General features: G+C 47.8%; 2 non-coding genes across 2 annotated transcripts; one reads left to right on the top strand and one right to left on the bottom strand.

The window, feature by feature from the left end:
• The first annotated feature begins 19 nt into the window (after positions 1 to 19).
• Trnam-cau lies at positions 20 to 92 on the top strand. The gene has a single exon. It is a non-coding gene; the product is annotated as a tRNA-Met (tRNA).
• A 59,914-nt stretch (positions 93 to 60,006) lies between these two features.
• Trnam-cau lies at positions 60,007 to 60,079 on the bottom strand. The gene has a single exon. It is a non-coding gene; the product is annotated as a tRNA-Met (tRNA).
• Between the last annotated feature and the right edge of the window lie 12,010 nt (positions 60,080 to 72,089).

Raw genomic sequence — 72,089 nt, 5'->3', positions numbered from 1 at the left:
TTTGCCAAGAGGACGTACCGCCTCGGTAGCGCAGTAGGCAGCGCGTCAGTCTCATAATCTGAAGGTCGTGAGTTCGATCCTCACCCGGGGCACGCGGTCAATTTTTGGAGGTCCGATGGCCGAGCTGTCAGGAACACATGATGGAGTGGAGCACGCTGCAGAACCCATTTTCTTTTATAGCATCTAGTGTTTTCAGTTGTTTCTCTCAAGCAACTTTGCCTCAGTCTTTTTTTAAGCATAAGTGCGTACTTTTTTAGTTTAATAATATCTTTCTAAGTCCCCCATCGGAGGTCAGCACCGTACAAATGTTGAACGCGAGTGCGGCGCCAACGCTATATGGCCCCTCAGAAAAGGGTAAAATCACGACACACAAAAAGTTCCTTTCGCAATTTTGTGTTGTGCCAAGTATTGTGCAAATTATCTTCTAAAATGCACTGGCTACAATATTTCGCTATGTGTGTGGGTGTGTGTATGTATCTGTTTGTGCGTGTGTGTGCCTCCAACTTGCCTCCTCCAAGATGTAATATTATACAGCTGAAAGCCCTCGTTAAATCTCCAATTTCGTTGTCGAAGTAGCATTTCTACTTTCTAGCACTGGTGACATAAGCAGGCTCAACAGGCTTGCAAAGACGGTGCTACCGGAAGTCGCTTGGGACGCAAGCGGTAGTTCCGTTTTGTACACAGCAAAATGTTCTATACCAAATGATTGACGAAAGTAAAGTAAATGCATTGCACCAAAACCTTTTATATATGAAAGGCTAGAGACGTCACTCCCAACTTCCGTCGCAAGCTGCCGTCGCCGCGACAGCTTGCGCAACAGTACTCTTTACCGCGAAACATATGCAGTGAGCGCTAAATTCTTTGCATTGTTATCAGGAGCGCCTTGTCATCAATTATCTGGTTCTGATGCTTGTTTTGTGCTGGTTCTTTAGTGAAACGAATGCTGTGCTGTATGCTGTATGCGTGATGTACACTTTTCGCTTCGCTTCAATCGCTGAATGTTTTTTTTTTTTTTTTCGTGAGGACGTCTTTATAAAAAAAATTCCACATGCCAGTCATATATAGCTTTGCTGTAAAATGTAGATATTATCAAATTAAATCGACCGCTTATTTTTTGTTTCCCCATTTCATTTCATTTTATTTCCTTAAAAATTCGCAAACCGTTAGTGTATAGAGCCTGGTGCTGTTGCTTTCTCGCATTTATAGTCTTACTGAGGCGAAGCCAACTTTACGCAACAAGCTGCGGTGTACGTTTTAAATTTACATATCCGAAGGAAACCACTGTTGGGTGCTTCTGTTATTAAACGCGATAGCATTTCTTTCGGCAACCCGCAGTCCGCCCTTCCCCTATCCTCCCCCTCTCCCACCCCCCCCCCAAAAAAAATGCTCTGTTACACGAAACGAATGCGCATGCCCGTGAGACTGGCAACTTCAAGTGATAAAATTGAGAAGACAGAACAAAACTCCGAAGATCCCACAAGAATTCAAAAACCCCAAGAGTATGAACCCGATGCTCAACCACTTCGCCAACTGGAAGGCGTTTGAAGCTGTACTTATTAGATGCGATAGCGTTTCGCACAGCAGATGACACCGCGGAACGTTCATGTGGCGCCAGAGGGTATCTCCTACGTTTGCTCCTGCTGTACGAGGGCTCGTGAAGCCCTCGTGCAGTGGCACAAACATTTGAAATGCATTTCAGGAACTAACCAAGATACGTTGAGAGGAATGGGACATCTTGGGCCTGAATATTAGTAGCGGCGAGGCTGGAGTAATGGAATTTAATGACGATAAGGGGGAACACCCGGAAATATGTCATTGTAATAGACAATGTACACATTTGGAAAGATCTTGAGCTATGGCTCCATGAGTGAAGAAAAGTGTAGGGGAACGCAAAGGGAATGTCATTAGAAAAAATAAAATAAATTTAGCTATTATGAAACCGAAGAAACTGCGGAATTATAATGGATATGAAGTGGTCAGGGGTTCTGTTATAAGGTCGCAGGTTCAATCAGGATTGGAAATTTTACAAAGGGACGTGGGCAGATTGGCACTGGGAACTCGTATGGGTACACACCAAATGAGGGGATACAGGGGGCATATGCTGGTCATCTTTTGAAGGCAAAGTGACCATTAGACCATTAAAATCTGAACAAGGGTTAACTGAAACGTAGGACACGCGGGAGGCATGAAAAGTATACGGGTAAGTAAGAGTAAAAGTATACACGCAAAAAAAAAAATATAAACACAAAATAGACGAACCGAACCCGAAAGCTAATATTGAAATACCTGCCCACGAGTGATGGGACTGAGCAAACTAGTTGCCTGGAAAAAAGAAAGTATACTAAGCATAACGGGAAAACAAAAGTGGGAGAGAATAATGCAAAAGAAGTCAGCTTCAGCAACAACGTCAAAATACGATAGCATTTCGACGTAGTTGCAGCGAAATCCCACAGGAAGAGCCCGTTTGTTTTATAGTTATATTTTATTAGTATATACTTGTTTTCGCCTCAAGAACCGTAGTAAATAAAACGTCCGTCTACTCGCGGATCATTACTAATGTCCCCCTTTATGTGGAGAATGAAGATATGTGTAAGTACATTTTAGATTAAAAGTGTGTCATCTTGTCAAGAGTACACGTCTTCAACGACAAAAACATCGAATCTTTCTCCGACATCCAAATCTTGTGAAAACTTCTTCGCGCGACGTATGAACGATGCGAAAACTTTATATTTTCTTGAGGTGAAAGTGAGTATAGTTGTTTAATGACTTTTATCTTTTTATTGATTCAATTTTATCTATGGTACAAATGAACACATTTGTGTTCTTAAATTATTTAATTTACAATATTCAAAACTTGTTTCATTCACAAGGCTCTGTTCTGGTTTGTTGTGTGTTGTGTTATGAGTCAACCCTTCTAGTTTGCTTTAAGTGGAGTAAATAATGAGGCAATTAGGTCGCATCAGAACTTAGTTATGAGGTTATTAGCATATACGTCTTCCCATCGGAGGGCTGGGCGAACAAACCAAGAAGAGCAGCGAAAGGACAATACTCATCTTCTGCTCCGTTTCGATCATACTGAAAGCTTTTTTTCAGCAATGAGAGACCGAAAGACACCGCGGCATTTGAAATGTATTATCAGGTTTGGCCAAGTGCTCTGTGGTTTATATTTCAGGCGTGGGGTGTGCGAGTTTGGAGAGGGGTAAAATAAAGGGTGGAATTCAGCAGTTTATAACACGGCGCTAACTTTAATGTCTCTCTCAATATTACGAAAGGCAGTTAATGTGCCCATGTAGTGCGCCCGTACAAATAAAAGTCCCCGGAGCACCTTCAGTTACACGTGGCTTGGATGCTTCCCCCTATTCAAAACTTATGTCTTCCTCGCTCTTTGGTACTGCCATACGTTCTGAAGTAACCGCTACGAAAAGTGAATTTTTTTTCGCTCTATTCTCGCGTATTCAGCGGTGGTAATTACTCATGCTTAAAAGCGCAGAGAGGCGTAGCGAAAGCTCACGCGTGACATTACGCTCGCAGTTTCCAGACCCCTTGTTCGGCCGACTCGGCGGCAGCCCCGCACAACGCGACTCATCCTTCCTTCAAAGTCGCAACTTGCAGGCCTCCGAGAAACGCGCCTGAGCCCGGCTTGTCGGGCCCCGGATTCTGCGCCCAGTTGGGCGAACACGCGCGGTTCCCCGGAGACGGCGCTCGCCGCGAGCGCGGGGAGGCGTCCGGGCGTCCGACGCGCGCGCGCTGTCGACAATAGGCGAAGTCGGCGCAGCGCTGTCTCCAGTGCGCGGCAGACCCCGAGAGGACCGGGGGCGGCGGCGCAGAGCCGGGAGAGGCGCAAATATCCCACGGGAGCGAAAGCCGGTTCTTCGTTGGCATGCAGATTCCTTGTGGGACCCGGCTCCGGCCCGTGAGGGCTGGCCAGGGCGGGGGAGATCGATGCATCGATCCTCCACCGGCGCTGACTTGGGAGCGGTTCCTGGCGGCGCCCCGGAGTCCCCATGGGCCCCGACTCCTCTCCCTCGGAGTGCTGCGGGGGAAGGGCGGGGGGGTCCCCCGTGGGGTCCCGTCTTTTTCCAGGACGAGACGTCCACGGCGACGCAGTGGCCCCGGGATGTGGCCCAGGCGTTCGATTTTGGACCCGCCGGTTGCAACACGCCGACGACACCGACGACGAGTAGCGCCGACGGGCTTCCCTGGCCGGCCGTCGCTACCTGACGCTGATGGGCACGTGCGCGGCGGCAGCGACGCCTGGCCTCAGCGACGTCGCACGGCGTCGCACAGGGGTGTTTGCGGGCAAAGAAGTGGCGGCGAGCACATTTGGCTCCGAAACGATCTCGACAGAAAGTTGCGGGTGTGTTTCCAACGACCTACTACTTTTACTCCGAGTTTGCCCTGGGTCTTCTCGTTAGCGATCCAGTGAGCCTAAAGTAGCGCTACTGCTGTACTTCAAACAAAAATCTGCGTATGTGTGTCCCTGTGTGTACGTCTATATAGGTTTGCCTGGTAAACTTCCTTTATCGACGGTAGTCTTAAGTAAAATATCTTTCTTTTTAAAGCGTGATATGCTTTTTAACGCTACCCCTTAATCCCAGAATGTTGCCCGTTCTTGTGTCCATCCGTCCGTGCATTTTGCGCTGAATTTAGCGGGGAAGGTGGCGTCACGTGACGTCACGTGACCTATACGTCAACTTAGTTTCCGATCTAAATTTAGCGTCAAAAAATTCACGTCTTGTGTCCAAGACATCAATTTAGTTTCCCCACTAAATTTAGCGGGAAAATTCACGTCTCGTGGCGCGGACAACAATCCAGTTTTCCCGCTAAATTTAGTGGGAGAAATCGACGTCACGTGACCTGATGTGACGTGACCTATACAGCCATTCTGTTTCCCTGCTAAATTTAGCGGGAAAATTTACGTCACGTGACACACCGATTTCCTCACCAATTTCCTATAATGAATTTCATGGATTACAGGACTTTAGAGGTAAAGGTCGTGGCCATTTCTTTTTTCTGCAAACGTCTCAACTCTTTTGAAAATTTGCATGTTCCCCCTTTTGGATCGAACGCGTTCTCGAAAACAGGCACGTGCAACTTATAATAATAGTTTTCTTTATTTTGTTTAGGAGAGTGGCATCATCGCAGAATAGCAACAGCTTGCAGCGTGGATGCAAGCCGCTCTACGTCGAAGTAAAAGGTTATAGGATGAACACAACATGGTGGACGTCCTGCAACATCTCCGGATGATTTTGCAGGGCCAGTGGACCGGACGAGAGAACTTGGAGGGCTCTGCACTGACCACGGGAAGTTAAACTTTTGCACTACCCACTTTAGTGAAATATGCAGTGTCAAAGAACGTAGACCGTAGCCATGACTGGGTGGACAGGTGCCGGAGGCGGTTTGCTGATCAATGCGGCTATCTTTCCCAGCGCCTAAAATAGTCGCAAAAGTGCTTCTCTGGTCATGTGCCCGATTTAAAGGGCAGAAAGTACTTAGCGTTTCAGCCGATTTCGCACATATAGACCAACACGCGGCCCTGACGTCACGCAGCTGCGGTGGCGCTGTCGACGGCACTGCGCGTGCGCAGACGCTTCACTCCTCCCGAGTTCGGTTTGTGCGCACGCGCAGTGCCCACACCTGGTGTGGGCAAACGCGGGCTTGTTTGTAAACAGAGTGTCGGTCTATAAGACGTTAGCCCGTCGTGTTTTTTAGTTCTCGCTTAAACACGACCCTCCCCAGAAATAGCTTAACATGCCGCTCCTAAAGCACACACGTCGGGCTCATTTCACTTACATTTCAAGCCTCTCTTTTTTCTGCGTGCGGAATCGGATTTTATTAATCGAAGTAAGAACGAAACTACGGTTGCGATCTGCCTGTCACGGCGTCGACTATTTTGCACTGCCTTGTCAAGCTGGCGCAGCTTCTACGTGCCCTAACGCTGTCAAACATAGCCTTTTACATACTGACAAAGCCTGGCAGATTGCCACGAGAAGCGGCCGCTGAAATGAAAAAGGTGGAGCGGCAGACAACAGATAAGAGGAGAGCCACGTGACTGGCGCCCCGCTGCGGCGCAACGCCGAAACACACTTCTCCCGAGCGAACAAGTGTATTTCGGGTCCTTGCCGCTGCAAAAGCTGTGCGCTGACGGCCAGGTTCCCCAAGATATGGCTCTTTGATACTCTGTGCTACCAGATCCTCGCGCTCCATATCTGCGACCGGGCACTCTATGGCTCCGTCGTCAAACTGCCAGGCTTTGCGAGTATAGAGGAGGCTATGTGTCAAAGCTGCGTACTGGCGCGAGCGCGTCGCTTTGTTTCGCGTCTCCTTCTTTACGAGACCGCTTGTGAATGAGACGCAAGACGAAGTCACGTGCTCTCGCAGCAGTGCTGAGCTGCAGCACTGTCGAAGATACGCTAACTTTGAAATTATAGAAACAAAACTTTGACGCTGCTTTTTTCATATCTTTTGTTTTTATGAAGTCGGTCATGCGACCGGAAAATGTCTCTTGCGGATATTTTAGCCACCTTGAGAAATACCTACATTCCCCAGCAGACACCCAGGACCAGAGTGTCAAACCGAAAGTTTTAACGGTTCGGTTCTGGTTCGGGTCCGTGGCTGTCGGTTCAGTTCCGGGGAGAAAAAATAACGGTTCAAACCGGTTCAAACTGGTTCAAACCGGTTCGAACAGGTTCAAACCGGTTTCAACCACTAAATTGTTAAGGCATTTTCCGCGTTGTTCTGGCAGTAGGCACTATTTACACCGTGAAACGATTAACTATAAAGCTTTTTTTTATCTTTGGTAGGATCCACTTTCATTTTCTGGTACCAAAAGTATGGCATTTCGTTATATAATTTTGACACAACAGGAACATACAAAACGTCGTGTTTATACGACTCAACGTCCCTTTCTTTACCAGAGTCCCATATATTTTATCTTAATCGAAATTTCGCCAAGTGTGGTAAGTCGCCTAAAATACCCGTGATTGGTAGACCTCAATTGTGTCGCAGTATGAAGAGGTAAATTGTGGTTGTGCCTTTAAACTAAGGAATTCATTACAGTGCATATAATCATGAAATTGGCACCTCGTCGCCATATATGTATCTGGAGAACTCTGGTTCACAAAATACGTTCCACAAAAAAAGGTGTGTGTGTGTATGTGTGTGTGTGTGTGTGTGCGTGTGCGTGTGCGTATGCGTGCGCGTGCGCGTGCGCGTGCGCGTGCGCGTGCGCGTGCGTGTGCGTGTGCGCGTGTGTGCGTGTGTGCGTGTGTGTGTGTGTGTGTGTGTTTGTGTGTGTGTGTGTGTAAAAGGGAGCTGAAAGCAATAAACCTTTTTAGAATGCCTCGAACGTTTTAGGACAAGCCTTTTCAGTCTATCCTTTATAGAAACACTATGCGGCAATCACAATGCAACAATCACAAGTGTAAACAATGCAATCACAATGCTGCAATCACAAGTGGAAACAATCTTGTTTTTCAAACCAAGAATTTTTACACTCAACACACTGATTCAGGCGACAAATCATGCAGAAAGGAGTTATGGAAATTGTCCAATTTAATCTATAAGCACCTTTGTACTCGGATAGAATTTGGCCTAAAATAGCGCTTACCCAAGTGAACATTTTCTTAGACAGGATGAACTGGCATAGCCTGGCTGTTGAGGTTTGTTCTTGGCAAGATGCAGGTCAATTAAATTCGAATTCCTAATTGATATTGTTTTTGTGAAAAAAAAAAGTAATATTTCATGCTCTACTCGACATGGCAGCAACTTAACTGGACACTTTCTGACGGTTTGTGTGTGTAATTGTCATAGTTCCACCACGCGCCGCTGTGTACTTTCTTTTTGTGCAGTCCACAGACACATAAAAAAGTTCTGTTGGACACATAAAAGAGGAAATAACAGATTTCTATAGGTCCGAGAAGTAAAATATGTGTCAAGAACTCATAGATATTTAAATTAGCTTCAAAATAAAACAACTGTTGAAGATTCTCGCTTATAACGTGTCTATCAAGGATAAAAACTCAGAAAAAGATTTGCAGGGCATCTTTTGAATAATTTGGATGTGTGTTTACTTATCATGTATATAGATTTAAGGTAATCGGCCCTTTTTTTTTATGTTGTCAAATCTTCAGTCAGTAATTTCATGCATTTTCATTATCATCAATAAATTGGACTTCATGAAGTTCCCATAACCGTTGGAGAACGACGCGGGAGGGCGATACTCGAAAATACGCCGGCTGCCAAGTCTTTTGAAACGTGAGTTTTTTGTTTTCTGTTTGGCAGTGTGAAACACCGCGTTGTAGGGCATGCCAAAGAGAACTTTGTGCTCACATGGTAAATCGGAAGGCAAATACACGAAATGTGCAGAAAGAGGGAGATAATAAATGGTATTTTTTTTAAATAATATTTTACACAACGCCTTACTGAAACAAACGATGCGCTGAGATGCATGCAATGATATTCCTAATTATACATAAATAGCGCGAAGGAGGGACGAAGATTCTTAGAATACTTATATAAATCACATTTGGGCATCAGCAACCTCGCGAAACACTGCCTTGGGAGGCTGATGTTACGTTCGGTTTCACGCGCACTTTTTGGGGGCCCGCACAGCTTTGTGCTTTATCAGTCATCCACTCTAAAGGCCCGTTCACACTGTTGCAACTGAATGCGACCGAGAGAGACCAGACCGGTTTTTAAGCCTTTTGCGACTTCTTAGGACTCGATGCGCGGCAGCGGAGCTGGTCCTAAGAGATCGCAAGAGGCTTAAAAACCGGTCTGGTCTCTCTCGGTCGTACTCGATCGCAAGAGTGTGAACGGAGCTTAACATTTCATTAGGCCAAGGTGTTCTAGAAGCTGTGTAAAGCGAAGGCCGAGGCTTGGTCCCGGTGCGCGCGGATGCCACATGGTGGCGCCTTTGAGAGTGGCGCTGTAAGCGCCTCGGGAAACGCAGCGAGCGAAAGCGCGGCGGCTGCTGTTGCTGGTGTGTTTTGTAGCTCTTGGTTACATCGGCCTGCCTGACATCTGGGGCATTAGTTTTCGTGAGTGCTATCAACGTCGCACTTTTGCCTTTTTGAGCAATTGCAGCGGTTTCCACTCTACCCACTTGTCGTCAAAATTCCTTTCGCATGCGGCGGACTTTTCTTCGAGACGCTCGTCCACCCTGGGGATCGCACGGGCCCACTTCTGAAACGCGTTGTGGTTTTTCGGTATTCGAAAAAGCGATAGCTTATCCCCCCACGAGTCGTATCCTCCATCGCACCTCGGCACAAAACACCAGCGTTGCGTTTTCATTTTTTTTTTTTTTTTGTGGAGGGAACGGCATAACAACACGACAAAGCCGAGTTATCACCGATGCGACCGTAAGCCTGACAGCTTCAGGACCAATGGATAAGGTGCTCTAGAAGGGTTATAAAATGGATAAGGTGTTCTAGTACACGCCACCACGGAGAAACTTGACCGCGTACGGCGCACCTAGGTACAACGCTAAATTTACCCCTAGTGGCATCAACGCGCTGAGAGGCCACACGGGAAAGGGACGCGCTTTTCACACCTCCCCTTCTAGTACACCCTAATGAGGCTGTCGTATATCATCAAGAGACTGCTCTAAATACTGCACAACTTTACAATTTGGAAATCTATCGCTAGTGTTGCGAACATTGAATGTCGTCAAAAAGCTGAACTGTTTACCATCGTTTGTACGTGACGTCATCCCACAATATGCTGGTGGTCATCGCGATGTGTTCTTGCTAAGGAAATGAAATCCGGTCGTGCAAAATGACGTTGCAGAAGATTGGCGCTCAGTGCAAGCCATGTATTTGAGAGGCACAAGTTATTATTCTTTGTGCATCGTCGTGAGGAACGGGACGCGAGCGCCTGGCGCGACGAAAACGCGCTTTCTGGGGAAAGTTTTCGCAAACAAAAGTAGTTTCCAGGGCCACGCTTTCTGGTTTGTACCGAGGATGCGGGGCAGAGGAACCTTTACAACACAGTATGTTATTAAAACTTCCGCCTCCCTTCCCTTCTCCATTTGGGGCTGTTAATTCAACAATAATATTTGTATCACTGGTTAATTGTAATCCTCCATTGCTTTTATTTTGCCCCCAACTGTGTAGTTTAAACAAAACACAGATGCGGTAGAAAATTGATTAAGAACTTGAAAAAGGCTTTGTTATACTCCGACGTCGAGCGTAGCAAACGCGGTGGCAGCGCACGTCGATACTAATTGTTCGCACATATCGAGTTCTTTTTCGCTGGCCAATGAAAGGCCCGCGTTCTGCGCTACGCTCTAAAAAAAAGCCCGTGAGTCTGCTTTCCCGCACAACACTCGGAGAGCCAATCACCGCAACTTACGGAGGCAGCTCAGCGAATGACGATGCCGAAACATATGTTAAGACCAAAAAACGCAGTCCGAGTTGTGCAATTAAGCAATGCAAGCGTGACGTTTTGCATTGCTTAATATCACAACTCAGACTGCGTTTTTTGGTCTAAACTTATGTTTCGGCATTGTCATTCGCTGAGCTGCCTCCGTAAGTTGCGGTGATTGGTTCTCCGAGTGTTGTGCGTGAAAGTAGACGCACAAACATTTTTTAGAGTGTAGGCTACGATCGCTGCGCTCAACATTGGAGTATAACAAAGCCTTTAGAGTGGCTGCCAACGTTCGGCTGCCCCTCTGAGGCCAGTAGTACACACTTGTACTTCTATGTAACGTCGATTAATAAGTCACATTAGGTCCTCTCAATATTTCTCTTGTCGGGGACAATGTTCCGGGGCAGTTCAGCAACAACAAAAACATGTTTGAGTGCCTCAATGATTTCGTACCTGTAAAATGGGACGTGCAATAATTTTGTACATTAGGTAAATACAGCTAAAAACAAATCCCTGACGTTGATAACTTGCAAAAACATTCATTCATTTTCCTCTCCGCGCAATGGCAGACGCTGAAAAAATGAAGACACAGTTTTCCCCTCCTCAACTCTCAATTAGAACAAGCGGCCAAATGATCTGACGTTAATTATAAACTGTCCGTGTTTATCACAGTCATGCGCCGGGGGTGTGCAAAGCATAGAGCATGGGCTGAACTATAGATATTGTTAGAGCTGGGCTACTGTCATCTTTAATTGAACACGAGCCCTTACCCGATTGTTTGGCGATGCTGTTTGTCATGAACCCGAGCACTCGACTCGGGGTCATAAAAATAGAGTACGACACAGTGTGACGTGACTCTCGGTGCGAAGTCGTGATGTCATGTTACGTCACCGTGTCAACAACGTTAATAAATCTAAACCTCGTCTCATCCTACGATGAACTAAAGGCCAAAGCTGCAGGCTGCCAGGTCCAATCACGAGTCAGTTAGGAAACATGTGTTTTTCCGGCGTGCGTATCTCCGAGACTCGCGCACTGGTACGCACGTCGAGGCAACACACCGTCTGGTTTCTAACTGACTCGTGATTGGACCTGGCAGTTTGCAACTTTGGCATTTAGTTCATCGTAGGGTGAGATGAGATATCGTGACGTTCTCAATTTAAATCGACTTGACGCAGTGAGTCACGTGACGTCAAGGGATCACGTGACACATGGTTAATCATAGTGCCAATACAAAAGCGCCAAGAAAAGCCACACTTTCTCATACACTGCAATACCATATATGACAATTTGATCAATATGAAGAAATACAGCTTCCGATGTTTTATTCCCAAATATTCATTTTGTGATACTAACAAAAAGAAAAAAAAAAGAGAGATACCGTGAACATTTTTGAACCGGTTAGCGTTATATTTTTTCCGGTTCGGTTTCAAGATGGCGGCGAAAATTTCGGTTCGCTTCAGTTCCGCTTCGACACCCTGCCCGGGACACTCAGATGCAGCCCGGAGGAACCTGCAGTCGAGAGCGTACGTCAGTCAGTTAGGCGGTTTTCTTCAAATTTATGAACGTAAGGAAGTGTTTCTTGGGGGAAACTTCCCACATTAAAATGTCTTTGTAAAAAAAAAAAAAAAATAGTCAGCTTCCACTAGAAGTAAAGTTCTACGAATTCCAAGAGATTTGTTTTTCTCTACAAACATGTATTGAAAAAGTTATGATATAAAACAAACGAACTTCTTACCTTTTATCTTTAAAGGGATACTTCAACCGGATTTGAAATATACCCGTCGTGTTCAGAAATAGGCTGAATATGACGCACAATATCCGTAAATGACAATCGCACGTTTGTATTTTGTGCCTGATGGCTGTATATTTCGTTATAAACGGGCCACTCTGGCAAGCGCTCGGAGAGCAGCCAGCGGAAAGGCACGTGACATCCGGCGCAATCGTGACGTAGCCTGTCTCGGGACGGCCAAAGATATATTGGTGACTCCAGCGAAATCGACGCCGCGTAGAGGCAACACCGAGAAGCTCAAGAGAGGGGGTCGTTTCGAGTCTGTCGTCTGCTATCGTTGCTTGGTTCTCGTAGTTTCCAGTAATTTTTGTATGCTTCCGCCGTGTCACTCCTTGGCACTGACTAGAAGAAGGTTTTTACCGTCGAAAAATTGCTTTGCTTTCACATATAACACCGACTTTACGCTGCAGTGCAAGAAATGTATGGTATTCCGCGTGCTGAACGACGAAAACGACCTCCTTTGGTCCGCCATTTTGCCTGACCAGCGCGCCCCCTATGTTCGCTGGAGTCGCGAATATACGGCGAGGCTGACGTGCTTATCAGCTTCGTCACTTGGTGGCGTCGACGTGTTAATCATGTTACAGCCTAGACGTTCGAGGTGCCCGTGAACTGAACGTCCTGCACCAGCACTCCCACCCCGGGACTATACTGATCCCGTGCCTCGCCGAGTAGTTGGTTTTGCGTGCTCTCTTGTGTCACGATGGCGTGTCAGCGAGGACATCGCTTGTTCTGCGATGGTAACAGACCGGCGGCCTACAGCCGTATATCTACGAACCTTCCGCGTCGTCTTCGTCTGAGGGAGGCGGGCCGGACACGCCACCAGAAGCCCGGCGTGTGGGCACCGGGGAATGGGTAACTTTTCTATTTCATTCGTCATCAAGAAATATTTAAATTTTATTTCGTACATATGTTCGCGATCGGCATGACGGCGGGACGTTGTTATGATATCAGGCTATGCTTCCGTCTTCTTGGCGCCGATGACAGCTAGGCACGCGCACTCTCTACTTTCGAAATACCTGCTACAAACAACACAGGTACGCTGCGTAGCGATTGCCGGCGTGCAGTCCCCTCAGCCTGGCGTGCTCTGTACGCGCGCGGAAGCTGAAAATGACAGTCTTCGTCACCGGTTCAGATAATCGATATACCGCGCACACACTAACGTTGCGATCCCAATTTGCGTGGTCCGCAAAATCGGTTTCTCAACGTATCGCGCTCGGATTTACTACAGATTTACTACAGAGGCTCCCGAAGGTGGTGCATTTATTAATTGAGAGTATGAATACATAAAACCTCCGGAGTCAAAAAAAATTAAAATAAAAAGTATTTTTCTTTTTCTTTTTTTATGGAAAAATTATCGCTAAGCATTTTTTTCTCAAAATCATAAAAAAAAATCGGTTTGGGCTATTCGGGCGTTTGTTACGACTTCAAAATCGGTGAAAGGGAAATAAAATACAATTGGCTTACCGATTCTTCACTTCATTTGGCCAAAATAAGCGCCACAGTGACCCAAAATATTGTTTAGGTGTGCATTCAAAGTACAATAAAAACACTATCTTGCTATTTGATTTTGTTACAGGAAGTACCGCTGCGCGGGGTACCACCAGTTCACCTGGTGGGTGCACCTGAGGCTGGGGCGTGGAAAAAAAGCCGGTGCTGCCCACCTGTGCCGTGCGCCGGATTCGTGAAGAATTCCCATCCGCAGATGGGGCATACCTGGGGTTTAGTAAATAAAAGAAGTATTGGCCACCTGAAGAACTGTTTCAAGGCATGTTTTGTCCAGCCCTTCAAAGGCACCTTCATCTATAAAAGACAGCAAATGTCACCAACCTCTAGCCTCAAACGGGCACAAAATAGGTTGCAGCCTATCAAATTGTAGATGCTAAGAATTACGTGCGAGGCCGTTAATGATTAAGATAACGTGAACAGTCTACTTTTTCCTGGTTGTAATGATTTTTTCATACAACACAGCGGAACACCGTTAGCGCGAACATGTATTCCATGCTTTTCACACTTTCTTCAGACAGTGAATAGAAAAAAGTTAAGTTTAACCATTTAAGCTGGTGCTCTGAATGACCTCTGTTTTTCCCTAAATTACCTCTTTTCGTGGCCACGTGCCGTTTTTTATGGTTTAGACACAACCACCAAATATAATCAAAGTTGTAGGTCATCGAAGGCACGCACACAATATTAAAAAAAAAAATATGATACTCACTTTTTTTTTAGAAAAGCTACAAATGCGTTGTTTTGGGGAAAAAAAGCATCACAACCACATGGCTTCCGCCACCCCCTCTCCGTCTCTATATTTCTTCTTCCTCCCCAGTCCAGTTTCGGTTTCAGCTTCGAGCAGTTGCGTTTTTTTACTTTATAAAAACTATACGTGACGCTGTGGCAACATATTAATTGGGTAGTCGTCTGACACCCAATAAATAGCCTGGAAAAAAAAATGAGAAAAAATGGGGGAAGGGGGGGGGGGGGTGTCGTGTCCCTTTAAACACGCGCCAGGTTGAGCTGCCATTTCCGACCTTCTCTTGTTTTACCGAGACACTGAAGCTGGCGTCGACGAACCTCCACAGAGGCCTATGCTAAAGAGAAGGACACAGTAGCACCTAAAGTGACAATAACCTGTCCTGCGGTGGTAATGATGAAGTGAAGCGAACGGAATAAGAGAAAACAAAAACTGAAGGTCGGTAATGGCGGCGCCCATGCACAGCTGCCTGAAAACGTCTATAGCCACCATAGCTTGGTAATCGCGTTCTTGTCAAGAGTACAGGCATGGTGTGCCGCACTTCCGCAGAGCGGCGCTGTTCCGTTGTTAACCTCTAGTTCTAGGCGAGACAGGCATCGTCACTACATGTCAGTCTTCCTAGGCGGACATTATAAACGAGGTTTTAGCGACATCCATCACATGTGATTTGGTAATCATTTCATTTGTTTTAAAATTCGTTTTTCTTGTCTTTATTGACAAGAGATTGGTGTGACCTATATATGTGGTATTGCTCACTGGCACACATATAAACTAGGAAATAGGCGCTGAAATTTTCTTTGTAGTATCCCTCTAAAACCCGACTCACGCTTTTAAATATTGTGAGGATGATGCTGTTGGCAGCAGAAAGGACAGGGCAGGGCCAAGACAGGTCACGATAATAGAACAGACAAACGATGTTTAAAGGCCGGGCCAGCAGGTGGAGCCTGGCGCGAGATGGTCGTGCGCACTAAAGCCCCTCTATCCTGGGAAAACTGGCGCCAATCATTGTTGTAGAAAAGCTCGAGGCACGTGCCGTGCCCGTGCGCCACTTCTAAGAAATTCATGGCGTCTGAAATCTAGCTCAGTGCTGCGCTGTGTCGCCATGATCCTCCCAAGGGATGCACGTTGCACGTGTCTCGTGCATCGACGCACTTTGCGCTACTTTTGAAACAGCGGCCGTGTATCCCTACTGCGTGATGCACGTTAAAGACCCCAGGCTAGCGGTTGTACCGCGCTGGCTAAATTTCTCATCTACAGCTCGGAGACTCGTCGCCCCTGTGAGGCAGACCAAGTTCTAGGCTGTATAAACATACACACAACTCAATTTTTTTTAAACATGAAGGGGCTTTAGTGCGCACCACTGCCCTGTCGTCGTCTATCTTTCTAAAAAATACAACTGACTGCAATCTTTGCCTCTCAATGAAATGAATATTAGAGGAATCGCGTCACTTGTTCTCGTGTCACGTGGCTTAAAATGTTCCCACGTGCAGGAGACATAAGAAGCTGCCGGCTCATATACTCTTATAAAAAGCAAGGAGGGGGATAGGGAGAAAAAAAAAACGAAATAATAAAACACTCAAGGGGACAGAAGGACGTGTGTGTGTGTGTGTTTTTATATATATCTTTCCTTTATCCCCTTGAGTGTTTTATTCTTTCGGTTTCGGCTGCTCGTGAAGATGTCAGTTTTTTTACCACCTAAACCCGCATCTTTATTCCATGGGATGCGCAAATAACCCAGCCACATTACAGAGTGATATCTCCCAAGTAGAAGAGAAGCGAGTGGGCAACTCTCTACCTCAGTGGCTTTTTATTTTTTGCCTAACAACGATGAATCTCACGCGAGATAGGGAACGAGCGATATTTCAGAGCGTCCAGGGAAATATCGAATGCATAGCTGAGCATCATCGGCTCAGTCCCGCATCTTGTGTTTCCCTAGACACTATGGAAATCCTCAAATGCAGAGTTGAGCCGATGATGCTTCCTCTGCGTCAGTTGATAGCCCGGTGCTTCTTGGCTCCCGAGCGTGCCCGGTTCAGGAGGCGCGGGGCAAGTGGACTCGCCGCGGGCGCCAAGACGGCGTGCAGAGAGCTTCGTCGCGGCGGCGGCAACAGGAACCGCTCCGCAGCTGGGAGCTGACTGCTGTTGCATTGTTCTGCCGCGTAACAAGAGGTCGGCGTTATTTACACGGCGTCACCAGGTTGAACGACACACGCGGTGGATCAATGGCTGATCGCTCACCGCGCCACGGGGACGAGTTCGCGGAGGCGTTATTTACAGCGGAAACCGCGCCGGAGGCTACCCGTATTTCATCGCAGGGGAGCGCCGTCCACAACACCTGCGCGCGGGGCGACCGCATGCAGATGGGACACACCCCCGCCCGGCGCCCTGCGAGCCTTTGTCACCCTCGCGCGGTCGACCACCTCTCGGGCACTGCTGAGCGTCGCTCGCCGGTTCTGCGCCACCCTCGTCCTTCTTTCCAGTGAGAACAGGAGGTGAAGAGCCGCTCTCGGAGGGTGCAGTGATCTAACACCCTTCGAGGGGGTGGGAAGCGTTAGTCAGGACTCAGAAGCGGAATTGTGATGCAAGTACGGTCTAATCTTAGTGCTATCACATCGAGGTCCCTCTTATGTTTATGACTGTAGTCCACCGAATTGAGGACCGTTTAACCTCGAGGGAGATGCTAAGCCTGAGACTAGCGTATCGCACCAATATACAGTCTTAAATTTTAAAGTGATTTCTTGAGCGGCCGTAAGAGACTTTGTATAGCACCAGTTGTTTCTGGCACCACCCGTTCCCACCCAAAAAAGATCGCAGCAAAAAATAGAAAAGGAACTTGATCCTGCACAAGAAACTATCTGTTACTTGGTGGCGACAATTTTACTATTTCGATACCTCCGACAAACCCATCTAAAACTAACTAAAAGACGCTGAAAGTAGTGGGAAAGAAATGGGATCATCATGTTGATGGACGTTCGTCGTCAGCCGGCTCTATAGGATAGGCGAAAGCTCTTCTTGTGACAATACTATAGACTGTTCGCCATGACATATAGTTAATTCAACAGAAATATTAGTTCTTTTATGTTGTAACGTCGTAAAATTATAGTATTTTGTGGCATGATTCCATAAAGATGTCGAAAGCGCATCCCACAAATGCGCCGTGAGAAAGCTTTGAAAAATAAATTTCCATGCTTACGGCGGCTTCAGGTCGTAAAACATTGAGCTCCTATGCTCACAACTTATATCGGTCCAGCCGTATCCCAGCCTTGAGAGACATGCTGCCGGCCCAAGGAACCATTTAGCAAAAGAGGGCTGCTCTCGTGAAAACGACGAGGCAAACTTCTCGCTGAACTTCCTTCCGTCCTTGTCGCAACCCACCTTCCCATTTCTTCCCGTTTCCACTTGGATCCCATGATGGGGCTCTCATTTCCTTTCTCCCTCCCCGATTCCCTTTTTTTAGAGCAGCGCTGCCAAATCGGAAAGTGATAGAGGAACAAAACTCTCATCCAAGTTTTACCAGATTTCACCAGACAGTAAAATAAACATTAAAAAACGCATCAAAAATAGAAAGCATCCATATTCGTGATTTAGATATTATAAAAATACGATATTACACCAAACAGCTTCAACATATGCACAGTGCTCAACGTGCTCAACGACACGAAGCTACAGTGAAATGAAACGGGCCAGCGTAGCGCAAATATCACCATGCTCTTTGCTATACCATCTCAGGAAAAGAAAAAAAGCTTTGCGCATACTTTATACACTGCTCTAAATGTTTATCACACAATTTTAATCAGAAAAAAAGAAAGAAAAACCTTCTGTTTTCAATTGAAACATCTACGTTTCAATAAAATAACAAAGAACCTATCTTAAAAGCACACACAAACATTTGCCACCATCGGTCCGGCCGGAAAGCCACCCCCCTGCTGGCGTGCTAGCATTACAAAGTTGTAGATCGTTCCGATACCCCCGATAATGATACCCGATAACTGCGCAAAAGCGGCGGCGGAGTTTCGGACATCGTTATCGGAGTCATCGGAACGATCTACTAAAACTCTCTATTGTGTGTACTCCCTGGCGGGTTCCTTTTATGGGAACTATTTTTCTTGGCCTCGCCCCGTCGATCTGGGCCTTAAAGTAGCCAGAGCGGAGGCTTTCTCCACTAGCGCCGGCTACTTCGATGCGGCACCGTGAGCGCTTTCTGTAGCTCGGGGTCACGAGACATTTTGCCAAGATTTCTCCGGATTTTTTTCCGGGACACCCAAGGATCAATAATTACGCCAGATTTTCAAAACGCGGAGGAAATTTTATCAACTGGGAATGCCATCTTGGACTGCGCAGCCTCAACGCACCCTACCTTTTTCTTCCGTCGCTAAGCCCTCCCTACCGCGGCGCACCTTCTCCCTGTCGCTTCTAGGCAACCAACCAAAGCCACCAACCAACCGATCGACCTCTCGCCTCTCCTTCACGATCATGCCAGTTCACCCGACCGTCGTTCAGCTTGCAACCCTTTCTTTGTTGTTTGGTGGGCCACCTGTGGCTTCCTCGAAGATATTCCGGCATACGAGCTGTATCAAACAGGTGGCCACAAAAATCATTAATGCCATTATCTACCTCCTTTTTGTAATTTCCTTTGCAATTTTGATTTGTATTTATTTTTTGTTGTTAATCCTTGATTTTTGGAAGTGGAGGTTTGAATCGGTTTGTCCAAACGTTGCAAAATTTTAAGGATCTGAGGGGAGTGTTTCCAATGCTGCACATCTTTAAAATTTAGAGTCAGTGGTATTAAAACCAGTCATGTCACGTCACCAAAATCGAGGTGCTGCAGTGCAATTAAAATTACATCTGATCAAAAGCTGAAATGGAAAAAAACACAGGCAAGTTGGTAAACTAACACCACAATTAACCTGTTCAGCAAGAAACGCATATATTACACGACTTCTAGATACTAAAATTAACTGAATGATTACTTCCATTGTAATTTTACCTTTCTGATCAATTTTTATTGTCATTTAATTATTATAATTTGCCGAAATATTCCAAGAAATCCAACACCTGCAACTCGGAGCTTTAGTTTGTTCCATTTCTTTTTTTCTATCAGCGATGAGAGGGATATGCGGCCAAGAATGTTTATCATTTCGTGCAAAGACCCTTATACAGTCTACACTCTAAAAAAATCCCGTGCGTCTACTTTCCCGCACAACACACGGAGAGCCAATCACCGCAACTTATGGTGTTGTGCGGGAAAGTAGACGCACGGGATTTTTTTAGCGTGTAATGTAATGAAATGGCTAAGTCTAGTTGGTGCATCTTTAAGGGAAAAAGCGCCTAAAAAATGCGTGGACACGAGACGAGGAGGTATACGAGACGACGAAATACCCATGACTTGCGGTAGAGCGTGCGTTGGGCAAACTGGGAGGTGTATAAATAGCAGGGCACGTGAGCATGCCCTCTCTGTCAGAAGGTGGTGGTGGTGGTGGCTCCCCATCGGGCAGTCGCCATTCGTTGTTAGAAGTGCCCCTGTGCGCATAATCTTGAACACACAAAAAGTGGAGGAAAATTCACAAGTAAAACTGGGAGAGAATTATTTGAAGCCTGCTGCACAAGAGTGAAAGGCGATGATAGCTGCACCTTGAAAGAGTTTGCTTTTTCTTTTTCTTTTTTTTGTGTCGGGAGCCCGAATGCGTGTGTAAATAGTGTTTGTTTTCAATAAGCGTTCAGTTGTAGGTAGCGCTTGGTCGTGTTTTTTTTCTTTCTGGTGTCCACGTATTTTTGAGGCGCTTTTTCACTTACTAATGTAAGTAATCAAATACAAGGAAACAAAATACTTATTACATGTGCAGTACGAGTATAATTCAAGGTACAAATTGCCAGAAAATTTCCAGGTGGACAGGCCTCAGTAGGTAATTTAACTATACTAGACCCACCGGCTCGACTTAAAGTGGCGATACAGCGATTTTTGTACTTTGCGCCAATACTGCTATAGAACGGAACCCTGACGTTAATGACCTGTGAAACACCCGTTAGTTTCTCACCACACACAATCAAATTCGCAGAAAAAAACGCATCTCCACGTGGTGATTGATGTTGATTGGGGCGAAGCTCTGGTGGTGAGACGCTGAGCTGCAGCATGCCGAGCCTTTCGTTCGTTTTCATCCATGTCACGCTGCGGTCAAATGCTCAAATGCGTATATAACCACGTTCCATACCACGCATTCTCTTTCTGACATGAATGAAAACGAACGAAAGGCTCGGCATGCTGCGGCTCACCGTCTACGCAGACAAGCACCACCAGAGCTTCGCCCCAATCAACATCATTCACTACGTGGAGATGCGGTTGTTTTTTTGTTGTTTTTTTGCCCTACACGAGCACGGGAGCACGTGCTCACGTGCTCGTGAGCGCGTGAGTTCACGAGCAGGGGCACGTGCACCCGACGGCGGACGGACATACGGACATGGCTAGCCCCTAAAGGTGTATCCACACGACGGACCGGGCCGCGGACCGATTGATCACGTGATGCGCGGTCCGCGGGCCGCCCGGCTGCAATGACCATCCACACGGCGGACCAAAAGAGTCGGTCTAACCCTCGACCTCACAGCTCCGCCAAACGCATGCAGTGAGCTGCTTTGAGGCTATTTGTAAGGAGCCAAGATGGAGGTTGACCGAAAGAGACGTTTGGCCGCGGTGGCCCTGGCGTTGACTATTGAGGACGAGGAAGACTTAAGTGAACCGAAAAGGGCATGCATCTATTGTCCCACAGGGCGGGGAATCGCTCCACGAGCGCGATGAAGTAAAAAGTTGCATCGTCGCACCATGCCGCCATCGTCGTACAACAAAAGGTTCCTCTTCTTCGTCTTCAACAGTTGGCGCCAAAAGAACACGACTTTGGATTTGGATTCCAATCCAAACAACAAAAGTCAGCTTGTTGCCAGACTTAGCACTTCAATTATACTAAAAACGCCGCGGTCCGCCGCCAAGGTCCGGGCGAGAAAAGTGCTTGGCATTTCTCACAAGCGCGGGCCGCGGACCGCCGGCGGACCTCGAAAACCGGTGACGTAAGGTCACGTGATGCGCGGCCCGCGGACCAAAACAGCAATTTGGTCCGTCGTGTGGATACACTTTAAGGAGCTTCGCCCCTAGAAATATTAAAGAAAAACAAGCAGCGTTCACCCCCTCAACTCGCAGGCGGAACAAGTGGCCACGTGATCTGCAGCCGATTACGTGACGCCAATGTAGATCATAGCCACGTGCTGGGGTTGGCAAGGCACAGGACACGCGCTGAGTTCCAGACATTGTTATGGCTCGGTTATTGTCGTCATTGCAGCGATTGGACACGGGCCACTACCTGAATTCTTCTTGCGCTATCGATTATCACGTGCCAAAAACGAGTGCCCACGTAATGCTCGGATCCAATCTATGACCCGCATTCAAATATCATCACTAGAGGATAGCGCGGTCCCACAGTAACGTCATCAAATTTCGTGAAGGAGAGATTGAATGAAAACGTTCGCTTTTGTCTTTGAAATTACATCGCAGAGGGAGTTTCTTGGTCAGTGGCGTTGCGTGCGAGTATCTAAGTTGAGACCCACTAATGCCAGTAAGCTCGTGTAAAGTGAAAAATGTTCCAATTGAATATCGTTCCACCGCCCCTTTAAGCATGAAGGCTGTATATTTTGATCTTACGTATTACAGGCAGCATTTGAGAGGGTATTTTAGACACATTTCAGAGAGTTTTACTCCGGCTTAACAAAACAAATACCGAAAAAAAAAAAAACATAAAGGGTTCTCCACGTATATGGGTGGCGTCTTCAGTATACACTGGCCGCGGCGAAGAGGACTCAACCAGTCTACCCCTCCAAAATATCCGCCTACACGTCCGGTAAGGGCCCATGGTTGACGCTGCACGCCATGGAGTCATGGCAACCACAACTCCGCGAACTTCCGCGGCACCCATCTCCGCTCACATGCCAAGGTCGCCACATTGTTGAAATCAAAAGAATGCCCCGTCGTCCAGCAGTGGTCAACAAGCTCAGATTTCGCCCGTGTGGCGTGTGTCAAGTTGGCGACGTCTCTTTTGTATTCTTTGAGACGGGCGCTTCGTCTTGCCCCTGTCTCCCCGATGAAGTGGCGTTGCAATCGCCACAGCTCACCTTGTAAACAACCCCACTTTTGGGAATCCGGAGGGATGCGGTCTTTCGGCTTAGCGAACGCATTAGGGAAAGTGTAAAACGGTTTAAACACTGTTCCAATGCCCTACAGATCCCAAAAACAAAGTGGTGCCCAGAAGTGTCCGCTGCAGAGCCCTCGTTAACACGCCCCACGGCCGCAAGCTTGCAAGAGACTTCAGTGGTAACCGCTTGAAAGCAAGAATACAGGACAACAAACAAGAGTTTCAACGGGCAAGGAAGGCACCGTGTGTCGGCGGCTGAGGCCTGCCTCCGAAACAAGCTTCTTCCCAGCGGTTCTTATGACATCATCAGGACATGGAAACAAGCTGAAGATCTAGAAAGGAACAAGCGCATCGACATCCACTACCAAAAACTGCCCCGTTTGCTCCCTGATCGTTCGCTGCAGTCCAACGATGTGGCTGCTGTGCACAATTTGCCCTTCGAGAAATTATCTGAAGACCGCGTGAGTTCATTATCGAATGGCCTGAATTTAGCTGTAGCTCCAAGAAGGGTTCCGAAACGGGATGTCATTGCGGAGATTGAAGAGAGGTTGCATCACATTAGAGATGTGTCTGGTGTCAGTTTAACACGGAGCCGCATTGTCAGCGTCCTGTCGAAAGCTAGGAACATGCACTCGTACGTACCTATGTGGTCATAAACGCGCGGCTTTGAGTAATCTGAAATCGGACAGCTCCATCCTAATCCTACCCTCTGACGAAGGTAAAGGCACTGTTTTGTTAGACTGGAAAGATAATGACGCGAAAATGTGCAAGATTTTAAATGGCCCGTTGCGCTTTGAGCTGTGATCCCACGGCGAAGTCCAAAATGCAGCTTATTGACCATTTGCGGTAGTTAAAGACTAAAGGACGTCTCTATCACACATTGTAACGCCGGCTTTTTTCGTTTGAAGGGTGTACCCCTAATCTCTACGGCTTCCCTAAAATTCAGCAACGCATAAAGTTGGGCGAGTTGGTTTGACATCAACTCGTTTATTTACGCGCTGTTGGCGTTTCATGTTCCCTAAGATAAACAAAGATGACTGCCCTCGGCTTCCTATCGTTTCGTTCGTCGGATCGCCAACGCACAATTTGAAGTTTTTGATGAAACTGTTAACGGCAGTTGGAGGATAACGACGTGATGGCGTCTTTTGATGTGGTCTCCTTATTTACGAATGTTCCTATCGGCCTGTCTATTTATTTTGTGGAAAAAAAGCATCTGCACGATGATTGCACATGGGGGAGCCGCACGTCTTTCCTTGTCGAAGATATTGTGACGTCGTTGCGATTTTGTTTGAAGCAGACATACTTCACTTTTTCCAACGTCGTCTATCACTAAGTTGATGGCTGTTTTATCGGAAGCCCGGTTTCCGTAACTGTGGCTAACTTGGTCATGGAACACTAAAGAAACTCGGTAATTAGCTTGTAGTCCTCCCCCTTCGAAATGTACTGCCGCTATGTGAATGACACTTTTGTCATTTTGAAAAAGACGGACGTATACACGCATTTCACCTTGCACTTAACAGTGTTCACCCTCCCCATCCAGTTCACGTGTGAAACTGAGAAATACAGTGTTCTTGCTTTTCTCAATGTGCTGGTCTGCCGGGGCACACATGGCGCCATGGACACAACGGTGTGCCGTAAGCCCTGTGAACGTGGTAATTTTTTAAGCTTCCACTTTCATCATCCGACGGAGCATAAGCGAGCCGTAGTGCGAATCTTTTTGTCTCGATGTGATGAACTGTCGTCAAATGATCACCTGCGATCGCTGGAATTAGCGAAGGTTATCAGAGCCATGGAAAACCGCAGTTGCCCTAATGCTTTATAGAGGACATTCGGAAGCGCATGCAGAACGAACCGACAAGGGGGAAATATTCTAATCTGTGGTAGTCATTCCATACGTCCAGTGTGTATCAGGCTCGATTAAAAGAGCGTTACGACCCGTTGGGCATTCAAAAACAGTTTTTAAACCATTTATACACTTTGTCTAATGCCTTCGCTAAGCCCAAAAGTTCGCTAAGCCAGGATTTTCAAAGTGGGGTTGTGAACAAAGTGAGCTGTGGCGATTGCAACGCCACTTACACCGGGGAGAAGGAGAGGTGACGAAGCACACGGCTCAAAGAACGCAAAAGAGACGTCGCCAACTCGGCACACGCCATACGGGCAAAATCCGAGCTTGTTGATCCCTGCTGGACGACGGGGCATTCTTTTGATTTCAACAATGCGGCGACCTTAGCGTGTGAGCAGAGATGGGGGCCGCAGAAGTCACTCTAAAAAGAGCACGTGCGTCTACTTTTCCGCACTACACTCGGAGAGCGAATCAGCGCAACTTACGGAGGCAGCTGAGCGAATCACGATGCCGAAACATATGTTTCGACCAAAAAACACAGTCTGAGTTGTGACATTAAGCTATACATGCCTTCCACCTACGTCACATCATGACGTCGAACACCGGTATTTACCATGCTGGTGGTTGACTCGACGGCACTTCGCAGTGAGAGCAATGGTAAACTGCGCCGTGCTCTGATGTAGCAATTACCCCGTATCCCAACGATCGTCCGATCGTTTCGTCGGCATGCCCCGCGAGACAGAGTAGCCGTCAAGTTAGAGAAAGTACGAGCGGCAGGAAAAAAATGCGGCCGCGGATTATCGAGTTTGCGGGACGCATTTCATAGCGGCGAACGACGGCACTTTTCTACCTTTGTTTACGTTCGCGCACGCCTTTGGATCGGCTTTTGCTCGTTCGTGGTGTATATAGCCTTTGACTTCCGTTGCATAACGCCGTTTTCATTCTTCGAGCGCACCTTCGGGGCTCCCGGCCGAATCCGGGCGAGTGTCGCGCCGCGAGCCTGGCCCGACGGCGATCGGTCGGCGGCGGCCCCCATGTGCAAGCTCGCCGAACCACCGGGTCATCGGTTTGTGCCGTCCGCGAGACGGTAACCTTTGCAAGAAGCGAAAGTATGCAGGCGAGCCGGTTAGGAAACATCATAATATAAACCCTGAGACAATGAGAGTTTCTTGTCCGTTATTTGATTTATCCCTGCCTCAGGTTTAAGATTATGACGGGAACATTGCGTTGTTTACCAGTATTTCGCAAAATCGTAACAATTTTTCTGCAAGCGACTCCTAGAGCCGTTCGTCAAATTGTGAAGCGCGCAATTAAGCTTTTTTCTTTTTTTGGCGACACGGCATCCTTTTGCGTCAAAACTTCGGCGGCGGCATTTCGAAACTTTCTGCTCGTAGCGCTATCGCACCAGTGCAAAAAAATTCCACACGTACTGGATAAACGTCATCATCGTAAGCTCAGCACGTTTTTCTAAGTTCACGGTACCTCTGTTGAAAATATGGTGCATGTTAGCGCATGTCCGGGCCGTTAGTGGCATCCTACGCCTTGGTAAGCGCATCCGCGCGGTGTGAAGTCAACCATCAGTATGGTGCGGGGCCCCATCCTTCCCTAGTTGTTCCCTAGGGTGACGTCACTTGCAAGGCATGTATAGTGGCGGAACGCGATAATGATCTAATCATCTGCGTTCCGCTGCTTCTGGCTTTGCGCCTGCTTCACGAGTGGTAACTTTGGCGCGCCCCCAAGTTTCCCACGAGCTTCAAGTCGTCCTAAAAAGAGTTGATTTATGGGTTTTTGATCCCGCTTAGCAAGTTTCTAATTGAAACCATATGTCTATTTTCAGTAATTAAAAGCTTAATTTGCGAATGTCAGCTGATTACCCAACTCATCGCAACGATTAGCCACCCACATAATCTCCCCCTGGCAGTACAACTCACCTGCACAAACCACTTAAGTATAACTATAACGGCTTCTTTCAAACAAATCTGTAATATATATATATATATAATAAAAAGTAATTTGCACGAACTAACAATCTCGTTGAGTTTTGCTTGTGAACAGGCGCAGTGCCCAATAATCACGCGATGTAGAAATAAGTAGTAAATAAGGAAGCTTACTAAAGAGAAGCCCCTGTCTCATGTGCACCTGAATGCCGTTCCTCATAAGCTGGATTAAGAATAAGAATTCCGTCCTCTCTGACACCCCTTCACCCGTGGACATACCCGCACTGGAGCCAGCTCGAGTGTCAGCTCAGCGGCTCAGCCTTGCACTACTCTGCCCTTGTGGTGCAAATACACACACACACACACGCACACAAAAAAACGCTTTTGTGTCAATGTCATAAAATATTATATCAAATAGTGAAACATTTTTTGCAAGATTGCTGGCAGAACTTTGACCTTAAAAAAAAAAAAAAAGAAAAACGAAAAAAGAGCTTTTTTTAATAAAAAATCTTTTGTATTTTTTAATATATATATATACATAAGATCTGTTAGGTTAACGGTTAAAGTACTATACTGTCTAGGCAAAAATAAAATGAGTCAGTAAAGATTAAGGAAGGGAAAAAAGCCCTTCCAGAATTTTGTCTCAAAGAAATAGGAGCATGAATAACCGCGTGACTGATACTGAAGGACACCCGCCGTTGTTTTCTCATCAGCACAACCGCGCTGTGCGGGGAAGCCCTCCCGTGCCGTCCGCACCGCTCATTGCGGGGACCGTGGCAGGGACCACGGGGTCGGTGGTCGGTCGGTGTACGCAGCCACCTTGCGGCGTGTCGACGCGCGCGTCGCTTCTCTCCAAGACGGAAAAGGAGAGGGGCGCCAAGTCAGCGACTGCGCATGACCGGAAATGAGCGTCGGCGGCCTGCGGGCCTTTTTCTTCTTCCTTGGCCTGCCTCTCGGCGGTGGCTGAGGCTGCGCTGAGGCTGCTGCGCTGAGGCTGACGCTGGTCGGCCGCGCTGCCCCCCCCCCCCCCCCCTCCCCCCCACCTCCCACCTCCCCACCCTAGTCGCGCCCGCCGCCGAGTGAGCCGTCTACACACGCGCTCGCGAGGAAAACTCCCGGAGCAGACGGTGAGCCCGCTGCTCCAGTGGCAGCCGAGTGTCGTCTGCTTCTCCGCACGCCCCTGTTGCCAGACTCGGCCTCGCTGTTGCGCCTTGTGTCCGCGCCACCGGTCGCGTGCTCGCGTGTGCTCCCTCGACTGAACGGCAATCGTCATCGATTAAGAGGGCGACACCAGGTTCGGCAGCTCCTCAGCTGGTGCGGTGGCGAGCACGCCTCTCCGCGACGTGTTTTGCCTGGACGTGCTCGACTCCGTCGGCGGCGGCGGTGCATCTCGCTCGCGGAACGTGCTCCTCCGAACGGGGAATCCCGCGTGGTCGTTACGCGCGCTCCCGGAAGACAGCGCTACCTGCGGTTCACCCCACGGTTCGTGGTTTGTTTATCATGCCTGCCTGTCCTGACTATGCTGTCCCTCCTCGTTAGTCATGACACTGTGTTGACGGCGTTCGCCAGTCGGGTGGGGCTCTTGTCAACGTAGTAATTGACGGTATAGCGATTCAGTGTAGTAGCGAGGGAAGAAATGCCAACCAGTGGAGAACGGAGCATTCCTCGCCCTCGATCGACCATTCGATTTCACTCAGCTCGCTGCGCTTGGGGCGTTGGCGACTGATCCTGTTAACCATTTCTCCTGGCAAGTATCTAGCTGGGGGTTAAGTAGAGTAGATCAAAGTGACGTTTAACCCGCAACGACGTTCGTGAGGGGAACCTGATGTGGCGCTACGTGTGTCCTCCCATGCAGCTCAATCGGAGCGCGCTCGGACCGCCGGGTGCTGGGTTCCACGTGTCAGCGGCGTGGCGCGCCACACTGACAGCACCTCGCTGAACGCCACGATGCAACGGTGCTCAGGGCGGCTTCCCTGAAGACCGTGGGCTATCTTCAGATCAGAGCAGAGTGCCTCGGGGACATGTCAAGAAGGAAGCAGGCCAAGCCAAGAGCTCTCAAACGTAAGCTCCCATTAGTTCGCATGTTGCTCTCCTTTGGAGGTCGACATGCGTTACAACATTCCTGAAAAGAGACATATATTACGAGTCAAACATAGCCTCCTCTTTCCTAATTATTGGAACGTCGAGAGGATGGCGGCATGTTGTAATCCAGGTCCGTGAACTGCATGACGACATGCTGACCATCTCTCGTCATCGGAACAACCAATGTACTACCATGAAAACTCTGTGTACTCAAAGCATGAAATTTCTCGAGCAAATTGGGGAGGGTTCTGTTTTAAAATGTGGAGCAGCAACGCGCGCGGGGGCACCCTCTCCCCTAGGAAAGGGGAAGGGTACAATGAAAGGAAAATAAAGAATGTACTCCCACATCTCGGGTAGGTATGTTTAACTTTTAAACGACGCTTTTTTGTACAGAATGTTTACTTATCCTTACCTTTGGTGAAGCTTTTGCATTGTATATGCGTTTCGTATTTTGATGCTCATTCAGTGATTTGAACGACAGGAAGAGTTATAGTTCTTATTGCCGAAAAGGCCTCACTTTAATACTCGGCACTAACAATTTTTCCCAACCGTCCTAGGGAAGTTGTTGTGCATCCTCTAGGTGAGTTGTTGCTGTAAACAGTTAACATTTCCATTTGGATCAAAGAACCTCACATCTATGCGCAATAAACATAAACTCAATGCCAATACTTGGCATGCAAAAAAAAAAACAAAAAAAAACATGTTTTTTTAACTTTTGTTTTTGTGTTGTTGCCGTCATGGTTAGGTAACTTACTACGGAAGTTTACACAAGGTCCATCATAGCAGAATGAGCTATTAACAAAGACCGCAAAGTTCCGCGCGAAAAAAGAAAGAAAAAACAAACTAGACATAAACTGAAAAGGAACTAAACAGCCCGGGACGACATAAATGAGGACCATTTATATTGTCCCGGACTGTTTATGCTTTTACTCAATGTAATTCCGGTCGGTTCCACACGAATGCACCCGCAGGTGTAGTGATCAATATGAAGAGTGGCGTGTTGAGGATCAATGAAGTCGAGTAGTGAACCCTGTTCACCATGACTCCGACTTTGTGTCTTTCGTTACCCGTAAACAGGCGCAGCACACGCGCAAAAAAGGGGATCACGTAGGGGAAGCTCGTTGGAAGGGCAGCAGGTAACTGTGCCACTTCTTTGACAGATTAGGGAACTATGACCGGCGCTCGCATCGAGAAATCATCGAGAGTTCGTTGCGAAAATATACTTTGGAAAAACGCTCCGCCAGACCTCTTATATTCTCGTCAGTGCCAGACGTTGCCTCTAGAGGGATGATTTCCATGAGCGTGTACACAGGCCCCACCAATTCTGTCGCGAATGCCAAGAGATCCGCGAACCAGTTTCGAAAGGGCCGCGTGGTCATGAACACCGCTAAATCAAAGGGAAGATGAAACGATCCTGGGGTCTAATTGTACGAACTGCCTATTAGGGAATGTAACGTAAGATTCCGCTGTGCAACTTAAGAAAAAAAAAAAGAACTTTTCTTGATACTTTTAATAAGCCCGGGGAGTACAAAATGAGTCGTGTACGTATTATGAGTGCGTTATAATTTGTTCTGCCTGGTGATGGGGAGCTTGTGGGCGGCCTCGTAGCACGCACGACACGCTCATGTACTCCCTGGGCTTATCGCAACTATCGAGACCAGTTTAAATTTATTCAGGAGTAGCGTGTGTGAGGAGTACGCTTTAATGAAAAGTTTCCGTCCCGCTATTTCTGGGCTGTATGATAACTCCTCGAGTTCTTTGTGCTCTTGGATTGTGACGAGCCCCTTGTGGTATACTTAAATAATTTACGTGACTTATGCATGCCCGTTTTTAGGATCTCAAGCGTTGACGATGAAGTCGCCACATTTGATTGTTAGCATCTTGTGGTTCCCGGAGCCCATGTACGAGTGATTCGATCTCGTCATGCGAAGCCGACCCGGCATGCATGTCTACGACTGCAGCTCGAAGCATTTCTATACACATGGTCTTCGCGAGTTCGCGCGACGCTCTGGCGGTGCATCAACTCTGTAACGTGACCCTTTATCGCGAGAAGAGGAAGTTTATCGTGCACGCGATACGCTATCTCGGCTGATGTGCGAAGTCGTGACGCCATACGCTCCTTGCGCTTTCCGTTGGTGCATTATGATCCGCCTCGTGACGTCGTGCGATTACGTGGGGAGCTACGCTTTGTCATTTGCGAGTCAGCTGCGCATCCCGACGGTTGCCTGCAACCGCAGACTCCCGTATATCACACTGATACCCCATTCAGACGGCAGCATAAAGGTACCTTTAGCTAAGGCCTCTGAACTAAAGCTACCTTTAGTAAAGGGCGTTGGGTGCAACACAGGAAATAAACGGACGATGAATGTGTGGATGGATGTTCTGGCCATACCCTTTGTAACGGCCTAATCGTAAAGATTTGGGCACGTCAACTAGCACGAACGAGGAAGTAAAGCCTTTCCAAATGGCGAATGGAGAAGAGCTTGAACGGGCTATGCAACGCACACCTCAAGGTGGTCCAACGAAGAAGTTGAGGTATCGTTTCGAAGTGCATGAAACATTCATGAACGATTCGCCGACACAACCGCGTCGCTGTGCTGAAAAACGCCCGCCATCCTCCCATGCATTTGGCCTCCTCAGACCGGCGGGGCATTGCAGACGCCATGACGGGGCCGAGAGTCCGGGCAGTGTATTTCAATAAACGCAAAAATCTGCTAAAATATGGCTTTGAAGGTCATAAGTTGGTTGTAGCGGTTGTTGTTTTTCTTTGTTATAGAAGAAACCACTGGCGGCAGGCATCGCACAAACTAACTCTAAAATGAAGTGCTTCCCTTCAAAACCCTAGGAAAAAAAAAAAAAAGTCCAACGCCGTCAAACATGCACTTCGAGAAGCACATACCAATTCTTAGAAGTAAGTTTGATAACATATAGACTTCCGAGATCGATGGTGTCCTTTGTGTACGCCATCGTATTGTATTTTAAGAGGGCATAATATCGAAATGGTCACGCTCAACGGAACGCGAGATGACTGAACCTGCTAGCGTGGTTTCTCACTAGCGTATTCTGTCACGTTTTTCTTGATATTAATCCAATAATTGCTACTCAAAGGGAGGTTGGCAAGCTTTTTTAACAAAAGCTCTTACTTAGTTAAAGGGACCTTTATGCGCCTTGTGATAACAATATCCAGCTCCCTTTACTTTAATGAATTTAGCTAAAAGTACCTTTACGTTGCCGTGTGAATGGGGTCTTGCTGAGCTCCCATTCGCCTCCTCCTCGTAGCGCCGAGCAAAGGCGTCGGACTGCGTATCGCAAGGTCCGGGGTGCGAAGCCCGCTGCGCAACGTGGTGAATCTTGCTAGTTATAATTAATGCTGCTTAATTGTGACTAACTATGCCTTCTATATACTTTGTGTGCGTATGGCTTCATGCTATAGGCTATGTATGCTCTTTATGTTACCCTGACTGCTTGCGTGTAACAGTTTTTCGTTACGCTCTTGCGTGACGCTTTTCGCGTGACATTCAACCCTTAAACACATTCTATATTAATATCAAAAGGGTATCCGTGTTATACGTCGTCGTGGTCCAGTCTTTATGACGAAACAAAAGTAGCCTTTCTATACGTGTGCAGTGCCCGCAGCTTCCACGTGACCACATGCTTGTTTTATTGTGTACATTGTATTTTTTTTTAATTGGAGAAGTAGCGAAAAAGTAAAAAGAAAGAAGGCAAAAAAATGGAAGGGCACCAGGCGTTTGCTTTTATGGCGGTTTCCCAGTATAGCAATTCCTTCTTCTAGCATGATCTAAAGGCCTCTGAATGAAGCATTGTACATCGTTTCACCTTAAACGCGAACACAGGCAAACCTATACAAGTATATAAGCCAGGGGTGGCCAGGCTGGCCTGACCTAAGAGCCGCAAACAAAACCACAGAACTTCTAAGAGCCGCGGGGGGGGGGGGGGGGGGGGGGAGGGGGGGCAAACTTAACTTTTGTTCAGAGTCTGACTGTACGCATGGGGGCACAAGGCTGTACGACTGCACGTATGGGACTACAAGGCTGTCAAACTGCAAGCTGCAGTGTGCTTTATTCTGAAATCTTTTCTTTTTTTTCTCAGGGAAACGCGGAAAGGGGCGAAGGGGGGGGGGGGGGGGGGGGGGGGGGGGGGGGGGTTTCCTTACGAGGGATCCGCGAGCCGCGGTATGGCCACCCCTGATATAAGCGAACAGCTTTTTTGCCTTCGACAACTCTCTCTCTAAAAAAAAAAAAAAAAAATGCCCGTCCGTCTACTTTCCCGCACAACATTCGGAAAGTCAATCGCCGCAACTTACGGAGGCAGCTCAGCGAATGACGATGCCGAAACATATGTTTAGACCAAGAAACGCAGTCTGAGTTGTGACATCAAGCAATGTAAGCGTGACGTTTCGCATTGCCTAATGTCACAACTCAGACTGCGTTTTTTGGGCTAAACATATGTTTCGGCATCGTCATTCGCTGAGCTGCCTGCGTTAGTTGCGCTGATTAGCTGTCCGAGTGTTGTGCGGGGAAGTAGACGCACGGGCTTTTGTCAGAGTGTGGGTGTCTCGTGAGCTTAGAGCGAGCAGGCGCAGCCAAAGCACGACGGAAGGCAACGATTGCGCGTGCTGGAAGCTGTGCATCCGAAAGAGACGCTTCGCGCTTCTTGTCCGCTCATTGACTGAAGCGCTCGTGGACGTTGTGCTCCCGATCCCACTTTTCGACGGACTGGCCAACCTATAGTCGCGGGAAAATCCTCACTAAAGCCTGCCTGTCAGCCCCGCGCATGGCGGCGGTGGCACCTGACTCCGAGACGACGTGAGGCGGCGTGGGTGCCCGCTGCAGTTCGTGGACCCCCGGGCGCGCCTGTGTTGACGCTCTGCGTGCGCCGCGTGAACCTACGGCCCAGAAGGGCCTTGCGTGGCTGCGGAACAATGGCCACGCCATCTCTGAATCCCCGGCAGGTCGGTCCGCCCAAAGGCGTCCGCCCAAGCTGTCTGCTCCGTCGTTCCCGGAATCTTGGGTCTGCTCCCTGCGCCCGCTTCGGAAGAGCGGCCCACCTGCAAGCTGACGTCTTTCAGCGATCCTTGCTTTCTTTTTTTTTTTATGCGTTTGTTGTTAATGGTCCGTTTAATTGTCTTGATCAGCGGAGTGCCGGCAGGGCGCGGTGCGACCTAGTGCGCTGATTTGTGGCCTGACGTCCTTTTCGGGAGGGAGGACAGATACGGTGGGTGAACCGCCGCTTTAGTCCTTTTGCCAGTGTTGTTGAGTGCACTGACAGACGGAACGTTTGCACGGACTCGTAAGAATCGCCCCTTGCTGGTTACAAAAGAACAAAAAAAAATCATGCTATGTTGCACTTGGTTTTCATTTTTATATCTCTTTTAGGTTTTTATCGAAGTGGTTTTTAGCGCTCAATTACTCGGCAACGGCACTCACGTTAAAAAAATAAAAAAATAAAAAATTAAGAGCATCAGCTGAAAATTAGCGTGGAATTATGAAGACATCTAGATCACTTTCACAATCAACCATCGACTGGGAAGCATGGAGCTGCTGGCAAATTGACTTATGGCAACCGCGGGCTTCACGGGGACATTCAGTACTCCATGTCTTTGTACGGGTGTGTTCCTCGCCTTTGCTAATTATATAACTTGTGCAACAAGTTATATATTTAGCATTAACAACAAACACCCATTTGCAAACAAGTCTTTTTTTTTTTTTTTTTTTTTTTTTTTTTTGCGTGTACTCTTGTTTATGTTCATTTTTTTAACCGGTTCGGTTCTGAGTCGAAAACATTCGTGGAGAATAAGGAAGCCCTTAAACTGGCACTCATATTACTATTTTAGGAGAGAGACAGCACTGTTGCCTTCCCCGGAAAGGCACTTTCGCCTTCTATGTGAGTGTCATCTAGAGAGATTAAAATATAAAAGTAAGCATGTTCAATATTTTGCTCCTAAAATTGTTTGCGCGTGTTTTTTTTTTTGTTTTTTTTTTTTTTGTTTTTTTGTGAATGCATAGCATCAAGTTTCAAATGACTGGGAACATTTCGTGTGGATATCATAACAAATTATAGAAAGATGGAAAAGAACACTGCAATTTCGGCACATGTTAAAAATATTTGGCCTTGAGGCTAACACCACCGATGAATCGATTAATTAATGTATTAAAGGGTAAACGAATAATAATGGGCACCCAGCTCTAGTTTTTTTTTTTTTTTTTTGCGTTTGATATTCTAACGTTAAATTGCCTAAGTGGGTTCATCATAGCGTTCTTTTAACTGACTTTGAAGCTGCGGTCATTTTATGTTCCAGTCTCGTTGCGCCTTTCAAAAAATCAGTGAATTGCATCACTGGTCCCTGCACTCCGCTCACCCCTGAGCCGACAGTGCAGTGAAAGCAACGTACTCATTAGAGTAGCCATACGTCGATCTTTCACCACGCGAAAACGCTCCCGCCCATAGCCACGCGTAGCTTCTAGCGCACTGTCAGAGTAGGGCTGAACGGAGGACAGAACTCTTGCTGTGGAGGCTCAAAAATGGAGTTCAAACTCTCCCACTCGTTGAAGAAGAAAAGACGGAGCGCCCTTCCCCGTGCGCCCCGAGACTCACTTGCGGTGCGGGCGGAGGCGGGCCGCGGCTTCCCTCCCCGAAGTTCCACAATGTGGCCACAAAGAGACGGAACCGGAACTGCAGATGGAAGTGGTGTCGCTTGCAGGGCATGTTGACAATTCCTGCCGTCGACAACAGGACCAGCTCCGAATCGTTTGCACAATGGAGACCAAAACGACCCGCGCAGGAAGTCGTCAAGCAGCGCCACCTCCCGCCGGCGCCAAGGTAGCCGTGGTGGAGACCAGATCCCTCCCTCCCCTCACCCCCCTCTCTCTCTCTCTTACTTATCGCTTTATTATAGTGTGATACTCCGCTGTTATTCGGCTTTTTCCTTCGTCCGAAGCAGCTTTCACCTGCTGCTTCCGCTTTCCGCAAACCCGGTGACCTTAAAAGTGAGCAACGCCATTCAGCAAACTGGGCTCGGACTGTTGCGTCTTATCTTGCTTTGCGCTTGGCCTTGTCCCTTTCTTGCGATTTAAAGAGAGGGAGAGAGAGACGTGAGGAGGAGGCCATGTAGCCGGTTTTGAGGCCCGATGAAAAGCTCCTGTGGAACAGGCGGTGCACGCCTCCCTTGGTCCCCCTGCTTCATTCCGACCCCGCGTTACGAAATGCCCAGCTCCGTGTGCTCGTCCCTTCGCCTTATCCCCCGACCTCGCGTCGTGTAGTGTTCGTGTCGTCTCGACACTTGAAAACGGGGAAACAGCGCTGGTCGATGTCCACTTGGCTGTTTCCCGTCAAGCTTTTTTCGCGCCTCTGCAGTTGTGTACATTTCTTTTTTTTTTTTTCGTTGCTGCTGGTCGGAGAAACGGAAAGCGAAAGTTGGCCCCCCTCTCCCTGCTTCTAGGGTGTCGCCTTAGTCCAACAATGAGGAATCCTCGGTCGCTTTACGAATGTCTCCCGGCTTTCCTCCGTTTGGCTTAGGAAGCAGCAGTCTCACGTTGTGAATATGCATCCCGGATTATTATTTATAGATCTGCCTTTTCAGGCGAGAACCCCATGTCGTATTCCGCGTGTCGGATTCGGGAGTCGGTTATTATTTATGTGTTGTAGGATATGTCATTCTGACTGGTCACAATGACTTGGCGTTTCTTTCCGCCCCAACGTCGCGGCATCAGTGTGTTTGCCAGAGAGCCATAGAACGGTCCGAAAGTGAAAAAAAAAAAAAAAAAAAAACACAACGGAAGAGAAAAAAAAGTTTTGGGCAACTTGTTGAAACGTCCTGAACTTGAAAGTCGGCTTATTATAACGTGTTGTAAGCCGGAGGTGTGAAAAAAAAAAAAAGTTTTGACAGCCGAAATAGCCGTCTCCTGCACTAAGGCGCAGTGTCCGCGTGTGAAAATGTGACCTAAGATGTTCCCCTGCAACTGTCAAGCTTTGGTCACTTTTCAGGTAAATAGGCCGCGGATCTCGCCTTGGCGGGTCGGGCTTTGTTCCCCGCCCAGTGCGCACAATACTGGCCTTTCTGCGGATGAGAATTGTATCGTGATAATTCGTTTATTCCGGCTGCTTGTGCCCAAGGCGGCTATTAAGGCAGCGCGCCGGGACAATGCACTCGTGACACTAACGTACCTCACGTGTGCAATGATCGCGTAATGTTACGGCACGCCTAATTTCACTGGTGCGAAGGCATTCGAGAGTAACATTAATTTACGTCTCAAGACTTGTATGTGTAACGGAATAAATAATTTATGAATTATATATATATATATATATATATATATATATATATATATATATATATATATATATATATATAGATACCGGGTGTTTTTGCGAAGACTTTCAAAAATCCTAAAAGTAAGGCCGTTTGAAGAAAAAAAAATAGAAACTGTCTTCGGGAACAAACTACCAGCCATGGCGGGCGTCAGGAATTGCCAAAAACATACTAATTAGCCAGCTAATTAAATAAAATGTATTAATTAACTCTTCAATTATTGCAAATAGACCTATGGTTCCAATTGGAAAGTTGCCGAGCGTTATCGAAAACCACTAAATTAGTCATTTTCAGAAAGACTTTGAGCGCGTGAGACGAGTAGTAGCGCACTAAAGTTACCACTCGTGGAGCAGGTACTTACAAGGCTAGCTGTCGCGGTAAGGCGCCCGCGCTATTTTTCCGCCTCTTATCTAGCCCCAGCCTTGTACCTGCTCCACGAGTGGTAACTTTAGTGAGCTACTACTCTTCTCACGCGCTCAAAGTCTTTCTGAAAATGACTAATTTAGTGGTTTTCGATGACGCTCAGCAATTTTCTAATTGGAACCATGTGTCTATTTCGACGAATTAAAAAGTTAATTAACACGTTTTAATTAATTAGCTGGTTAACTAGTATGTTTTTGGCGATTCCTGACGTCCGCCGTGGCTAGTAGTTTGTTCCCGAAAACACTTTTTTTTTTTCAATCGCCCTAATTTTTAAGATTTTTGAAAGTCTTCGCAAAAACACCCGGTATATGGACGCACGCGGGAGGGGCATTTCTTTCATTTGTTATCCATTTATTTGCGAAAATATTTCACACCTAAAAGAAACTGCTGTGACAGGTCTGGAATACCGCAATTCGAGTAGTTTTAATGACTAGTCCAACGAAAGCAAACTAAAAATATCACGAATGATTACAAATGCATATGTGTTTAGATTAAAGGAGCATATCGATCAGACCTCATTTGTTTCACCCGCTGACTAACGAAAAGGTTGACAACATTCCCTTCTCAGAAAAAGCCAAATATCGCGTATTTTCAGGTGTGTTATAAACAGCCAGATTGCTCATACATCTTCCGCATGTGCTAACACTACAAAAAAAAAAAAAAAAAGAAATTTAGCGCATTAGTTACAACACATGGATCGGCAACAACGTCATCACCTACAGTAATGTACTCAAATATTCTTCCTTTCGCGGATCTAGTTAATCCCAGAATGTCTGTGATTAGGAACTGTATCTCCCCGGTCTGTAAAAGGTACGCCTCTTGTCATCACTGTCTTCTAGTTAACTTGCGGAACACCGTTTTCCTGTACCAGGAACACGTGAGATGCTAACAGGTATCGCGACGGGTTTACCATCAGGAATAGTCAAACTCTCTCGTCTATCGAGTTTGCAGCCATTTTCTCTTTATACGATCTGGCGTTATTTTCACTAAAGAAATTAAAACGACAAAAATTAAGTTTCTTGTTTCTCGGACAACATAACATGCAGTCAAAGACATGCCAAGTGTATCTGTAGCTGTTAAAAAAAAAAAAAAAACACCTAAAAGTATTTTTAGATTATTAAAAAAAAAAAAAAAAAAGCCTATGTCGCGAGGAGTTTGCGATTTTGCTGGCGCTGACTTTATTCGTGTATATCTGCTTTCGCGTACGCTTGCGTAATCTAGACGACTCGCATAACAACGCTGTGCACGGGTACTTGAGCTACAGGTGGTCGGCCAACAGCCGCTTGCGTGACAGGTGGTGAGCGTGGTGCGTAAGGGAACTTGAACGTGAAAAATAGGGCGAAAAATAGTGAGAACAATTGAGAGAGGTTCCACGTCACTATTTTCTCCCCGTTTCTTTTTTTTTTTTTTTCTTTTTTAGTTTTTGACATTCCACTTGTATGTTTCGTCCCAACTTTCAACTTCATGAAAGGCAAAAAGTACGAAATAGAGTGAACGTCGAGCTGAAATTCTGGCGTTAATCGCATGCAGTCCTAAAATAGTTCAAAAGGCCGCTTTTGATGGCTTGGTTGTTTTGCTTCTTTTTCCGTTTCCTAATAGCGATTTTTTCCCCGAGTGCCTTACTTATTTTGCGGCGACGTTGGGTTTTATGAGCTGTTTTGTCCGTCAAACGTGCCGGATTTGCGCTTTCAGATTTTTTGTGATGTGGGTACAAAATATATTGACATGCTTTAACGACATACTCCTCTCGTCGCGTGTTCGGGGATTGGGGGCCGGGGGTAGGGCAACTGTTCCTGGAAATGTATAGAGTCCCGCGGTTGAAACGCGACGTTCTCGCCCCTTTGAATCCGATTACCATTTTGAGTGGTGTCGAGCGATTGGCTCGTGTATTGAGACGGGAAGATGCGCTTGACTCGAGGAATAACCGTCCCATGGTGCGGAAGTGCGATCGTAAGCTCGCCTCGGGGCATGGAGTGCTTCTAATGCAAACATGCAATTGCTTTTCTTTCTTTCTTTCTCTTTCTTTTTTTAATTGGAAGGGTTTTATCAAAACTACTAGTGCGATAGAACGTGTTCATTTAGAGCACGAACCTAAGCGGTTGAATCTAGTGCCTGCCATTCGAAAAACCGCCCGGCGTCGTGCTCGCGTGTTGCACCGTTAGCGCGAACACGACGTAGTACTACTTCCAACTAGACGGATGATCCGGCAGTGCCACTGAGTTACATGGAATAGGTTACGTCTCGGTTAGATCATCCCTCTCACTGGACGGTTGGAAGAGTCCATCAGGGTGCATATCCCATATTTCGACTCCCTAGAAGGCAGGATCATTGATTACATTGGCCAAGGGTGTCGATTTGTTTTTCACCGGTGTCGGGGAAGAATCTGACAAACAACGACAGCAAGCGAATTTTGTACGTGTTCTTCTCGCGATTTGTTTCAAAGACAGGAGGGATAGCCGGGAAGAATGCGGGCCTCCGTTGACGGGCGAGTCGCTACTCGGCTAGGTGACAGGAAGGCCGGAGATAGTCAAAAGCAGGGGAATAAAAATCGAGATGATTTCAGTCATGTTTTGAAATCTTGATGTATGAAATAACAGATTTTCCAATGATTATTTAAATCAAGACTTTCCCACACACCACACACATAATTCCCAAAATGTTTTACGGTTCGTCTATCATTTGATGTCTTCTTTATATGCATTTCTTTTGTATTGAAATTAAATAATCGTCAAGCGCGACGTATTTATTGTAGACTGAGAATGAGTAAAAATCGGTGCTCTTCTGGGCGCATCGGAGTGTTGATCTAGTTTGATTTTTACCTCCCACTTTGTTCGCCAGTTACGTCATGTCCTATTGCAAGAAAATCAGGAAGCGAAAGGAAGAAACAAATACAATGGAAATAATGTCATGTTGCAAGGGAATCAGAACGCAAAAAAAAAAAGGGAACTTTGAAAAAATAAATCAAGCTGCATTTGTTTTAGTGTGGCGGGGTTTAAATCAATAAAAGTGGTTAATTAGAAACTTCGAATTTATAGTGATTATTTCTTGCGCATTGTTTTCCGTGTTCGGACGGATTAATCAATCAATCGGTCAATTTTAAGAATATATCTACTGACAAAGTCACCTTTTTTTCTAGCTACGATGATTTAAATCAAATTTATCTAATCTAAATCAAATAAATATAATCGTTTTAATAAAAAAAACATGTTTTTTTTTATTCTTGTTAAAAAGAGATAGTAACAAAATTTAGCTGGTAATCACTGAAGGAAAAGTTGACAACCTAACCTCTTGGAAAATCTTTCGGCTTCATAGCGTTTATACTAATTCGCGACTCCAGCAACATGAGCCGCGCGAGCGGAAAAAACACTGAACTGGCCGGAACTGGTCCTTTCGTGATTTCTGCTCGTTCCTTGTGGCTTCCGTGATTACATGTTGTCGGTGGTTTGCGCGATGGAACAGTTGCCCCGGTGACTCTGTCGTAATCTCTAATATCAGCTTGTACCCAGGTTGCTTTCTACGCTAGCCGCGTGAGCCAGACATTCGGCGTTTATCGGCGTTCATCAGCACTGCGGAAGGACAGTATGCAGTCATTTCATCGATTCCTCAAAGAAAGTCAAGCCTCTGTAGAAGCTCGCCTACGCCAACATGTCGCTACTGGTTCGAAACGCGGAGGATAAAAGGCGGGGCAAACCATTTTGAATCCAATGCTTGCTTGCTGCTGCCCCAGCGTTGTGCGTTGAGCTGGCACATGGCACGGCACGACCTGGATTCATATTTGTCCGATAGTGGTGTCCCCTATAGGTCCCTGGAGTCGCAAATAATAAGTACTTCTTTTTTTCTTTTTTTTTCAAAGAAGGTGCAAATTTGTACTTGGATCTGTGAAGATTGTACCTTTGGTTGGTTGTTTTTTTTTCAAAAGCAGTAATTCATATGGCATCTCGCTATCAGCTCCGCCGTTGTTGGCGCTGTAGCGGAATTCAGTCTGTCTTCCACACGGATATTGAAAGCTGGTATCTAGACAGCTGTGGTTCTTCCTTTCATCGACCTTGCACGGTGGTACTCATTAGCTATCAGAAGCCCCTGCATTGCTTCGCGTGTAAGGTATGATTTCAGTCATATTCAATGGGAGCGGCGAGTGCGGTTCCGCGGTAGGAGGTGTATATATGTAGCCAAGTTATCCTGCGAGGTCTTTAGACGACTCCACTTGCTAGCCAAATTGAGAGTTTGGCCGCATGACAAAATGTGAAAGTAATGTATACGGGCCTTCTACTGGGACGCTGTGAATTCTGACAAGATGCCGCAAGGCGCGTTCACAGCGCGAAGCAAGACAGGCCATTCATCGGTTGCGACAAGCGTCGCTAACATTTCTGCGTATACTGCGGGAGTCCGACAGACGTCCCGAGGGCTGCTTTATTAAATTTTTCTATCTCGCGTGTTTGAGTTGGAGCAGTTTTAAGGACTACCAAGCGATATTATGGAATGGAATGTAGCCGGAATAGGATCATACCACGGTATTCGCAACTTCCACGACCTCACTCTAGAAAAAGCCCATGTGTGTACTTTCCCGCACAACACTCGGAGAGCCAATCACCACAACTTACGAAGGCAGCTCAGCGAATGACAATGCCGAAACATATGTCTAGAACAAAAAACGCAGTCTGAGTTGTGACATTAAGCAATGCAAGCGTGACGTTTTTCTTTGCTTAATGTCACAACTCAGATCGTGTTTTTTTGTCTAAACTTATTTTTCGGCGTCGTCATTCGCTGAGCTGCCTCCGAAGTAACGGTGATTGGCTCTCCGAGTGTTTTAGACGTAGGGGCTTTTTTTAAAGTCTAGGTGCGCATTAGCGCCTATAGAAAAGGCTGTCATCTGGATGATCATCGTGGAACAGTAGTACGAGGCTGGGTCTGCGACGCGCAAGTAATTCCAGTTTTGCTATGTACGAGCAGTATTAGAGCTTTAGTTTATTTTTTCACGTCGGAAAGGCGTAGGCAAGCACCTTTACTGTGAAGCCGACCATCCAGGAGCTAGGGAGCGCGATTCTCACACCGCGCTATGATGCACAGTCGCTGAAAGTTGTTAATACATCTGGAGAACTGCTCGCTTCACCCAGGTATAACCTCTCCTGCAACGGATAATCCCAAGCATACATCGTCGGTACCTCTGTAGGACATTTCTGACCGGCCTCCAAGCGACCCCGTCGTCGTCCACGAGTTGCCGAAAACATATGAACTTCATTGATCTATTCACCGACGTTCCAGGAAAGTTCATTTGTAGGACCCAGTCAGGAGGACGTTCCCTGGGGCGGTAGAGGAGAGCCGCTGTCTTTCCTTTCAAGGTTTTTTTTGTAGCATCTGAGATGGAGCTGAATGTGTTTTGGAGCTGACTTTGAACTTCGATTGCCCATCTAGTGTGTCCTACACATTGCATGGCAATCTTATTCGCGTAAATAGAAATGCCATCACGGAAGGGCATTTGATGGGGAATCACGCCAAGAAGAACTGCAAGTTGCCAGATTGAGCAGAAATGAACTAATGTTAATGACGCTTCCTCGAGGAACTTACGGCGTCACAGAGCGGGGCCTGTTGGTTGCTCTAAGGACTCGTGCTATGAGCGTTCTGTCCAGTGGCGTACCTAGGGGTGATAGCGCCCATGGCAAATAGTTTTTTCGCGGCCTGATGTTGATGATGATGATGATCATGTTGATCTTATGTAAAATCCCGTCTTCCCACAAAAGTGGACTGGTTGTGTAAGAGCACACTCGTTCCATTGCATGCACTTTACTAAACACACACGTGAGAAAGTTACCAAACAAGATAAGCTCCTGTCAAACCACCTCGCAATTCTCGTCTGGTGCCCATATTTTGTGGCGAACGAAAAAAACAGGTAGTCTTTTAAGACCTGATTCAGTTCCAAATAACTTTGGATCAGACAGAAGAAAAAAACAAAAAAAGGGCATGGTAGCAGTTCGATAACTTGCGAAGATGCTTAGGTAAAGTTAGGGACATAGCATCTGCAGAAAAGTGCTCTTTAGGTTTCCAACATTTTATTTTCCACCTTTGACTATTCACAGAACTAATATAAAGTAAAATAAAATACCATCATGGGGCACTGCATAAAAACTACAAAAATATTTTTCTTGATTTCGATGAAGCGAATTGGTCTCTCTATATCATCTCCAGTCAGTTTGCTCCCAGTTTCTTCTTTTTCTACACTCAACTGAGCGCGATCACAAAGTCTGTCGGTGCCCTTAGTACAATCCTAACACAAGGGTTTCCCTCGGCAACTCGTCGGCCTGGCGCCCCTCCTCATGTAGCGTCTGGCCACATGAGCGATCTCGGGAGAAGCACCAAGGATGGGAATGTAGTCACTTCCCCATGAGTCCGGTTAAATTTCCCATGTCATTCTTAGCTTCGGTGCGCAGATGCAAAGTCTAGGAGGCTGTTTCGAACTCCGGGGCGGACGAATGTTGGTACTCTGCTCTTCAGAGGAATCAGGTTCAGTGTGAGGTTGTCGCATTCCGCTGCAATAACTGAAAGGGTACCCTGCTTGGGTGGGCGCCACTTTATACGCGTTGCATCTGCTGCCCGAAGGCGTCTTTTTGTTTGAACGCACTGAGGCCGCAAGTTCGAAGGCCCTGGATCTTGTTTTCGGGGTGTCGGGGGCCTCGCTGCGGGGGTCCTCGGTGAGTCCAAGAGTTAGGCGCCTACGGGAACGCGGCCGCCCATGCCCCGCAGGGGGACTCCCCGCCTCCCCGTGCGGAAGCGGGTTGCGGTTTGGGCCTCCGGGCACGAAGACCTCCCGTTTGAAGATGGAACCCGAAGAGAAACCTTCGGCACTTGTCAAGCTGGGTAGTAAACTAGCGTTAAGTGCTTCGGTTTCTCGGAACCCGACGGTCGCCAACAGACGCGCAGGATACTTGTGTGCGTGTCCAGCCAGCTGGGTGATGGGTCAGCCCACGCTGTGGGGCGGAATGTGGTGCCCCAGGGCGCCTTTCTCGCAGCTCTCCTCAAGGTCAGAGTTGGTGTGTTCTTTGAGCCATCTGGCTAGAGCAGGGATCGTATTCCAACTTTCGATTTTGACACAGTGGGGGGTGCTCGTTAGGATCCCAGAGGGGAGAGGTTAACCCTGGGACGACCAAGACAGGGTTGAGTTGTGATCGAGCTCGTGACGAGCTAATGGTGAATTCCACTCGTAGATCTGGAGTGCTTTCCAAAATCCGCGAGGGAGGCAAAATTCCGCTCCGTGGGACCCGCTCCGAATCGACGTGTGGAAGATAAACTTGCATTTTTGGAGCGACCTCCCCCACACCCCTTCCTACCTCTTTTCCCGCCGCCGCACAAAATGGCCGCTGCTCGAACTTGACCAGTCCCACCAACGCCTCAGCCGGCTAATCTTTCCGACGACCAGTGACGACTGTCACTGCTTAGCTGCAGAAGTAACACGCGACACAGACCGGGCGAAATTATACGTACCACGGCGCCAATGTCACAAATAACGAAGACGTCCGCGTTCAGCACCGTCACATACCTTTCGGCCGCCTCGAAGCGGCTGGGCACGGACAGCGATTGCCAGCGGTGGAGTTCAGATTTGTAGTACGACTTTAATAAACACAGAGGTAGCAAACCATCACTTGCGCGGTTGTTGCCTAACCACTTCTTGCTTTATTTCACGGGAAAACGCCGACGGAATGCAGTGAAAAAAGGTAAACAATCACTGGCTGCAGAATGAATAGGCCTAACCTTGCGTCTGCCTCCGGCTTTTCTGTCGCTCTTCCTCTCGCGATCACAGAGTCAGCGCTTACGGTATGCCACGCTCCACATTCCAGGCTTTTTATCCCCGATCTACGCGAAGTAGAAGCGTTGGAGCCGTCACAATCCAGAGTAAACAACCGACGCACCCGAACAGATCCAACTCCAAACCCGACCCGCCCGGCGATCTCTCCAACCTCGCCGCGCATGCGCACCACCGATTTGGACGGAAATCACGTGGGCCGCTCTGTCAACTTCCGGAGAGATCTGTGAAACCCCGCAGAGCAAGTTCGGCGGAGTTTGGGGCGCTCCGTGGAGCGGGCGCTGCCAGAGATCTACGAGCGGAAGATGACCAACTTGAGCCAGATCTGCGAGCGGAATATGCGCGCTCCAAATGGAGCGCTTTTGGAGCGCTCGAGATCTGCGAGCGGAATTCACCATAAGTTCGTGCTCCCGCTATGTGCCCGCGAGACTTCTGCCCTACGCGGCACCTGATTAAAGTTTAATAGTCACCTCTAATGTTTTATTTCTGAGCCTTCGTTGTTCTTGTTAACACTGAGTCGCTGCGTGGCGTAAATCTTCATCTTCAACTAGGAACAAGCCTTCGCGAGCGTCCCCCCCCCCCCCCCCCCCCCCCCCAAGCAGCTCGTATCACCATCGAGAAACAACATCCAAGAAAGAAATTAACTTCACTTCCAGACTTTCATATTGCGTCTTCCAGAAGCCTTCCCTTTGTTTCTATGTAACCCTCCCTCCAGGCTCCGTTATGCGCATTGAAATCCCCAACCAGGACGAGTTCACTTTTGGCTCGCTTTGGATCTTATACAGCACCTTGGAGTTCAGTATTCCTCGAGCAGCGATGTAAGCGGTTACGATTGTGGTACACTGCACGCGAAATAAAATTAGTACTTCGGCGTATTATTCATTTTCCGAGCATAGGTCAGGGAATTGGTCGAGAGCGCTTTCTTACAAGCTTGCTCTTACAAAAATTGACATTCAAGATCGGTCGTTAGGACGGGCCGCAGCGCAGTTATGAAAAACACAAGGAAACAGTCAAAACTTTTCAACTAAAATGTTCATTTCTTTAGTGCGAGTGATCAATCACCCTTTACTGTAATATTTGTTAGAATTTGGGGAGGCAAGTCCGAAGGTTTACGTTCCACTGAAAGAGAAATTTTGGGCGGCGAACTCGCGAAATCTGGTTGCTGCATTGCTTCGTTCCTGCTTTCACGATGGTCCCTGAAGCGGTAGAATCTTTTATAAAAGTGTAAGGATGCAGCACGGGTCCATTGTGCATCCACAGATGCGAATAACATGCTGGCCATGTTTACTGCATTCCCTCGCTCACTAGTTAGTACTGTTGGTGTTTTTTTTTTTTTTTTTTTTTTTTTGAAGAGCTGTGCAGATTGGCGACTGTTAGTGTAGGAACTGTCGCCTGAGCAGCAGTTGCTTGTGTCCTTTCGACTGAATTCTTATGGGTGTTGAAAATGCCTGCTGTCGTTTGGCGGTCTTCATACACTGCAGCGCGCGTGACAAGCTTTAGAAAGTGGTTCCTGGGTGCCTCATCAATAGGACTTGATGAAGCTGGAGGATCATTTCTAGTCGTACCTGTTGCATTCGAAAACGATTTTAAGAAACCCGAGACACGTCTGTCAGGCAGAGGCACAAAGCATTTGAATTTCGCTTTTTCCCTTCTTTTTCTACACTCCCACGTCGCATTCGTGTTTGGGCATGTACGGTTGGCGGGTGAACCCTGTTTCGCCGAGAGGCACTCCCAGAGTAAGGCCTGCAGAAATCGGGTTAAGGCCGATCTCATTAATAAGCGTCACGTTTGCCGACTCAGAAATGGAAAGTTGGCCTATTCAGAACTACAGCATCTTGGAAACCTTTCTCCACTTGGGCGATCTCACCAAGAGTTTGATGAAGCGTTTACTTTGCGATAAGGTATTCTGTATATTCAGAACTAGAAGACAAATAACACAATTCTCAACGCTCCATAATATAGCACAGCTGTAACAAAGCTACAATAATGTAGAATCACACCTGTGGCCAATTTGGGAACACTTTTGTTCGGGACCATTTTGTGTAGGGCCTTTTTGTTCGGAACCCTCTACCACTCTACCCAATTTGACTCCAGATGTGCTACAGAAAGTGACCAATGACAGACATCTACCACCTAAGCGCAACGAAGCCTAAAAGGAAACAATTATACACAAAACGGGTGCGGTGCACCTGCGTATTTTGTTTCCTTGGTAACCCAAATACTCACGCGTGACATCTCAACTCGCCTAAAAAAACAAGCTTAAAAAAACAAAAAAAAAGTTGGGGCTTTAATTTACGCTGTGAAGGTGGTTCGCCAGGGAAGCTGTGGTAGCACCTGCAACGATTGCCCACTGCACTATACCAAATGCCGCCGCTGGTCGTATTGCCGTTTCGTTTCCCTTTTGCCTCTCGTATTCACGCTGGACCTTGGAAGTCCTAACTATGCGTGTTTGTTTACGGTTAGAAGGTTATTAGATTCTATATATATAATACCATTAGAACATATGATATGTTCCAAGATTTTTGAAGCTGGTCAGTGATATAGGACGGTAATTTAAAGGTAATTTTCGGTTTTCCGGCTTATGTAGGGGGTGGACATGGCTAATTTTCCAGTCATGAAGGACGTTCTGATATCTGTTAAAAACAAAGACGACGCATGCTTTGTATTTTCTAATATTTTTGAGTTGATGAGGTCATCGCCATGACCTACCCAAAGCCCCGCTATGGGCAGACCATGGACTACCCATAGCAGTGCTGCAACAGCAGTGAAATCAGTTGCTAGGTAGATTCTTCTTTTATATATGCAAGGCTAGTGACGTCACTCCCCACGTCGTAAGCTGCCGTCGCCGTGGCAGCTTGCACAACAGTAATCTTTACCGCGAAACGCATGCGGTGACTGCATGCTACATGCTTCGCATTGTTATCAGGAGCGCCTTATCATCATTTACCTGGTTCGGATGCTTTTTTGTGCTTGTTCTTTATTGAAACGAATGCTGTGTTGCGTAATGTATGCACCTTTCGCATCAATCGCTAAACACTTTTTTTTTTTTTTTTTTTTGTAGTGGCATTGACACGAGAAAATCTGAACAGCGAGTTATATACAGGTTCGCTCTAACAAGGAAACTCGTAGTATAGTAACGCGCTTATCTACGTTTCGAGCAACGGTGTTAAATTTTTTTTAGCGGCGTGTACATGTCTGGTTGAGGTCGAGGGCGTCGTTGAAGGGCGGATGGCGGTGGAACGTCGTGTCCCGAGCCTAGAGCTTTGCAGCGAGTCGTCCGGCGGCAAGACGGACGACCGAACCGCGGTGCTCGAGACCAGGAAGGGATCCGGCCGTATTGGCCGCGCATCCTCGGGGGAAGGTGACGCCATCGCGTGCGCCGGCGGCTGGTGCGGCCGTCCACGCACGAGGGCGGCCGTGTCGAAGCGGCGTCGGTGCGTGCACCCAGGGGGCCGCTATCGACCAGCGCTGGGTGCCAATTGGCCCGGGGCCGTAGGGGGGGGGGGAGCGGTGCCGGGGACCCCAGGGGGCCGTAGGGGCCAGTGTGCGCGCCGGGCGCGGCCCGGAGGGGTCGTTACTTCGGGCCGCTTAACGGGACCCCCGGGGCTCGCCCAGCCGCGGCTCCGACCGGGGCTTCGGGGGTCATTTCCGAGCGAGCCGCTTAAAAATGCCACGCTAGGGAAATTCGCGGGGCCGTATTCGAGCACGCAAGGACACGCGGGGGGGCGCCCCCCATCCTTCCTCTGCGGTGCCCGGGGGAGCTCCGGCGAGGGCTCGACGCCGCCTGCAGATTCGGATCGAGCGGCTATCGCGGCATTCATGCCCGGAACGTCGTCTCGGAGGCCACTGGTGGCCCGTGTGCTTGCGAGGGGCAGAACTTGCGGCATTTGAGCGACCTCCTATGTACGGGAAGCAACTTGAGCGCGGGGCAGTTCTCTAGTAGCGCGGCGGTGCCGGGCGCAGTTGTCCCTTTTTATTTCTCGCGGGTAAAAAGTTTGAACCAATCGCTTTGAAGCTCGAGAAAGGCCATTACAGACCTCTTATCGAAGCCGCCCGCAAACTAATTTTGTGCGAATAGCGTCTCGCATTTGAGAACTAACTTCGGGTGAGTATGCGTTTACGGGTAAGGTTTGATTTGTCCGTATGCCTTGTGATAATGACAATATTTTTTTAGCCTAGATGCGCGGGTTTCGGTTAACTTTTTCTTAAATCCGTTGACACGTGGGCCTTGGCGGGTGCATGGAGTTTTTCTGGATCGCTTTAAGGGGTGTCCAAACAGGACACTACAAAACGCACGACTCCGACAAATCGTGAAAATTGAAGCGGGCGCGAAGCGGGCGCGTCCGCTTCAATTTTCACGATTTGTCGGAGTCGTGCGTTTTGTAGTGTCCTGTTTGGACACCCCTTTAAATTGACGAGCGCTAAAAAAAAAAAAAACAAAAAAAAAAAAAAAAAGCTGTCTTTCTTGTCCTCGGGGAGGCCATGCGTCTTGGGGGTCGAGGGAAGAGGGCTCAAGAAGTGTCTCATCCTAATACTATAACTAATACTCAGATAGAGAACGTCTTTGAAATGTATGTAGCAAATAAAACTTGAAACGGATTATAAAAAAAAACAAAAAAACATTCGTTTTTTGACGCAGAGTAACGAGACCATCTGAAGTCCCTTCCGCATTCGCGCGTCGTATAACCTTCATTTCGTTTTTTTTTTGTTTTTTTTTTAGTTATAACATTTTGGGCAAGGTTGTGTAATGTATAGCCTATTGAATATATATATATATATATATATATATATATATATCAGGGTGTCGAACCGGAACCAAACCGAACCGAAAACCGGAACCGAACCGGTAGTTTTTCCGGAACTGAACCCGAACCCGAACCGTTATATTGTTATCGCGATGAACCCGAACCGGAACTGAACCGGAAAAAAAATAACGGTTACCGGCTCATGTCAAAACGGTCCGGCCACGCGCTGTTGACAATGAATGTGCTATTAATGCCGTTTGTTTTTTAAGTGCCGTCAACTGACACACACCTCGCTTACATATTTTTCTTCACCACTCAGTCTTAGGAATATAAACGCTGCATCCATTAATCTTGACAAAAGCTGCATCCATGAATCTTGACATAGGAACCAGTATTGCGCTGGTCGCGGCTTGCACGGACAGCGAACTCTTCTATTTTAATATTTATCCTATTACGTCCTTCTGGCGTTGCGTTCGGTGAAGTGTTTTTCATATTCCGTATCTTGTTTAATGAAAACTTCTTTTGAGGGTCTAATTTGAGTTACCGAAGGCTAGTTCAAATAAAGAAAGCTGTATTTTCTCCCCACTGTTCCTTCAATTGCTTACACGCCGAGGTGGCGGGATAGTTAGCGAGTTCTACTTGTAAGTGGGTTTGTAAGGAGGTCGCGGATTTTACAGCTACTGCGTCGGACCCAATTAGATGAAGTCCGAATGCGTAAACGTCGGTGAGGTAACCTTTGAGTGCACATAACGAAACCATTCCTGGTAGAAATCCCTGAGCCTTACACTACGATGTATCCCGTTTCGTATGTGCTGATTTCAGATGTTTTATTTGCAATTTATTTTGATGTTGCAATTTGTCATTTATAATTTCCGAACCGGTTCGCGAACCGGTTCAGCGCCCCGAACCGGTTCGCGAACCGGTTCGTTGATCGAATTAATCGAACCGGAACTGAACCGGAACAAAATAAATTTACCTGAACCTGAACCGTAACCGAACCCGTATTTTTTTCGGTTCGACACACTGATATATATATATATATATATATATATATATATATATATATATATATATATTTGCATAACCCGGAGCTTTCTGGATCAGGGAGCATATTAGAAGGGGTAAGCGACACTTGAACTGGATGCCATCCTGGCTGTACCGGATCCACAATCGCTAAGCATGCGTAGTCTCTCCCCCGATGTATACGGCCCAAGTGACGGATATGGCACGACGAAAATCGTCTCTCTGTTTTGTTATATGAAACCTCTGTGGTCACTCCTCAGTTACGGCCTCGTGAGTAACGGTTGAGAAACGCTGGGCTACACAATATTTTTGCACGTTGTTCACCAGCGTTATCAAAGGCACAGGCGCGAGAGAGTAGATCCTCAAAGCAATGTTTATTTTGTCTCCCCGCAATCCTCATAGTAAAGGTGAAACTTGGTAAAGCCTTGCGCTTACCCAATTACCGTGAAGCTGCGCACAAGCCCCCTTGAGATGGAGTATAAAATATCCTACAGTTTTTTGTTTACTTTCGTATAATTAAAATGTATACGTCGTCCGTTATTGTCGGATCATGACCTTAAAGAAGACTCGTCGGCAATTTTACACGCTTTTTTTTTTTGTCTTTGCATTTTTAATTATGCCGAACACCTTTAAAAAACGTGCCGAAATTTTAATCCGCCTGATTTTGTGTTGCTTTATGAGATGAAACGGGATTATATGAGATCATTATAATATGCGATAGCCTCATACCTATCGCCTAATTTATCCTAATTCACGTCAAAAGCAGAGACCTTACTTCTTATTTTGTGCTCCAACATGACCAATACATTAAGAAAGAAACGAAACGATAGACACAAATTGAGATGAGCGTCAGAAATCTTGTAAATACCCCAGCTGCTGCCCTCAAGGTGGACTAAGCAAAACTATTTTGCTCCGCCACATTTTGGAGTTGCCCATCGGAGGAATGACTTAGCCCCCCCAATCTTTTTTTACTTTCCTCCTAAGACTGCCCCCTGTTTTCTTTAAAGTTTATTGAATCACGCGAACCCTATCTGTAAGGTCCAGTTTGTACCAGCGTTTGACTTTTTGGGAACGCCTCGAACACCTAGATTGTTGTTATTTTTTTATGTCATGTTTTAGTTTCTACATGTGTTCTGATGAGTTACACAGCCGATGCACGAAGGTGACGCGTGAAACGGTGTGAAATAGTTTTTGTACCCTTTCTTGGAGGTGGCGTTTAGAGACAGCTGTGAAAGCTCTTGTCTGTCCACGATTGTTATCTCCTAACGCACTCCTTCATGTGTTTCAGGTCGATATTATGATTGAAAAGCGCAATCTACTTTAAAGAATTAACTTAGCTTCGGCTAATCATTTTCAGAGATGCATTGTATCCAATACGGGAATGAAGATCGTTTTTGTTTGACATAAACATTATGGTATTTTAATGTATCGGCAACCAGAACGGACAGAATTAATAACCACCCAAAAACGTTAAAGCTTGAAATCCATCCAGTTTGTGACTCTCTCAGTTCGTGCTCTCAATTGTTGTGGTTTGCAAGGTCCCACGATTGAAAAGACTCTCGAGGGTTCCTTCAGAACCACCCAAGTGATCTCATCGATCGGAGTCCTCGTCCGCTGGTTATAGTGCGCAAGGGCCACCAATAACTGTTCGCGCGATATGTTGTGGCAGAGGAAATACATAAGTATCTGCGTTGAAGAACATCACCTACAGTCAGGGCCGGATTTCTGGGTCAAGCTTGGGGGGGGGGGGGGGGGGGGGGGGAGGGGGGGGGGGGGAGGAGAGGGGAGGGGAAAGGAGGGGGGGGGAAAGGGTTTGCAGAGTTGACGTTGCGAGCGAAGCATTGCCCCAAATATACATTTTATTGACCTAATTTTTGCCTTCTCACCACAAACTAAATATTTCTTCCTAAAAAAAGAAGCAGCTATGTGTCGTTTTTCTATACTATTAGGAAAGTTTACCTTTAGGGGCTTGAAGAGGAGCAGCACCTTTCTAAATCCACTTATGCATTCCGTTGGGATTGTTAATAGCGCCCATCATAGCCGGTGGAACCTGCGAGTGCTAGATACCCCCAAATTTATTTGTGCGTACATGTAGAAATATACACGAAAACAGACTTTTATCACGTCCGTTCCACGGGCACCCTTTGTAAGCTTCAAGAATGGCAGACAGCCGTTGTGAAGATCGTCGGTTATTATAAAAGAGGCAGGGAGACGACGTCCGCTGACTTGCGCCCTGCGCTCCGAGTGCCCAAGGTCCGAGGTTGGCCCCTGGACAAGAGGTCGGCCAGGTGCTGACTGGCGGCGAGTCGTCGACGGGCCTTGGACGCGGCTGACGCTGACGCCGGGGCGTCGCGGGCTGCCGGTGCATGTCGCGGCTATGCTCGCGAGCGCAGCTGCCACGGGGCGCCTGCGGGCCGGCAGTGAAGGACTCCGGGGTCGTCCCGCCACCGCAGGGGCACCTGCTCCGTCGCCGGCCGACGCGCTTCCGCCGTCCTCCGTGGGATGCGCCCGCGTGTCGCCGCGCGTCGCGCTCCAGCAAGCGGATGCCGTCCGTGCTGGACGACGCCCAGCAGCTCGTGACGTCGGAAGGGACGGCCGTCGCCGGGAACAGCAGTTTCCGGGATTTCAGAAGAGGAGCCGAGGAAAACTGGACATCGAAACATTTTGAGGAAGATCTAAGTCTGGGAGAGAAAAAAAAAAAGAGGCATATATGCGGTATATATGCGGTAATTTGACGCCAAGCCAAATCAGGGTTTCGCAGCTTATTACATGAAGACGGGATCAATAAATCGCTCGCGCATGGCCAGGGCCGGATTAAGTAATTTTAAGGCCCTGGGCTAAGGCTGTTCAAGAGGCCTCTAATGGTGGTGATATACTGACTATGATAACGATAGTGGTGGTGGTAGCGACCATAAAGGCAATAAGTATGTTTCACCAACTTATAAAATACAAATATCGTTTATTTTATGATATATCTCGGTTGTGGATTAGAGGCTGTTTCGGAAATAGCCAATCACTCACTAAGAGATACAAAACGCAAAGCAATGAATGATTAGAAAAAAATGATAAGTAAGTGTCGCGCATGTTGAGCAGGGCCTCGCAAACATCCGTTGAAAAGTTGAAAATAATGACTCCGCGTTCCTATGAACTTGTGTGTGACCAAGTCTACAACTTTATTTATACAGTACGTGTCTCTGCCGACTAAGGAAAAACTTTCTTTTATCCATTTGGACATATTACTGTAAGCTAAGAATAATAGCTCATACTTGAGAGGCAGGAAAAGTGTTGTCTTGCACTGGCAGATCACTGAGATCAGACACAGGCTTCAAAGCAGTTTCTTGCAGTTGCTGCCTCTCGAAAACTATTGGGTGACATCTCAAGAGCCGGCTCCTTGACACGCCAGTTAGTGGTTAGAAAGGATGGCTTCGGGAGGTTCACCGATATTTCTTTTTGCTTGTTTTGAAACTTGTCGTTTTGGAGGAAAATGTTTATATGGAACTACGCTAAATGACAAAAAAAAAATAATCTGTAGCATGTATGTTGCTCGTGTAGCCTTCGGCAACACTTTTTTTGCTTGCCTTCCAAGCCACCATTCTCCGCAAAATTCGTCGGGGCCCCAGTACAATAGAGAGCCCCCTGGCCGTCCTACCGTCTGGCTTCAATTAGAAAAGACTTCGAACGGGACCACCAGCATCGACAGCTTTGCTCCTTTCCACAAGAAGGGTGGGAGGCAACGCAAACATTTTGTTACTCTAGCACAGTCTTTTACAACGAGTTCACATACACCAGCTCGTCTAGAGAAGGCAACTTTTTGGCAAGACTATAGTAACTAGAAAGCCAGGGCGCAGAGGCTCATGTGATCCTCTTTTAGGTCTGAGCTGTTTTAAATTGAAACCGACTAGCCTTCTTTTTCTTTCATATTTCCAGGGGCCAACATGGGGCCCCTTGGCAGCCTGGGGCCCTGGGCTGCAGCCCCCTTAGCCCGTACCTTAATCCGGCCCTGCGAATGGCACATCCATCATAGGGTCGAACCCGGGGGTCGTAGCTCGGTTCGATCTCCAACCCTTGACCGTTTGTTTCTAGGTGAGCGTCGTAACGGCGATCGCTTTTGAAATCACTACCGTATAATGCACGTTACATGGCCCAAGCTAGGATTTGCACTGCACTGGCTAAATGGATCATCTACAGTGAAAACAGCAGGCGCCATTTTGATGCAGACGAATTTCCCGTTGTCTAATCCTTCATACGGCCCGTTTGATAAGTTTGGGAGGAAAGAGGAAAAGTAATTCGTTTTTCTCAATTTCGCTGCTTTCAAGATTATAATTCACTACAGCTGGGCACTAGAGTCAGGAAATTCATTTTTTTCTACTCGTGAGCGGTATTGTTTCCTTTCTCGGAGTCGGCGGTGGACACATATACACGCCATGTTTCACGCATTAAACACGCGCGTCTTGGGACTGAACCTCGCCTCTTCCACCGATTCACTCTTCCGCGACATAAACGACCGAGTCTCAATTCAACTCCTGTTGCGCGTCTGTCCTTTCCGTTAGACACACCATCAGAGTGACCTGCGATTGTCTTTTCGCGTTCGCACCGTCGCAATGTTCGTGCGTATCTCCTTGACGCGGCACCATCTACGTGAGACGTAGATGGTGCCGCGTCATTTCGCCAGTGTTTAGTAAAGTACATCTAAAAAATAGATGAAGTAAAGTACAAAGTAAATAAGAGGTTTCTACTTCAAGTAGTGTACTTGAAGGGCTATAAATACAGTGTATTTTCAAAGTAAAGTGTAAGTACTTTTAACACAATATTTCATGATGCCCTTAGATTTTTTTAATGCGTTGGCATTAGAAGACTCGTTTTGACGAAAACCCGGCGGTGTCTTTCGTTTGTAAGCGCCGGGGACGGGAGAGAGGAAGAAGGAAAGTGTTACGCGTGCAACGCTCCTATTGGTCCGAAGCGCTGATGTCAGCACACGTCAACCTCTCCTTCTCTCACCGGCGCTGACAAACTCACAGGCACCGCCGGGTTTTTGTCAAAGACACGCGCACAGCTGGCGCGGAGCCAGAGAGGAGGAGGCGCGGTGCAACACCTCCTAGATAATAAAGCAGTAGTGCTGAATGTGATGGCGTCATCAAAGAAGGCCAACGCTGGTCACAGATTGGAAATGAGTGCTGCGTCAGCACCCGGCTCCGAGTCAAGTTTGAGCCGAAAGTTAACGCAATCGTCGTGTCGAATTGGTGCCCTGCGCCGGCCATCTCTGATGACGCCATTTCATTCAGCACTACGGCTTTGTTATCCAGGTGTTGCGCCTCGGCGCTGGAATGCGGGCGTGCTCAGTTGACGCTCTGACGTCGCCGGTTGTTCTTCACTCTGGGTTTCCGAAGTAGCGGTGCGTACGCTGTGATGTGTGCGTGTGTAGGTAAAACGCTGGATGCGGTTCCCTCCACAAGTGATATAGATGCGGCTCCTTCCACGAGTGGTATGGATGTGGTTCTTTCCACGAGTGATACGGACGACCGTATCCAAGGGCGTGGGCGTATTCTGACAGGCAGAGTACAGAAAAGGGGTGAAAAAAATTATACAAGAAAAGCATTGGTGGAATTTTAGGAAATCCGTTAGCATGACCCTTGGGAAGCGCCACAAACGTCCCCCTTTGCGAAACGCTAACACTGACCCCGTAACGAGGCCATAAAGAGGCAGCAAAACTAGAGGAAGCAAAAGAGGAAGCCTAAAGAGAAAGCTAAAAGAGAAATGTGAAGGGGTCAGCGTTAGCGTTTCCCATAGGGGGACGTGTGTAGCATCTCCAAGGGCCATGCTGATGCATTCCCTAAGAATCCACCAATAGATCTTCCTGCAATTTTTTTGACTGGTATGCATTGCCTAAGGGGAAATCGGGGGTGATTTTCAAGAAAGGGCGGCGAATATTGGATTAAGTCAAGGAGCCACAGAGTAGTTGTTTTACTCTCGTTGACGAACTACCTGAGACAATCAGCTCATAAGACACTTGCTTGTTGAAAAAGCATAATTTTCTGACACAAAATTAACAATATCAAATTTGGGCAATGTACTTTGAAGTCTGAAGTTGCACTTTCCTCGAAAGTATAAACAACACTAAGTAAAGTACAAATCCATACTTCAAGTAAGTAAAGAACAAATACATGTACTTGAAGTAAAGTACAAGTCGTCTAAACCTACTTGAAGTTTAAGTACAATGCACTTTAAAGTACTTCCCTACAATGCGTATCGCAAAGGTGCTTCGCAGTCGTGCGGATGGCTGCAGTGACCCGACCCAACGGGCGTTGCCTTCTTGTTGCAGCCGACGACGAGACGAAGGAGCTGTCGGACGACGAGGCGCACCAGGCGGACGTGGCCATGCAGCTGGACTCCGGCGTGGCCGACGAGGACCCGTCCCTGCGGGGCTCGCCCTGCAGTTCGGCCGGCAGCCAGCTGAACGGACTTGCCGGTCAGTGCCTTGTTGCCCAGGGGCCTCGAGTCGACGACACGCCCCGTGCTGGCCGTCGTCTGGCCGCTTGTCGTCCTCGGCCGCCGTTCCGTCCCGTGTACGGACGTCGCCTTCCCCAGCGGCGCTATGTGTGTATGTGTGTTGGCGATGTAGGAAAAGGAAAAGAGGCACTAGTGGGTTTTTGCTTGCCTCGCTCAGTGTCTCCCGCCTTGATTGGGCCCGAGCCACTCGGCCGTCTGCAGGAACTAACACTGGTTACGTCGCTCCGCAAGGGGTGCCGCGACGCAGGCATGACGGATGCGCTTGTCCCGTCTCTGATTGTATTCTGGCGTGTCTCTTCTAGCTCGGCCGGCGAGCTTATTCTGGCGTTGCTACCGTTTTCTTTTTCTTTTCTTTTTTTATTATTTTTTTTATCTTGTTGGGGAGAGACATTAGGAACAGGGGGGGGGGGGGGGGGGGGGGGGCACTAGGACCGCCCTAGCTGTCAGAACGCGGGCGCGCTGTCTTATGAAGCCGTTTTGCGGTGCTCAGTCGGAGCTTGTTTCCTGACGTGGTTTCGAAAGGGCAACCCACCTGCGAGTCGACGTCTTTTGTGCGTGCGCGCGGAGGTTATGGTTAGTGCTGGATATGAACTGGTTAATTGTTCGAGATTACGACGTTTCGTCGGCGGGTTTGTGACGACCTAGTGCTCTCAATTTCAGCGTTAAGCTGCGCCTTCGCGATGGTCGGTTGTCGCTCAGGCTTGACTACGTGTACGTGGGCGAATGAGGGAGATGGTTACGAAAAGGGACGCTAGGGATTTTATTCGCGGGTTTAGTCTTAACCCTTAATCGCACGGCCCTTTCTTCGGTGATGCTGTTTTCTTGGTGGTAATCAATCGTTAGACACTTATTTCAGTTCGAGTACATAAGCTAAGAGTAACAAAAAAAAATTTTTTTTTGTTTCGTTTATTGCTTGACGGGTTTTACCGAAATGTGTTTCCCTTTACCGGGAAGTAGCTGACTCACATAGTAGCGGTGTCAACTTCCGTGTTTTTGTTTGCGTTATTTTCTTCACCAATCAAAATAAACGTTTCCATGGTTTCATTGTTTATTTTAATTGATATACTATTTGTTTGTTAACTTGTAAACTACGACAACGAGAATGTAAACGCCAGCGTGAGGCGCCTGCTGGTTGGGCAGAATCGCACATAATTGATCAAAACAAAGTAAGAAATAAGCAGACGCTGGTCGGGAGAACTGGGAAAAGAGCCCCTTGGAGGCTTCAAACTGGCAGCGAACGTTTGGCCAAGAAAGTTCGCTTTATTTTTGGTTTAGCCCCGAAAGGCCACGAGGCCTCGCCTTGCGGCCTTTCTGCTTACTGACAGATAGATTAGTTCGCGCTTTAGGAGGCTCTGAACAGCCGTTTTGACACAAAAGATTCCTCAATTTACTTTTTGGCACCTGCACTAGGACGGAGGATCATTGTTCCACTGATGTTCCTCCGGAAATAATAGTTTTGATCGGGTTCTGTGGATCGCGCTTGCTCGCATACCATCTGCTGTACCAGGGCCGTGGCAGTACCTACGTTCCCAGTATTCTCAACGAATTTCAAGCGTCGTGAGTGTAACCAACAAAAGATCATTGCGAACGCAAGGCGCCTAAAAAATGGCGACGGCACCGTGTTAATATTTTTTGAAGACGAGTTAATTAGACTGCATTTATCTCGAATTTGGAAGTCATATTTTGTACTGCTTTATCTCTACAAACATCTTCACGTGATATTCTTGCTTACTTTGACTAGACATTTGCTAAACAATGCAGGCGTCTATGATCGACGTATAGATATTCACCTTAAAATTTCCGAGTTTTATAATTGATTAACGAACAGCGTCTTCGAGTTGTCGCTTTATAACTTCAAAATTTAAAACTCCGATACCTACTTGCTCGGAAACCAAAGAGATTAGAAACTTTTAGCTGTGCTGGGACAGATTTTTCTGCGAAATTTCAGAGAAAGAGTGGACGCCCGTATGCACGTCGATCGGCGCTCAACGTGCGTCAGCGCCGATAGAAGCAATGCGCGTATGACACCGTACCGGACCACGATCGTGTATCGCTACTACGTGATGGAGGTTAAAGACCCCAGTCTAACAGTCGTACTGCACTGGCTACATTTCTCACCTACGGCGGAGATACCGGGACGCGCCCAATGGGGCTGAATGACTTCTCGCTGTCTGCATATGCACACAACACAATTACCTGTAAAGTATCTTGTTCATAGCGTTTCAATCTCGTAACTTTTCCGACTTTTATTATTCGCTGTGGCTAGCGTTACGTCCGGAAGGAGCACTGAAACCCTGAAACGCGTATACCTAACCCTCCCCCCCGCCCTCCTCTCTCTCCCCCGTGAGCCTAGGGAAGGCGGAGATTTGGACGTAACTTTGGTTACGTCGGACGTAACGCTATAGACACTTCGTTTATTATTTTCTTCAGTTTTAAGCCTCTTTTTCAATCTTTCCATCCCGCTTCGTCAACGCAGAGCACCCAATCGGGTCAATAACCCGGGTTGACTTGTTTTCTGTTCTTCTTTCCTGCACTAAGGGCCGTGGAAAAGAAATAATTAGAACTCGAAATCACGATTGCCTCCATGAAAATCCTGCGACAAAGGTGCTTGATGCTGGGATGGACCGCACGAGGGGGTCACGGGTTTTTTCATGTATGCTCGTGCTTTCCAGTATTCATTCTCAAGATCACCGGGGTAGATCTTCCGGTACACACCCGGTCACAGGACCTAACAAAAGATTTGACCGCCTGCCCCGGGTGAGGATCGAACTCACGACCTTCAGATTATGAGACTGACGCGCTGCCTACTGCGCTACCGAGGCGGTTCTTCCTTTGGGCAGAAGGCGTTCTGTTCCTGGCACGGACGACCTAGACGACCAGGGACTACAAGTCTGTTCTTTGCTCCCTGTGGGAAATACGTCTAGACTTGCTTTTAAAGTATGAACCTGGGTGTTCGTGAACAGTGCCGTGTCTATAGCGTTGGAATGAAATTGCCTAAAAGTTCAGCACTTCTACGCCTTCGATTCATCGCTTTTTCAGCTCCTTAAACCCGTATTTTAATTTCCCCATCCAGCTTCCCCGGCACAGAGCAGCACACAGAAACAATCACTCGAATCGACTTCTCTGTCTCTCTGTTTTGTCCTTCCTTTGTTCCTCATAATAAAAGGTATCTCACCATTTGAAAATTTGAGGAGGCTGGTGTGGCATCCCGGTTGTGTTTTCCGCCCCCCAGAGAATGAGCCAAATTGGTTCGAGGGTCAACTCAAAGGCAGAGGGACTACCAAAAAACAGTTGCAGCAAAAAGCATGCCAAACTGTGTGTGTCTTGTAGTTCGGGTGTTGTGCAGGATACCCCTCTCTTGTGGCAAGGTATATATTGAACAAACCGGTAGATGCTTAAACGACAGGATCAGGGAGCACGACTATTACCTGAGAGGTTCGGTCGGCAGCCATTTATCGGTGAAATACGAGACTTGCAAGTGCAAACCGTCCGTCCATGAGACCGCTCTCGTAGGAAAGCTCCGAGAAAAGGTAACGAGAGAAGTGACAGAGGCCTTCTACAGGGTTAATTACGGAGCGATCGCAATGAGCCAGCAAGCCAACGGTGGCGCTATCAGAAAAAGGAAAGCATTTTTTTTTTTTTTGTTAAGAATTGGGGGCTATAGCGATGCGCTGATCGATGAAGCCCCTTGTGACGATACACCTTGGGCGGCGCATGCGTGGTTGAGTGTGCCTTTTGTGTTTTCCTGGTTTCTGTTTCCACCATAGGCGGTATTTACTGAAACTGCAGGTTTGATTTTGCCAGGGAACGCCACCGTCGATCCGCCATCTCCGAGGTCGCTGTCTGACTGGCTTGGGTACGCGGTCGCCCGCTGGTAGTGTGGGCTCATTTCATATCGCCGAAGAAGCTTCGTTGAACAGAAGAGAGAAAATAGTTTATCTCGGGGGCGGGCCGTTTTAATTTCATTGTTGCGGCTGAGTACCTTGTGTAAAGGCTGAACCGCATGTAAGCAATTTAGCGAGCGACGAGACGAGACGAGCGACGGCGACAGCGACAAGACAAGCGACGACGACCCGCTTCGCTGTCGCTCGGTCACTCGCGCGGCGAGGCAAACCGCATGAAAGCGACGGGAGCAAGCGACCAAGGCGATGAGCGACGATTTCTAGAAATCTAAAAACTGAGCGACACGACGAGCGACAGTGAGAAATCTGCGTCGCTCGTCGCCCGTCGCTGTCGCCGTCGATCGCTAAATCGCTTGCCTGCGGTTCACCCTTCACTGTCCCTCGCCGCGTAGCGCTGTTTTTGGATTTCTAGAAAACTTAGCGTTCATCGCTTTGGTCGTTTGCGTCCGTCGCTTTCACGCGGTTTGCCTCGTCGTGCGAGTGACCCAGCGGCAGCGAAACGGGTCGCCGTCGCTTGTCTCATCGCTCGCCAAATCGCTTGCATGCGGTATTTAAATAGCTTGGGCTAATGAAAATTGCGCCGCATTTTTCATTAGCTGCGCACTCGGTGAGCCGCACGGCATGTTTCTGCACAGGAACGAACGCCGAAGGCACGACGTTCGACATTGGGGTGATGGAGCAACACGGTTACACGGCCGTAGTGCAGAAAATCCGCCAGAGAAAAAATAATAAGGAAACTAGCAAAACAAAACAGAGAGTAATCACACCGTGCTACACAAGCCCCAAAGTAAAAAAATCACAGTCCTTGCAAAAGAGCTACCGCCGTGGGCACGGCGCGCGACACGGAGCGCTGCATGGAGCCGATGGAGCAACGCAGCCGCGGTGGACAAGTCCGATAGCGACAAAAACAAACTAAAACACACAAAAATATTCCTACGGCGCTTCAAAAGCATCAAAGTCTAAGAACAACCCCTAGTTTTGGCCAAAAGGGCCTTTAAAGTTGTAAAATGCTGCTAACCCACGCCGAAAGGTCCAGCCAGACGACACCTGACACGTGGGATAGAAAGAGACCTCGAAGATGGCGACCGTGGTGGCCGATGCCAGCGCACCTAGCAAGTTACGTCAAGTGAATGTCACCTATAGATCCTTTTCAATACTCCGCGCGAACGCCTGTCCGCCCTTGCTTGCTCAGACACTCCGAGCATGTATTGGACACGAGAGCTGCGTCAGCGCTCGGCGTGAACTTGGCTCAGCTCGTATCAAAAAACGAGTGTGACGTCAACGTTCGGCGAGGACTCGGATCCAATCACGCGCTTCGTGAGCAGGCAATGGTGACGGCCAATGTTCCTTGGTGGATTTTTGAGTCAGCGCTCGTCCTGTGTTGTGTGTTCCTCCTCTTAGTCGTCGTTTTTACGCGTTGTTACACCTATACCATGTTAAACTACACCTACACCGTGCTTCCTTCCTCCCTTCACTCAGAAATTAAGTGTAGTATTCTAATATCTACAGCGAGGGCGCGCGAAGGCTACACGCTGCGCTGGCTGTTCTACTCTTCAGCTAACCTTTCAATCTGTCTCAGCTAAGCATTGTTGTTGTTGTTGTTTTTGTGCTAATTTCTTTTCGTTTTTTTCGTCTTGCCACTCTAACTTGACGAGGGTTCTTCAAATCCCGCAGTCGTACCTGCGCCCAACACATCGGTATCCTCTGCGATGATTTCCCGCCGCGTTCTTGGCGAACATTCATTTTGCGACCGGACATTTATAAGGCCTGCCGTCAGGAGACCGCCGGTTTCTCTCCTGACTACTCAGCGGCCGGGGCCGGCAGCGGGGTCCTCGGGCTCACCCCGGAGCAGTTTCCAATTGATGGATGACTTCTCGTAGAAGCTCTTGCTCTCTCCCTGCCGCTGTCCGTTTTGCTTTACTGGCGACCAGCCGGAGCGGGCAGGGCGCGAGACCCCCGAGAGCCCATAGGCCTCGGCACGACGCCCCGGCTTAGTCGCGTATATTCGACTGGCGATGGGGCCGTCGAGACGTCGCCGTAAAACCGAGCAATCAGACGGGGGATTAAGTTGCAGCGCTGGAGCCATCGCCGAGGCTCTCCCAGCCACCGCCCGCGACGCGTGAACCGCGCGCGAGGAGCCCCTTCGGGCGGCCGACGGAGGTGTCTGCTGTTCCCCGACGGGCCGTAGGCTGGTCGCCAGCTTGGATTGGAGCAGGAGTTGCGTCAGGTCGGAATTCTGACGAACTTAGGGAGTGGACGAGCTGCTGCATGGACCGTGTGTCTGCGAGAGAACGGAAAGCGCGATCCGATGACCGATAAAAAAAGCGTTACGAGCCGAAAAAAAAAAAAAAAAAAGATTTTACGGTTTGATAGGGTCAGCAGGGCAGCGTGCCACGCGCATGCACTTGAGCAACAGGGAACTTCTTTGACCGAGGACCCTACCTTCTTTGATGTCGACAGCAGGGAATGGACGCTGAACGCATCACCTTCACGAGTGACGGGCATGCATATGCGAAATCTCAGAAGCTATCAGTGTTCACCAGCTCTTCATAACACTCGTATTTTAGTATATAAAAGTTGACGACACCTTGAGCTTACCTGAGTCTTCAGATTCTATGGTCGTTCATAGATAGCGTAAACTTCACAACAAACGCTCTGCTACTTAACCCTTTCCGCCCCCCCCCCCCCCCCTCCATTTTTTTGTTTTGTTTTGTTCGTTATGGGGGGGGGGGGGAGATAACGACGGAGCGAACGAAGGCTCTTCGCCGCGCTGCGAGACGTGCGGCGTGTCGGCTGGGTATAGTCTGCGCGCCCTGGTGCTCCACAAGACAACACCCGGCTGCGAACCAACTAAGTCCTCGCATAATGACCCCCCCCCCCCCCCCCCCTCTGCGTCTGACCGCGCACGAAGCTACGACCTCGCCCGTTCCCGTCGCGACCCCCAGCGGCACCATGTCGGCACGCTGCCACCGGCACACACAGCTCCCCGACGATTGCCCGGGCGATTAAATGCTCTCGGATGACTCCGCCATTGTTTGCGCAACGTGCCGCGACCTCACCGGAAGAACACTGCCGAAATTAACGAAAGGTGACACGCGACACGGCTCGACACAAACGCGTCAAAACGTGCGCCATTCAAGCAGCAACAACAACAACCAAAAATACGCAACAACGTAAAAAAAAAAAAAAAAAAAAAGGAACAAAGGCTTCCGCAATTATCCCGAGTACAACGAGCACGTCGTCTGGCGCGTCGCGGTCGAGTACGGTGTGCGTGGCGCGTTGAAATAAATAAAACAACGCGTAATGGAAAGGGGAAGAAAGAAAGATCACTTCATCTGTATAACAGTTCCTAAGGCGGTGCGTTCAAATTGCGACCGACTATGAAGACGATACAGCCCGATGGCGTGCAGCGCGTGCGCGCCTTTGTAAATGCCGAGGAGCGAAGGCACGAGCTCCTTTTTGCGCGGGGCCCGTCGCCAAATTCATTCAGTCTCTTCTTCTCTGCCATTCTTTTTGTTCTCGGTCCCGACAAGTGACACCATTTATCTCCGGTTAGGATCCTGCCCCCGTGTTCCTCGCCTCGTCGCCTCACCTTTTTTCTTTCTTTCTTTTTTTTTTTTTTTTTTTCACCGTGACAGTTTGTTTGGAAGCCGCTGGAGAAGCGTGCCTTACCTTTCCGTCGGGGGACGAAGAGATTCGTGCGTGCGAATACAAGTTCCGCGATGTTTGGGAAGCCGCTCGGTTGAAAATTACGGTGTATACGTCTCGATAACAAAATTTCTCGATGCTTGCGTGGACCCCTTCCCGGTTTGTTTGTTGTCCTTGCGTCCGCTCGAGTTGCGTCCCCCTGGATAGAAGACCGCCATGGTGCCTCGGCCTTTTGGTCGTGGCTTTTATCGAAGACAGAGAAAAAAAAGGTAATATATACAAAAGAGTAGGCCTACGGGGGGTGTCTGGTATACCCGTCCGCCCAGCCTCCAATTGTCACCCGAGTAATTTGCATACGTCCCGGGAGAGGCCAAGCCGCGAACGTCACCATAGCAACGGCCTTCCTTTTTCTTTTTCTTTTTTTTTTCGGCCACGAGGAAAAGGTCCGACTCTCTCCCTCAGAAGTCCGTGGCTCCGCGGCGCAGAATTCGTTCTCCCTTGGGCTCCTAATAAAGGAATGTCGCCCGTGGACGCCCACACGAGGTCTACCCCTTCATCGCCGCGCTGCTGGACCCGGGGCCGTCGCGTGAGAGCCCGGCGCGCTCACCCGGGACCGTAGACGTCCGGGCCGCGGAAATGAGACGCCGCTCCCGCGTCGAACTGACCGGAGTGCGGTGTCCGAAGAAAACAGGAGGCGAATAGAAAGGGGGTCTGCATGTATGCTCGATATAGTGCGCCAGGGACCACTGGTAAAAGGAACCCGCTACCTGGTGGTTAAACCCTGCCCCTAGTGCCGAGCCGTATTGCTGAACAACTAGATAATGGTTTCCGCACAAGGGAGGAAACCAACCTTCTTCAATAACCGAGGAAAGTATGTCTCTTCAAAAATTTCACTCTTAAACTAAAAAAAAAATAAAATAAAAGACAACAGTTCCTTTAGCTTTGATAAAGTGGAACGAGTGGAGCGCTTTGCGGAAGGAGCTTCTCCTGCTTTTAGCCAGGTTTCCGAGTTTCTTCGCACCCCCCCTCCCCTTCCCCTTTGCAGTGGCGACCGCCAAACGGCTGTAAACTAACTTCCCGCAAACATTCCCGCGACACACCTTGACGTTTGTGAATAAAATAACCGTCGACCGGGGTCGTGACAATTGTACAGGCGGGTCTTACGTGCGCTGTTAAGTGGAAATCAATAAGCCTCCGTGACGAGCCAGATGTTTCTCGGTCCTATCGTGAAACGTAAGCCCGATTTGTTTGGTGATTCGGTGTAAGCGTTCATTTACTTTTTTTAAATTTTTTGGTTGCTTGTGTGTATTATGAAACCATTTTTTTGCATGCTAATAGTGGTCTTTAGTGAAACGTTTGGGCCCGCTTTGTTCCGCGGCTTGTTCACTGGCGCAAATTATATTAATCTGGTGAACGAAGAACCGTTCAACTATTGCGCGATTGGAATATTCATATCATGCGATATCAATTCAACCAATTCATATCGCATGACACAAAATACATATTCACTGTGACTTTTTTTTATAGAAACATTAAGCAAAAGAGGTAAGAGATTTACGTGGCTGCCGTCTTCACTGTGTGCTTATGAGGTCGGCAGACATTATTATATTGTAGAATAGCCGTCACGATCAGTGACCTAATTTACCAAAATCATTTAATTAACTTAATTTAATTGATAGTATCACGGGTCACGTTGTTATTGCAGTATTGACGGCAATTACTCTATACTCGGAGGTAATTTTCTGCGACATTTCGGAGGAGAGGAGCACAGCTTTGATTGGCCTCAGTCTGGGAGTGGGCACCCGTGGCCGATTGCAGGTGGCATTGCGCATGCGCACACGCTTCGCCTTTCATCGAACGCCGTGTCATCGAAAGAAATAAAGAACGTTTCATCGAACACCGCTGCATCGAACTTCTGAGAGCCGTTTCATCGGATTGTTTTCTTTTGTCATTTTGTCTCTTTCATTTTGGGGACTGGATCAGTTGCGGATGTCGCAGGCTTTCCCTCTGTATAGAAGGCCATGACTTTTGACTGCAAGACAGTTCGAGGCCAACTAGAAAGAGGGCATTTAATACGTCAAACCATCGAATTAGTCTTTCTTTTTTTTTTTTTTTTTCTTATCGCTTCTAGTTAAACAATGAAAAGCAACCTATACCTCGTTTCACCACAATCCAAAGGTAGCCGACGCTACGACCGATGGAGCTCGAACAACGAGTGCAATAAGCGCAACGTCGCGGCATTGGTCATCCTTCGGTGCGTGCACCATCACCGACCAAACGAACCAAGCGCAGAGTACGCACGTGGACGCTGTATGCTTTGGAATCTTAATTGAAACGTTTATCAGTCTAGAAACCGGACAAAATATAGTCGTCTTAATGCACACACCGAATAATACCGTAATAATAAAAAAAACGCTCACAAACCAGAAACCATTAAAAAAAATTGCATTAGCAACGTTGAAGGTATGAAAGATGTCATGCGAGTTAATCGTTGCGTAGTTGAACTTGCGTAAGCTATTTGACTTCGAATAAACCATTCGATGAAACGACGTTCGACGAAACGGTTTTGATAAGACGACGTTCAATGAAACGGCGTTCGATGAAACGACGTTCGATGAAACGGCGTTCGATGAAACGGCGTTCAGTGAAACGGCCTTTGATTAAACGGCATTCGATGAAATGTCCGGTCCCATTCCGAACGCCCCACTCTTCCTCCATGGAACTTCATCACAGTCGGATTGCGCCAAGTCAGCAGTTGGACACGAGCATGACGCCGAGCGTCCTTCGACGCGTTGATTGGACGGGAGGCCCAGCCCGAGCCCTGACGCAGCACTGCAGTATCCCATCGGTGTCTTCGCTCGATCTCACTGTGATGATCCCTCCTCGCCCGCACTCTTCTTCTACGAGGTCTACTCTTTCAAGATCCACCCCCCTGCATCCACTGCGGCGACCGCCCAAACACCCATCACCTCTTATGGATCTCCTATTCCCCACCCCCGATCCCGAGTGGCTGACTCCAAGATCAGGACTCTACCTGGCGGTGTACATCCAGTCTTCTCTGGAGTACTGAGGAAGCCTGGACAGAGGCACCCTGCTGATATTTTTGAGCTTAATAAAGTTTTCTTTCACTCTCTCACTCTCTCACTGCGATGCCGTCAACATTCTATATAGTGCACAGGCTTTGATTATTCTGTTGGTATAGGTCAGTTTCAAGATATCGAAGAAGGGCCTTTGAGATATTCATTTATTTTTCTCGTTTTTGTCGCCTGCTCCCGAAACTCTATGCAGAAAAAGCGCCGCGAGCCGCGAGCCCTGTCCACGATCATGCGCAGAAGAGTGACGTGCTCGTCACTGTTCTGCGCATGAACGTCACAGGCTGAAACGACTACGTCACTTTTCTAAGCGTTACTGTGGGTTCCGGCGTACTTTCTGCGTCCAGTTTCAGAATCGGGCGACAAAAACGTGAAAACTGATCAAGGAATATCTCAAAACCCTCCGTCCCTTCGTAAAATCTTTAAAGTGGCCTAACCTACTATAGTGATTGCCGCCTATATCGCAGTTGCAACATGACCCGTGAAATCATAAATTAAAAAGGTAAGTAAAAAAATTTATTTAGTTAGCCGAGTGACTGTGACGGTCATCCTTCCATCAGATGTCCGCCGAGCTCAAGAAACAAAGCGAAGACAGCATGCATCTACGTAGCACTGAGCCACCTTTTTTAAACAAATATATTTTCATTAAAAAAATACAAAAAAAAAAAACGGAAATCACCCTGTACTGGCTTCTCGAAAACGTCAATTCGTTTTTTTTTTTTCTTTTTTTGTAATTTCTTAAAAAGTGTAATTCCCACCATTTTCTTTCTTCTTTTCTTTTTTGCGCAGAGTTGACGGCAGAGTATATGCATGTTTATAAAGTGATCCGGGGCGCGAAGATGTGTACGGAGCGAACGGGAAATTGACGCGTTCCTTTTGCGGGGATATGCAAAACACTCGGCTTTAGTTCAGATTTACTGACGGTTCGTGGAAAAAGTGAAGGGTCGTCGGGTTCATGATTGTGCATGTCATAATAAGAAAAGAGAAAGAAAATGCTTGTAGCCTAGGGATATCTATGCCACTTTAAGGAAACGAGACAACATGCCGAATTTCAGCACGTGTCAAGAAAGAAAGGGCTTTGCTATGTTAGGATCAATGCGAAGGCGGCACCCGAGCGTTCAAAGCAAATGATTTTATCCACGGGTTATTGATAGTATTCTGTGTTCGGTTTGGCCTCTTGAATTATCTTCTGGACGTTCTTGTATGTAAAGCAAAAATAAAAGGAGCAAAACGTTTTTATTTAAAATAAGTTGACAAGCTCTCTACAAAAAAAAAATCTTTATTTTTTTGCCGTATTGTGGCAAGGACAGTGGTAACATATAATGCGAGTGTGGTGAAAGAATTTTAGCAAATCGCTTAGTCACTCTTGCTACGGTTTTCTCAATCCGTTATGACCTCCGCTATATTTATCGTAGCGGAGCCGCGCTGTCATGTTGTAGTAGAGCGTTTGCAACCCGCTACAGATTACATCGTTTTGTGGGCTACCGCGACGCCACTTGCGACTCTTTCAAACACTATAGCTCTCGTAAAATAATACTTGAGCAATTCTTAGTGATCTATTATCAACGCCACTTTCTAAACATAATATGTATTTATTAGTGAGTCAAGTATTCATATTCGGTTCTTTCTTAAGTAAATGATTATTGTGTTGGCATTTGAATACAATTGGCGACAAAGCCGGCCAATCCGATCCGATTTGACTCGAGCGTCAAGACATCGTGGAAAAGCTGTCGGAAACAACAACAGCCGTGGTTGTTGTTTTATAAATGAGCTCTTTGTGATTATGCACTTTTTTTTTTCTTTCTTGCTGTTCACCACGAATTAAACGCCGCGGAATTCGTTCGGATCCGCTTGCTCGCTCGCTTCTTTGGTTGGTTCTGTCTTCGCGACTCAAGCGGCCGAGTAGGAAGTCGGATCCTTCGCGCACAGCACAGATTGTGAAGCTTCTTTCCGTGGCCGCATATACCATGTGTCGTGATAAATTGTCACCTGCCGCAGTCCTGGAACGTATTTGTAGCGGCTCTCTCTCGCAGCAGCCCAGTACACAATCCGTCAAGAAGAAGCGCGGTCGCGAGGCGGGAGAAGCGGGCACATGCGGCGTGGCGGACATCTGAAATTGCGCCCTCCTCCCTGGCTCTCCATAGTCGCCATCGATTAAAAGACTCCTGTTTACACATCTGGAGACACTGGATGACGCGAAGCGGCCCTGTGTCGTGCAAGGTATACGTGAGCACACCGAGGATGTCTTTCTTGGGGGTGCCGTCTTGTGCAGTTGCAATGCGACGTTCTCAGAGCCTGTTGGAGTGTGAGACGAGGATAGACGGAGCGTGTGGAAAACAGAACGATTTCAACGGAGCAACGCCGAGCAAAACCCCGGCACCAGCTCACGGCAAAAGAGAACTAAACACTCGGAACTATACCTCAACACTTTGCAGCAATGTTGTCTGTTTTTTTTGTTTTTTTTTCACATTCTTTTTGTGGGGAAGTCAGGATCGCGCTCGTTTCACGGATCAGAGCGCCGCTGTATGTCCGAACACGTGATGTTTTACCCCTGCTGGGAATAACACGGAAGAGGTTCGGCTGGCAGTCGGCCTGTCGAATTCCGTTGTCGGCACCTAACCGGATATGGTTAGGTGCCAGCGATATAACACATTCCGTGTTACAAAAAAAAAAAAAAATTTCCTGGCAAACTGCTAGGCAATTGTGTTGCATAAGTGAAACGTTCTAACATCAGAAACGTTTAGCGATAGCAGGAGTTTCCAGACGCCTGCGTTCACGACGCTCTTCATCAGATAGCTTAACGCGTACCATGTGTACACTTGATAGTTGTTCCTAGAATGAAGCGATACTACCGCTACTCGGGCTGATAAACCTGGCGATCTTACAGAGTCTTCCGACTCTCGAGCTCCTCTCTCTCAGTGCGCACAGGTGGTGGAGCTCCTCCTCGCCTACCCCTCTGGTCCCGTGACGCCCCCCCCCCCCCCCCCCCTCGTTAAGCAGTCAGCGTCGAGCACCTCGCTCGACCTCTCCCACCCGTCACCCAATCATTGTCGAGCCAGGCTTTTATCCAGGCTTCACTTTCCTGTGTGCTTCACGAAATGCCGAACACCTAGCCACAAAACGTTTCACTTTGAAAGGGGCTTTTTGCGTGACGTAATTCTAGGATTGGACAGATACGAACCCTGTTTTCTAAAAGCACAGGATGCGTAGCTCGCTATCTTTCTGCGAGACATGAAAATAGAGACGGTCATACCAAACCTCTACACCAAAACTGATATCACAACTGTCGCGCGCAGCAGCCGTGCAAATGCCGCGTAACAGCGAACAAGAACAAAACAGCAACAGCAAGGAATCGCCATTGGTTTTGCACTTGCGGCGAGGGGAAGGGGGGGGGGGGGGGGGGGCGGCGGCGGCGGCGGCGGTTTGTGGTCACCGTTTTGACACGTTCATTTATGGTAGTGAGCGCGGAATATGGGAGAAGTATGGCGGAGTATAAACGCTATTTTCTTCGTTTCGCTTGCGGTTTCTCCAGTTCTTGCATCTGATGTGCTGAGGTGAATCCGAGATCGCTGTCTCCACTCACCTTAATTGTCCGAGCGTGGCTCGTACCAAGGTAGGGATACGAGAATACGGCATGCAACAGGCGCCTGAGGATAATCCAGCGCATTCAAGTTCCGGGAGTATTTCAGAAAATAAAACCTAAAAAACACTCCCAAAGTATTGTCAAAAAAGAAAATATATAAAAAAAACCGCTGTAAAAGATTTTTTTTAAGAGGGGGGGGGGGGGGGGGGGGGGTTGCGTTGCGAGTTGCAGCGCAAAGGACCCCCCACCCCCCGGCACCTCGTTTCCGTATGCTCCTATGCACGCGTCTATTAAAGCGAGGGCCGCTGCGTGCCCCAGCTGTCTGTTCTGACCTTCTTTGTCTCCGCTGGGAAATTGAGACTCCTCGGGCGAGCCCACGTCGCGCTTAGCATAACTGTTTTCTTCCCCTTGTTCTTTACTACGACGAACGAGATAGGGCGAAGAAAATGTCGCTAAAGCCCCCTTTGGTTTTGTGCGGCGCTCTCCTGAACGGAAGGTCGACCGATGTCTGTCGGGCTCTCCCAACGCATTCTCACGGATCCAATTAACATACGGAAACGAAACTCTCCGGCCAGTGGACTGCGGGAACGTTCTATTGCCGGGATAA

This window comes from Ixodes scapularis, unplaced genomic scaffold (assembly GCF_016920785.2).
Source record: "Ixodes scapularis isolate PalLabHiFi unplaced genomic scaffold, ASM1692078v2 PGA_scaffold9__187_contigs__length_104089568, whole genome shotgun sequence".
NCBI classification, from domain to species: Eukaryota; Metazoa; Arthropoda; class Arachnida; order Ixodida; family Ixodidae; genus Ixodes; species Ixodes scapularis.
The sequence above is the reverse complement of the archived record's forward strand: the minus strand, read 5'-3'. Positions and strand labels throughout refer to the sequence as shown.